Here is a 60,948-nt window from a genome sequence, read left to right on the forward strand (position 1 = left end):
ACCCTGGTTGAGTAGATGTCACAAAGGGACCAAGACACCTCCTCTTCAACAGTGCCACCTATGGGTATGGTCACAAGTGTTTTCTCTCCCAGGGTTTATCAAGTGAAATGAAATTATCAGGAGAAAAATTTTATAAAAGATACTAAATTTAAAAGCACACATTTCTTTGAACCTAGCATTTCTCCTTCTTTGTCATTGCTCTAGCTAGAGAGACACTTGCTTAATCACTTAAAGAGGTACCTACAAGGATGCTCAGTGCAGATTGTTTAAGAATGAAGCTTTGGAACAACTAAGTGCCCCTCAATGGGCAATGGATACTATAAGTATTCATAGTAAAAAAAAAAAAAAATATATATATATATATGGCTTGGGTGAGGCAGCATGCCTGCCCAGTTGCTCAGTCCTGTCTGACTCTTTGCGACCCCTTGGACTGTAGCCCGCCAGGCTCCTCTATCCATGGGATTTTTCCCAGCAAGAATACTGGAAATGGCAACCCATTTTCTCCTCCAGGGGATCTTCCTGACCCAGGGATCGAAACTGTGTCTCCTGTGTTTCCTGCATTGCAGGTGGATTCCTTATTGCTGAGCCACCAGGGAAGCACAAAAGACTACACAACAATTTAACATAGTGATGAAGATCTACATGGGCCAGTAAAGAAAGTGGTCCAGTGTATAATGTTAGGTGAACAAACATGCAGAAGGCTGACAGTATATTTCAAAACTTTATACATAATGCTGTATATTTCTATAACTCCATACATAAGGGACTAGGAAAAGATCTGAACAGTGATCACCTTCAACTAATATCAATCATTAATCTGGGGAGGAACTGAGATTAAAGAAGGGAATCAAATAGCACACTATTTCTACATTAAAAAAACTTTATCTCTATATCAATGTGTATATATCAAATGTATCAAAAATACATTTTTGAACTGTCTGTATAATTTAAAATAAATTACTAACATTTTGAAAGACGAATGTGGGTTTTTCCTACTAGCAGTCCTAGCTTTAGATCCCAAGACTGGTTTCAGAAATGAGCAGAGACGGGAAGGAACCAGCACTGATGCTTTTAGCCTGTTTCAATCTCATCCCAGCTTGCAGGGGGATGTAGGCCGTGACCACAGTGCTCCCCAAAGAGCAGAATTCTAGACAAGCAGGCAGATGACAGACTGTTCCCATGGCCAAAGGCAAATCCCTCACAGCAGCACAGTCCCCCTAACTCCTGACTCAGAAATCACCAAGTCCTACACTTCCTGCATCAAAGTCTGGGATTTCAACTGAAGAACCCAAACTTTAGACACTGGGGGGAAAAAAAGAAAAGGAGAAAACAAACTTAGGTAAATGCCTGTATTCCTATCTGGGGGGCCCCACAATTGCCCTAAACTGATTTCTGTCATTAAAAAAAAGAAGAAGAAGAAGAAGAGCAAAGGTTTACTGAGTAAACCTTTTATTTAGTACATGGCGGACACTGTTCTATGTGATCTACATGCACTGTCTCATTTAATCCCCAGAAAGAGAAAAGGATTGGGGTTTCATTATTCCCGTTTGACCAGTGAGGAACCCAAGGCCCAGAGAGATTAAGGAACTTTGCCAAAATCACACAGCAGAGACGAGGCATCATGAAGTGGACACTGGAACACACGCATGAACCATTCTATTTTACTGTCCCCTACATTCTACTCTCACAAGCATTGATTTATTTACCTCATAGAAGTCTGTTTTCCTCTTCTTAATTATAAACTTCACTAAGGTAGCAATTACCTTTTGTGTGTCTACTAGCTAGCCAGGCACTCATCTAAATTTTACGTGCTTGAGGTTACGCAACAGAGGCCAGAGACCCCGAGGGAAAAGCAGTAGCAGCTGATAATCAAACCCAGGCAGCCCTCTAGCACCTCCAAGGATGTAAAGTATTTGGATATTCTCTGCCCCTGGGCCCTAGTATACACCTAAAGAAGTCTGGTAGAGGGAGGAGAGGACAAATGAATGAAAGAACACTGCCTCCACTGTACGGAGTCAAGGGGCCTAGTGAGGTCACCCTCTGGGACTTCAAGGAAGAAGACCAGCGTATCTGGAAATGGGATGAGATAGCCGAGCTCCATCCAGCCTAGAGTGGACAGGCAAGTATTCTAAAGATGATCTACCATGGAGAACTGCACAAAGAAATCAAGGTCAATGGTCTCTCTTACCCTCTAAAATCCACAGGGAGGAATAAGCCGCAAACACAGTCTTGACACCGGTGTGTCCCAGGTGGGCTTCACCTCACAGGACCCAACAGTCATCTCTAGTCATCTGATTTGATAACACTCTGTTCAGTGTTTCCCCCTCAATCTACGGGGAGAGGAAAGAAAGAGAACCACCTACCCGTATCTTGGATGTGAGCAAGGCAGTGTCTCCTGAAATCGCCTCTGTGCTTCTCTGAGAGGTCCTGGGGAGGACACTTTCTGATTCTGGATGAGAGAAAAGTTTGATCAGATCAGTTGCTCAGTCACGTCCGACTCTTTGCGACCCCATGAATCGCAGCACGCCAGGCCTCCCTGTCCATCACCAACTCCCGGAGTTCACCCAGACTCATGTCCATCGAGTCAGTGATGCCATCCAGCCATCTCATCCTCTGTCGTCCCCTTCTCCTCCTGCCTCCAATCCCTCCCAGCATCACAGTCTATTCCAATGAGTGAACTCTTTGCATGAGGTGGCCAAAGTACTGGAGTTTCAGCTTCAGCATCATTCCTTCCAAAGAAATCCCAGGGCTGATCTCCTTCAGAATGGACTGGTTGGATCTCCTTACAGTCCACGGGACTCTCAAGAGTCTTCTCCAACACCACAGTTCAAAAGCATCAATTATTCGGTGCTCAGCCTTCTTCACAGTCCAACTCTCACATCCATACATGACCATAGGAAAAACCATAGCCTTGACTAGACGAACCTTTGTTGGCAAAGTAATGTCTCTGCTTTTGAATATGCTATCGAGGTTGGTCATAACTTTCCTTCCAAGGAGTAAGCGTCTTTTAATTTCATGGCTAGGCAGTTAAAAAGAAGTATTTGTGCTGAGTGGTAGGATTTGGAACTATTTTTATTGTTGTCTTTTTACTCTTCTATGTTTACTTTTTTTTTTCCAATGATTTTAAGTAATTTTTAGAATCTAGGTGAAAAACTATAAATGTTGTATTCTAAGATGATGCTTTTAAAGACCAAAGGAATAAAATTTACATATAAAAATTGGCTTAGGGTTCATGGACCTTAGGTCACTACTCATAGTATAATGGAATTAGCCAATTCAATACTATAAAGTTGTTTAAATTAATCCAGGCCTTATTGAGGCAGCCAAAATGCCTAAGGCTTCAAGCTGTCTCATGATTCTTTTCTGAAAATCTTACCTCAGAATCAGAGGTTGAAAGATGGTGGGAACTCTGATAAGTCCCTATGATTAATGGAGCTAGTGACTCAGTGAGAGTTCCAAGATACAGTATTAAGAAGGTTTCAGGAGGAAGGGAGGGACAGAGGAAGAACAGAGAGAGACAGAGGGAGAGAAGGGGAGGGAGAGAAAGAAAAGAAGGAAGAAAAAAGACAAGTAGAATCAGTTCATCAAGGGATATTTTAAGGCACCTAGAGGTCTTTCCTCTAATGCCTAAGTAAACAGTTGAGCCCTGGCAGGATGGAACTCTTCTGACCCAGGGTAACATTTCCTGGTTCTTTACTAAGTGTCTCCAAGTCTCCTGGAGGGAGGTCAATTGGAGAACCCAAAATGCTGACTTTTCAAAAGTACAAAGGTTAAAAATAAATAGCAACAAACAAAAGGAAACCATAGAGTAATGTAAAAGAACAATTTAATGACAACAATTTAATTTAAATTACGCACATACAGACACACAGAGTTGCAGGATGAATTGTGTGGCCCCCACCCACAAATTCATTTGTTCAAGCCCTGACACCTAGGACCTTGGATGTGACTATATTTGGAGACTGCACATTAAAAGGGATAACTAAGGTAAAAATGATATTATATGGATGGGCTCTACTTGAATATGACTGATGTTCTCACAAAAAAGGAAATTAGAACAAAGACACACAAAGGAGAAAGATTACGTGAAGACACAGGGAGAAGGCAGACATCAAGGAGAAAGGCCTCTGAAGAAACCAACCCTGCTGACCCCTTGGTTTCAGACTTCCTGCTTCCAGAATTGTGGGAAGTAAACTTTTGTTGTTTAAGCTGCCCAGCCCGTGGTGTTTGTTATGACAGCCCTGGCAAACCCGTACACATATACGTACACGCATAGACCCTAGAGCAAGTTGCTGAGCTGCCCCATTCAGTAGGAGAAACTTCTTCCAAGGGATTCAAGGTACATCTGAACAGCAGAAGGAAACAAACGGCCAGGTGAGCCAGGTACCTCCGGGGAGAATGGGCCCTTCGGTGGAAGGCTCAAGGGTCAGCAGTGTCATGTCTTCCTCAGGAAGGGAGCTTGTCAGAAAGCATGTGGAGGCCATGGCTGCGAGTGCAGCTCTCATCTGAAGTGGTTTTGTGGTTGTGAGGTCAGGTGTAGTCATGTATGTTGTTGGAAACACAACTGTGGGCATCATCTCAGCAGTGGTGGTAGTGGCGGTTGGGCAGTGGGTGGTTGTTGTGTGAATGATTGTAGGGGCTGTAACCAATAGAAGATATGTCCAGTACCAAGTGGAAATGGAGGAAGAGGGAAACACCACAGATATAGCTGACAACCCTCCATTTCTCTGTGTTTTAGCTGCCTCATCTGGTCCACAACTTGGACCTTTAAATGTTCATGAAAATTGGGTTTCTTAATTCTAGTCTTGGCCTATCCAACTGATTCTTCACAGAGTGGCTAGAGTAATCTTTGAAAGTGACAAGTTATTATGTAATGTCTGTTTCTCCTACTACACTGTAAGCTCCATGAGCAAAAAGCTGGAATTTATGTTGTTCTCTGCTACTAATTTAATACCTACCACAGTGTCCTGTAGATAGTAAGTATTAAACACAACAATAATGAGTAAATGAGCAAGCCCATTAAAAGTGAGTCTGCTGCTGCTGCTAAGTCGCTTCAGTAGTGTCTGACTCTGTACGACCCTATAGACAGCAGCCCACCATGCTCTGCCAGCCCTGGGATTCTCCAGGCAAGAACACTGGAGTGGGTTGCCATTTCCTTCTCCAATGCATGAAAGTGAAAAGTGAAAGTGAAGTCACTCAGTCCTGTCTGACTCTTAACAACCCCATGGACTGCAGCCTACCAGGCTACTCCGTCCATGGGGTTCTCCAGGCAAGAGTACTGGAGTGGGGTGCCATTGCCTTCTCCAAAGTGAGTCTAAACATAATATTTAAGTTAAGCAAGATGAATAAGCTCTAGTAATTTGCTGCACATATTGTACCCATAGTTACCATAGTTTATTTTATAGTTGATAACGTGTGAAGACAGTTGAACTTATTCTTGGTGTTCTTTCAACAATAAAAATCAAAATCTAAAAAAAGCAAGCTCAAAGACTATATAATATACGGTGAAAATGTAGTCTCTTTCAGATATTAAAGATTGATTCATGTCAAAACCACTCACTCCCTAAACATCTGAATTAGCATCACTACACATACCACTCTTTCTTAAATATGCCAAATCTCCATTAACTCTAATGGACCAGAAACTTATCATTAGTTTCAACTGAGCTTAGAACTCATAGAGTATTGAAGATGTCATAGAGTATTGAAGTCAACCAATATTTTATAAAATAATATTAGTAGCTGGTTATATCAGGCATGAAAAGCAAAGACTTGGATTGGCATCATTTATCTTCATTGAATCCAAATAATACCTTCTATCTCACAAAGTTGCTTTGAGGGAAAAGTACACTAATGCTTATGAAAGTTCTCTTACTGAAAGCATTCACATCAGTTCTTCTTAAATTTTAGAGTGTATGAGACTCACCTGAGAAGCTTATTACACATATGGCTAGCAAGACCTTGCCTCCTGAGATGCCAGTCCCATTAGGGAGAGAGACCAAGAATCCTCAGTCCCTGGTGCTGGCTAACTTGACATCATTAAAGAGCACTCTCACCTCTGATGCTTGATGAGTCCGAGTAGTCACTGGCAAAACCCATCTTTTAGAAAAGGCACCAAATAAAAACAGTCATCAACTAGGTGCTGCCTTCTTCAGGTAGGGTTGGAGACGCCCATTTAATCAGTATCCAGCCAATAGCGGGAAAGGCGGCCATAGCAACTATCTGCATCACCAAATCCTTCACGCCTCCAGCTCAAGAACAGTATATAGACCAGGAAAAACAATGGTAAAGAAAGTGACAAGAACTGCTTTCATTCTATTAACTCCCATAGGGTGTCTTGGAAGAGAGGTAGTTAAAGGAGTAATTACTATGGGGCAACAAGTTCTTTAAAGTGGGATACTCCAGGGAGGACAGAAACTTACAGCAGAAACATTTAAACCAGTCTGGAGACTATGGGTGGTCAGGAAAAGCCTGACTTAGGTGGAAACCTCAGGATGCATAGAGTTATAGAGGAAAGAAAGGCAGAGAGAACAGTAGGACAAAGGCTAATTTTTCTTGGAATACAGGTGTTTTCTCACACAGCACATCTGAAAGATTCATATGCAGAAACTATGAACTGCTTAAACCGCAAGAGACATTAGATACTGTCTAGTCCTAGGATCATGGATTGTTAAAACTGGTCCTATCCAGGTCCCTCCTTTCTTACCTGGAAGGGCCATAGTCATCAAAGGACAATAACCAAGATGTGACTTCAGCTCAGCTCAGAGTATCCTGCCCTATAGCATCAGGATGTGAGGGTCTGTACCGGTCCACACTGAGTGTGTACATTTGTGTTGTCCAAAAGAAAACATAAAGCTCACCTTGAATCCTGACCTCTGGGAAAATAAAACAAACCAAGAAGCAAACAAAAATTCCTATAAATAAAGAGAAAATAAAGATTATAGTAAGAGCTCTTAGCAGAACAAATTCCTCTGCTAGAACACTCTGCTAGTAATACCTGCAAAAGACATGTCTTTTCTCCATGTTATCTGACCCCTTATCCCTGTGTCTTAAATTACCATTTCTGGTATGAACATAAATATCACCACCCTAAAATTCCCAGATAAATTTATCTGGGCATAACCCAGATAATTGTGATGGTGTGATCACTCACCTAGAGCCAGACATCCTGGAATGTGAAGTCAAGTGGGCCTTAGGAAGCATCATTACAAACAAAGCTAGTGGAGGTGATGGAATTCCAGTAGAGCTCATTCAAATCCTAAAAGATGAAGCTGTGAAAGTGCTGCACTCAATATGCCAGCAAATTTGGAAAACTCAACAGTGCCCCAGGACTGTAAGGTCAGTTTTCATTCCAATCCCAAGAAAGGCAATGCCAAAGAATGCTCAAACTGCCACACAGTTGCACTGATCTCACATGCTAGCAAAGTAATTCTCAAAATTCTCCAAGCCAGGTTTCAACAGTACATGAAGCATGAACTTCCAGATGTTCAAGCTGGATTTAGAAAAGACAGAGGAACCAGAGATCAAACTGCCAACATCTGCTGGATCATCAAAAAAGCAAGAGAGTTTCAGAAAAACATCTACTTCTGCTTTATTGACTATGCTAAATCCTTTGACTCCGTGGATCACAGCAAACTGTAGAAAATTCTTAATGAGATGGGAATTCCAGACCACCTGACCTGCCTCCTGAGAATTCTGTATGCAGGTCAGGAAGCAACAGTTAGAACTGGACATGGAACAACAGACTGGTTCCAAATAGGAAAAGGAGTACGTCAAGGCTGTATGTTGTCACCCTGCTTATTTAACTTATATGCATAGTACATCATGAGAAACACTGGGCTGGATGAAGCACAAGCTGGAATCAAGATTGCCGGGGGAAATATTAATAACCTCAGATATGCAGATAACACCAACTTTATGGCACAAAGTGAAGAAGAACTAAAAGCCTCTTGATGAAAGTGAAAGAGGAGAGTGAAAAAGTTGGCTTAAAACTCAACAGTCAGAAAACTAAGATCATGGCATCTGGTCCCATCACTTCATGGTAAATAGATGGAGAAAAAGTGGAAGCAGTGACAGACTTTATTTTGGGGGGCTCCAAAATCACTGCAGATGGTGACTGCAACCATGAAATTTAAAGATGCTTGCTCCTTGGAAGAAAATTTATGACCAACCAAGAAAGCATATTAAAAAGCAGAGACATCATTTTGCCAACAAAGGTCCATCTAGTCAAAGCTATGGTTTTTCCAGTAGTCATGTATGGATGTGAGAGTTGGACTATAAAGAAAGCTGAGCACCGAAGAATTGATGCTTTTGAACTGTGGTGTTGGAGAAGACTCTTGAGAGTCCCTTGGACTGCAAGGAGATCCAGCCAGTCCATCCTAAAGGAAGTCAGTCTTGAATATTCATTGGAAGGACTGATGCTGAAGCTCAAACTCCAATACTTTGGCCGCCTGATGTGAAGAGCTGACTCGTTGGAAAAGATCTTGATGCTGGGGAAGATTGAAGGTGTGAGGAGAAGGGGACGACAAAGGATGAGATGGTGGATGGCATCACTGACTTAATGGACATGAGTCTGATTAAACTCCTGTAGTTGGTGGTGGACAGAGAGGCCTGGAATGCTGTAGTCCATGGGGTTGGCAAAGAGTCAGACATGACTGAGTGACTTAACTGAACTGAACTGAAAATTTCCAGCAAGTCTCAGGAAAAACCCTGTGTCACAAAGAGAGGGAGTGGCTCCAAAGTACAGAAAGTGAGTGGATACAGGAGTGCACTGAGCTTCTGCTGTACAGATCATCCATGGAAATTCATCACAGGGAGCCAAACCTCCAGGGACTCCTGATGGGAGGACTGAGAACTCTTACTCAGACAAAGCTGCCTGAGTTCAATTACCAGCCAGAGAATCCGAGGCCTTTTGAACATTTTGGCTGTTGGCAGGCCCCAGGAGTCTGTTTGTCTGTCCAGATTCCATTTCTTACACCCCTGTTAATGCTGACAGGGCAGGTCCTTGAAGTTTCATTTCTCTTTTTGCCTCATTATCTTCCCTTTCCCCATCCTGAATGGCCTTCCTCAATCTGGGATATATGATGAAATGTGCTAAGCAATTTTCTTCTGATTATTATTATGTGTAACAGACACGTGGAGTGGTGGTGTGGACATGCACTTGTCCACTCATGTAGTGGGTTTCCACATGTACATGAGAATCTGAGCTGTGTATGTGCACACTCGTAAACTGCATCAGCCATGGTCTTCCTGGCTACTATGCAATTCACACTCAAATGCAATTAACTCTCCCCAGTAGCAGGAGTTCACACACAGACTCCTCACGACAACCAAAAGGAAGCTAGTTGGGAATTTGGGTCTGCTATCATCCTGAGTTCTCCCTTACCCAGGCCCTTGGGCCCTTTGACCTGCTAATAGAGAAATAAAAGCACAGCTGCCATCAACCATCCCATAAGCCAAAAACACCATAAGAGTTTTTTGAGCAAAGAAAGAAGAGGTTCAATAGACGAAGCATGTGGTGATAGCTACCAGGCAGCCTCAGGTAACAAATAAGCCCAAGGTCTGGGCCCATTTCCACCATTTCTTAGTGAAACAGCTTGATGGGGAAGAGCACACAATATAATTCATGAACCAGATTTCAGGGCTTAAATCTCATGATATTTCTAACCCTCTGGATTCTGTGGATTCAACAATATATCCAGGACCACAGCATCAGTTAGATGAAGAATCAAATCAATGCTCACCAACCAGATGTGTTTTCTAAAGCATATTTATCTCATCATCATTAGTTATTGAATGCTTAATTACATGCCTGGCACTCTAATACATGATATAGAAGTATTATTTAATTCTCACAACCCTAAGAAAGAGATAATACTGTTTTCTCATTTAACAGATGCAGAAGCTAATGCTTAAGAGATCCAAGTAATTGGCATTCATAGCAAAAATTTCAGAAACAGAACTCAAGCCAAGACTTTCTGATCCCAAAGCTCCTTATTTTAATCACTATACATTCCTTTGATCTGTGACCCTTAGGGCAATGCACCATGAGACCAAGTGTATCAGTGGCAGCTCCTATCTAGCTATAGAGAAGGAATTTGTTCAGCTGCTAAGTCATGTCAGACTCTTTGTGATCCCATGGACTGCAGCATGCCAGGCTTTCCTGTCCTTCACTATCACCCAGAGTTTGCTCAAACTCATGTCCATTGAATTAGTAATACCAATCAACTAGCTCATCCTTTGTCATTCCCTTCTCCTCCTGCCCTCAGTCTTTCCTGGCATCAGGGTCTTTTCTAATGAGTCAGCTCTTACATTAGGTAGCCAAAGTATTGGAGATTCAGCTTCAGTGTTAGTCCTTCTAATAAATTTTCAAGGTTGATTTCCTCTAGGATTGACAGGTTTGATATCTTTTTTGTCTAGCAACAGCAAACCAGTCTTCTCCAGCACCAGAATTTGAAAGCATCCATTCTTCGGTGCTCAGGCTTCTTTATGGTCCAACTCTTACATCTGTACATAACTACTAGAAAAACCATAGCTTTGACTATATGAATCTTTGTTGGCAAAATTATGTCTCTGCTTTTTAATACACTGGCTACTTTTGTCATAGCTTCTTCCAAGGAGCTAGTGTCTTTATATTCATGGCTGCAGTCACCATCTGCAGTGGTTTTTGGAGCCCCCCAAAAGAAAATCTACCACTTTTCCCCCATTTATTTGCCATGAAGTGATGGGATGGGATGCCATGATCTTCATGTTTTGAATGTTGAGTTTTAAGCCAAGTTTTTCACTCTCCTCTTTCACGCTCATCAAGAGGCTCTTTCCTTGGAAGGAAAGTGTTGACCAAGCTAGACAGCATATTAAAAAGCAGAGACATTACTTTGCCAACAAAGGTCCATCTAGTTAAGTCTATGGTTTTTCCAGTAGTCATGTATGGATGTGAGAGTTGGACTATAAAGAAAGCTGAGCGCCGAAGAATTGATGCTTTGGAACTATGGTGTTGGAGAAGACTCTTGAGAGTCCCTTGGACTGCAAGAAGATCCAATCAGTCCATTCTAAAGGAGATCAGTCCTGGGTGTTCATTGGAAGGACTGATGTTGAAGCTGAAACTCCAATACTTTGGCCACCTGATGCAAAGAGCTGACTCATTTGAAAAGACCCTGATGCGGGGAGGGATTGAGGGCAGGAGGAGAAGGGAACGACAGAGGATGAGATGGCTGGATGGCATCACCGACTCAATGCGCATGAGTTTGGGTGAACTCCAGGTGTTGGTGATGGACAGGGAGGCCTGGCGTGCTGCCTTTCATGGGGTTGCAAAGAGTCAGACACGACTGAGTGACTGAACTGAACTGATATGAACGGAGGCTCTTTTGTTCCTCTTCACTTTCTGCCATTAGAGTGGTAACATCTGCATATATATGGTTGTGGATATTTCTCCTGGCAATCTTGATTGCAGCTTGTGCTTAATCCAGCCCAACATTTCACACGATGTACTCTGCATGTAAGTTAAATAAGCAGGGTGACAATATACAGCCTTGATGTATTCCTTTCCCAATTTTGGTCCAGTCTGTTGTTCCATGTATGGTTCTAACTGTTGCTTCTTGACCTGCATACAGGTTTCTCAGAAAGCAGGTAAGGTGATCTGGTATTCCCATCTCTTTAAGAATTTTTCCCAGTTTGTGATCCAGACAGTCATAGGCTTTAGTGTAGTCAATGAAGCAGAAGTATATGGTTTTCTCAATTTCCCTTGTTTTTTCTATGATCCAATGGATGTTGTCAATTTCATTTCTAGTTCCTCTGCTTTTTTGAAATCCAGCTTGGACATCTGGAAGTTCTCGGTCATGTACTGTTGAAGCATAACTTGAAGGATTTTCAGTATTACTTTGCTAGCACACGAAATGACTACAATTGTATGGTAGTTTGAGCATTCTTTCACATTGCTTTTCTTTGTTATTGGATAAAAATGCACAAAAGTTCCAGGGTTTTTAAAAAAAATCTCTTTTGATTGTAACCAAACAAATGAACCTTAACTCTTGAAATTTCTCACACCGAAAGATTAGTGAAAATATAAATCTTGGGTGAAGTTTAGACTCAGAGAAGCCAGAACAGGGAGGAAAGGATGGTAATAGAGTGATTCCGAGAAAACCTTTCCGCTGAATGCTCACTAAACTGTGGTATCCTTTCCCACCCCATTTCCAGGAACCTGTGGAATGTATTCTCTGAATAAACTGAATGGTTTGAATAAAACACTCAAAGATACTGAGATTTCTGTGTCCCCCAACAATATCATCCAATTTCACTTCAATAAAGTCATCAGAGCACGAATCTCAGCCATGCATGCATCCATCCTAATTAGTGTTTGTCACTTTAAGATACGAACAGACAACCAAGGGTCTCCAGACTTTTCAGGAAAATACTCAGTATGGAAAAGATAAAAAAATAACAGAGGGAGTAGAAGAAACCAAGCAGACAAATAAACAACCCAAAACTAGTCTCATCCAAGAGAAAAAGAGAAGGAGCAGAGAGACTGTAAACTAGAGCCAGTTATACAGACTGAAATTAAGTCAGAAAAAGAAAAACAAATAGCGTATATTAATGCAAATGCACAGAACCTAGAAAAATGGTACTGAGGAACCTATCTGAGGGGCAGGAATAGAGATCCAGATATAAAGAACAGTCTTGTGAACACTTCAAGAGAAAGAGAGAGTGGGATAAATTGAGAGAGTAGACGTGTTCAACACCATATGTAAAATAGATTGCTAGTGGGAAAACGATGTATAACACAGGGAAGTCAAACCTGTCTTCGGTGACAACCTAGAAGGTGGGATGGCAAGTGGGGAAGAGGCTCAAGAGGGAGGAGCATGTGTGTATATGACTGATTAACACTGGTATATGGCAGAGGCCAACACAACATTATAAAGCAGTTGTCATCCAATTAAAAGTAAATTTTAAAAAGAAAAAAGAAAAAATTAACTTAGAAAAAGAAAGAACTCTTAGAAATTAAAAAGTTTATACCTATCCCCAAATTTTATGGAACGTTTGAAAAATAAAGGAAATTTTCTAGAAAATATAACCCATCTATAAAGCCAAATGGCTAGGGGTGTTCCAAATATTAAAATAGAAAATACAGAAGAGGAAATTGTTAAAGAAATATTTTTCCTAATTCTAATACCCAAAAGACATGAGCCTATAGACTGGGATGGCCAACCAAATGCTAAATTTCATGAATAAAAGGTGAAAGTGAAAGTCACTCAGTCAAGTCTGACTCTTTGCGACCCCATGGACTGTATAGTCCATGGAATTCTCCAGGCCAGAATACTGGAGTGGGTAGCCTATCCCTTCTCCAGTGGGTCTTCCCAACCCAGAAATTAAACCAGGGTCTCCTGCATTGCAGGTGGATTTTTACCAACTGAGCTATGAGGGAAGCTTGGATGAATAAAAAGAACTGCACAAGAATAGTATGTTATCATGAAATGTAAGAATTTCAGACATAAGGAAAAAAATATTAAAAGTTTCCAGAGCATCTTGCAGCACTAGGAAGTAGGAAATGTTAAAAAAAAAAATCCATAATTTAACAATAGGATTATTAAAGGGACAAAGGAGACAACAGGAAGAGTTCCCAGTGACCAGAACTGGACTAATCTGAACAACAAAATAAAGTAGTACTGCATTATAACCCAAAGTAGGCAATGTGTACTATGAGTCCATATCGATAAATAATTGAATCAATGCATATGTGGGGGAGAAGAGACAAATCTTCTACACAGAAGAGTACCAAATAATTGATGTAAAGACTCCCTCCTCAAGACGTGAAGCAAAACTCCCCTCCTCCTCAAATGTGGGCTGGGTACAGTGATTTTCTTCCCAAAAAGTGCTTCAAGAAGAGGGAGAAAAACACACTAACTTTTAAGTGGAGAAACCTGGCAAACACTGCCAGAGGCAGATGGTCAAGATCAATGTCAACAGAGGTAAGTCATGTTGACATTTGAGAGATGTGAGGTAAATGGAGCTTTATTTCTGCAGTCTCTCCCTAGAACACACCATCAGACACCACCAAATTGAGGGGTGTTCTACAAAGCATCTGATAAATGTTTCTGAAAACATTCAAGGTCATCAAAGATGAAGAAGGTCCAGGGTTTCCCTTGGTGACTGAGTGGTAAACAATCCACCTGCCAGTGCAGGAGACATAGGTTTTATCCCTAGGCCAGGAAGATCCCACATGTCGTGATGCATCTAAGCCTGTGCACACAGTTGAGTAAATTCAACAGATAAAACATGGCCTGCACAGCCGAAAATATTTACTATCTTGTCTCAACAGTAAAGAATTCTCAACCTCTGAACCATATATTGAGTTCCTGCTTTGTGCCAGGCTGCAGAGTTACCCTAGCCATTCCTGTCTTCAATAAGCTCACAGACTAGTGCTTCCTAGTGGGAGACAAGCAAGTTAACAACAGAGCACGTTGTGATAAGATGAGACGGGGAAAGGAAAGAACACTGGGGGTGGTAGGAAAAAATCCTAGCCTAGTCTTAAAGGTGAAGGAGAGAGTCAAGAACACTTCCTAAGTCTAGACCAAAAGGACATTGGAGAGGACTTGGGTGGGGTAGAAAAAAATTCAGGTAGAAGGAGGAGCTTATCAGTGGTAATAGCTGCAAGGCACCTCAGACTAACTAAAGAATTTCAGATTTTCAGGTGTTTGTAATATTATTTAAACCATTCAATACCTGTACTATACTATTTAAAAATAAAAGTAGAACTTAAATGTTTTCTACAAAAAAAAAGAGCTAAAAATATAAAACAGAGATACAGGTAGGCCAATAATGAGATCATGTAGCGGTCCAAGTATTACAAGTGATGGGTGTGCGTTTGTCACTATGGTTGGACTTGAAATCAGAAGAAGTGGAAGTGCCAAGTGAGGAGACTGGAACACAGGCTAGGGTCAGGACACCAAGGCCTGAAAAGCCCTATGAAGTGGTATGGACAGTGTCGGGGGAGCATAGAGGAACTCATCATTTTTTCCTTTAATTGAAGTATTATTGATTTCTATATTTTGAATATTATAATTGAACCTGAGAGTATTATCTTATTTTAAAAAAAAGAGAATCTCACATTTAGGAGAATTTTTAATAACTGACTAGTTGTAAGATCTCTAAATATCTTCCAACTTATACAGTCTATGACTCTTGAGATCAGGAAATGACTTTAACCTGAGAAGGAGCCTGTTTTTATGGGTTCTTTTAATAAGAGGAGAAGAGTATCCTCTCCTGCTTATCATCAACTATGAGGATCTCCTCAGCAAGCTTCCTTTTATCTGTGACCCTTGCATCGCTTCTGTACTTTCTGTGATTTCCTATGGGGTGAAAAATCAGTCTGCCTGGATTCCATCTTGACCACACATGAGCTGTGTGGATATGAGCAAATTACTTAACCTCTCTGTGCACAATAACCCCTCTACAAAATGCAGATAATAGTAGCTACATCTTGGATTGCTATGCATACTAAATGACAAGGTCCTTGAAAAGCATTTGACAGATTACCAGGCAAATAGTGAATACCTCACAAGTGGTAATTATTATTCAAGTAGCTGCTATTCCAATAATGTTGGAAGAGCACAGAAAACAGAGTGACCTGTTGCAGTGTGTATCTTGTCACTGCCTGCTCAAAAGCCTTTCCTTTGTGGAATTATCCAGTCCAGCATCTGAGTACAATCAATAATCCATTCTTTTTTTTCTTTTTTTTAATTTAATTTTTTTTTTTAACTTTACAAACATTCTTTTGTAGAGACTAGTATATGGTAAAAAAATACACTGGTTGACTAGGAGAGGCTAGTTCAGAGGCATGGAGAATCATGAATCTTGGAAATGAAAGTCAAGGGAAAGATCACTCATTTACCATCCATCCAAAACCTGATACATGTGGTCAAGCCTCTGCTTGTGTCTTTCTTCCAAGTGGTCCTTTCTAGCTCCATACAGCCATAATTATTAGGGAAATGGAAAGGAAGTAATATTCACCCAGCTGCCACTATGTGCCAAGTACTGTGTTGTTCACAAATAATCCCAACTACAAACCTGTAAGAAGTATTATTACTTTTTATACTAGGTATGCAAAGAAAGAGGGATTGGATAAGTTAAAAGTTTAACTCACAAATAGCTTTTGCTCTCTAGTGTATTAGTTACAGCTTACTTGAGGACAAGGACAGTGGTTCACTCATACTGTCCCAGGAAAAAGGTGACTCCTGACGAGGGCCCTCATTATCAGGAATCACTACCCCATCAGGAATCTTCAAGGCATCATTTGCTCTGCTCTTTTCTTCCTGCTCCTCTCTGAACCACTCCTCATCATCAGTTTTCTCATAGTCTCAGCTTGCTCCTGGTCCACATCACACATCCCAGCCCCCAAGTCCTCTCTGAGACCCTCACCTCAGCAATCTGAGCTCAGTGACCCATTCTCTCAATTACAAATGCCATAGCTCTTAATGAGGACCCCAGTCTCTCCAGTACTTATTTCCCATGGCAGACCTCAGGTTATAGTTCATTGGCAGCTCTGTGGTTAGAACCTCAGGGTCATTCATGACCATGAGAAGAAAGACCCCACTGGGTAGAATACAATCATTCCATTTGTATTTTGAGCAATGAGGGCTATGAATGGGGTGTAGTTCTTCAGAAGTGGTTGAGGTCAACCAGCAATGACTAAGAACTCTACCACAAATATGAATTTATTTATGTCTGTCACCAAAATAGTCAGTCAAGTCACTTAAGGATCCATTCAAATGTGAGCAACAGAGAATCCAATTCACAGAAGCCTAAACACACAGGGGGTTTTCCTCTCACAACAAGAGATCTGGATACAGGCAACCTATAGATTAAAAAATACCAAGGACCCAGGCTCTTTTCCTTATGTTCCACTCTATTGATTTGCTACCATATTGTTACAACAGGGCTGAGGTACTTCTGGACATCAAGTTCATCGTTTGGAAGGGGAAAGGAGAGTCAGAGCAGTTTCCCATCATTGTTTTGTGACTTCCATTGGGGAGAGGAAGACCTTCTAAGCAGGTTTCCTCTGTTACTTCTTATCTAGAACAAGTTTACCAGTCCATTCTCTAATCCAACCTATGAGATGTCTATGACAGGTTTAGACCAAGCAGGGACATCCCCTGAAACTGGGATAGGAACTTAGGGTCTCTGATCAAGGGATGGAATACGCTAGCTTTCTGAATAAGTATTAGAGTTCTAATAGGAGAAAAAAAAAGATGTTAGTTGAGCAACAAATAACACCTTGTTTAGTAGAGCAGTCCTCAAAGACAAGAGACCATGCATGTGCACCCCTTGAAGCTACCCCAGTATTCCTAATAGACAATAGAAGTCTGTGAAAACTGGCGTACAACTCACTATTTTCCCTCCCCTGACAGAGAAACTGGTTAGAAACTGTGAAAGCTTCACAAGCTTGGGCCCCAGGACAAGAATGAGGTCAAGCAGGAACCCCTCCACTATGATCCTCCATGGAAGCAAACAGCAATACAAACACAACTGTATTATCCTAAACCACTAAACTGTTTCACTGCAGCATAATGTCACATGTCCTAACATCACTGCGGTCATGTGGAAGCAGCAATAGGAGGGGTTAAAACATTCTCTGAAGTAAGACAGTCCAGGATTAGAGGCTCTGACACTTACTGTCCACATGTCCTGCCACTCTGTGTCCTTTAGCCTTGCTCGTGTTCCTCTATCAGCTTAGATCTGTGGTTCTCAGATCTGGCTACACCTTCACATCACAAGAGGAACCTCAAATACATGCCCAGCTTCTACCCCAGACATTGTGATTTCATTGGTCTGGGGTGGAGCCTACACATTAGCACTTTTCAAGCCAAATGTGCAGCTATGTTTGAGAGCTACTTGTCTAGAATTCCGTAACGTTATTTAGCTGCTTCACCCTTCAACACTCAGACTGAATCTTCTCCAAAATGTTCTCCTGCACCCAAAGTTCCCACGTGAGCTCCAGTAGCAATCTGGTCATATCTGATCTCTGTAATTAGAACATCACATAAGATTTTCCATTTCCACATCTACTTTCCAACCAGAGTGTGATCTCCCAGAACACAAGGACTGTACTAAAATCTTCTTGTATTCTTAGCACCTAGATCTTGGCATCATGCTACATATCAAGGCATACACACAATAAATGCTGATTTTTTAAACAGAGAAAACAACCATTGATTATAATTAAGTAACCGATGGTGACCTCTGAGAAAATAAATGGAAGCTTGGAAGAAATTATGACCATCCTAAGTTTAGAGGTGAATGTGAAAGTAAATTATTTGAAGATGATGACTTGACACAAGAAATACAAGGCAAATGATGATGAAGAGAATGGGTCATTTTTAGGACGGGAAAAAGCCAGTTTTATAGCACTAGGAATGGTATTATTCAAAAGGGAAAATGTGTTTTGGCAGAAAAGTAAAATTTTGTTAAAGATTCAGAAATATGAGAAGGAGGTAGAGAAAACAGCATAGGTATACAAAATGTCAAAAATGGTTCTTTCTATGTGGTGAGGTTTTGGTGATTTTTTTTTTTCTTGTCTTCATGCAAGAGCTCAATGAGTATTTGTTGAATGAATAAATGTTCTTTCTGTGTGTGAATGTGTGTATTTTTTCACAGGTGCAGAGTCGAGTTCATTTTGCAGTTTAAGGCACAATATTACCTTAAGCCTTCTCAGATTTTCCTTTATATCTCCACACTTACCACAAAGTTTCTTTAATGTATCATATTAATGACCCAGATAATCATGATGGTGTGATCACTCACCTAGAGCCAGACATCCTGGAATGTGAAGTCAAGTGGGCGTTAGAAAGCATCACTACAAACAAAGCTAGTGGAGGTGATGGAATTTCAGTAGAGCTCGTTCAAATCCTGAAAGATGATGCTGTGAAAGTGCTGCACTCAATATGCCAGCAAATTTGGAAAACTCAGCAGTGGCCACAGGACTAGAAAAGGTCAATTTTCAATCCCAAAGAAAGGCAATGCCAAAGAAAGCTCAAACTACTGCACAATTGCACTCATCTCACACACTAGTAAAGTAATGCTCAAAATTCTCCAAGCCAGGCTTCAGCAGTACGTAAATTATGAACTTCCAGATGTTCAAGATGTTTTTAAAAAAGGCAGAGGAACCAGAGATCAAATTGCCAACATCCACTGGATCATGGAAAAAGCAAGAGAGTTTCAGAAAAACATCTATTTCTGCTTTATTGACTATGCCAAAGTCTTTGACTGTGTGGATCACAACAAACTGTGGAAAATTCTGAAAGAGATGGAAATACCAGACCACCTGACCTGCCTCCTGAGAAACCTATATGCAGGTCAGGAAGCAACAGTTAGAACTGGACATGGAACAACAGACTGGTTCCAAATAGGAAAAGGAGTACGTCAAAGCTGTATATTGTCACCATGCTTGTTGAACTTGTATGCAGAGTACATCAAGGGAAACACTGTGCTGGAAGAAGCACAAACTGGAATCAAGATTGCTGGGAGAAATATCAATAACCTCAGATGTGCAGATGACACCACCCTTATGGCAGAAAGTGAAGAGGAACTAAAAAGCCTCTTGATCAAAGTGAAAGTGGAGAGTGAAAAAGTTGGCTTAAAGCTCAACATTCAGAAAACGAAGATCATGGCATCTGGTCCCATCACTTCATGGGAAATAGATGGGGAAAGAGTGGAAACAGTGTCAGACTTTATTTTTTTGGGCTCCAGAATCACTGCAAATGGTGACTGCAGCCATGAAATTAAAAGATGCTTACTCCTTGGAAGGAAAGTTATGACCAACCTAGATAGCATATTAAAAAGCAGAGACATTACTTTCTCCAACAAAGGTCCATCTAGTCAAGGCTATGGTTTTTCCAGTAGCCATGTATGGATGTGAGAGTTGGACTGTGAAGAAAGCTGAGTTCTGAAGAATTGATGCTTTTGAACTGTGGTGTTGGAGAAGACTCTTGAGAGTCCCTTGGACTGCAAGGAGATCCAACCAGTCCGTTCTAAAGGAGATCTGTCCTGGGTGTTCTTTGGAAGGAATGATGCTAAAGCTGAAACTCCAGTACTTTGGCCACCTCATGTGAAGAGTTGACTCATTGGAAAAGACTGTGATGCTGGGAGGGATTGGAGGCAGGAGGAGAAGGGAACGACAGAGGATGAGATGGCTGGATGGCATCACTGACTCGATGGACATGAGTCTGGGTGAACTCCAGGAGTTGGTGATGGACAGGGAGGCCTGGAGTGCTGCAATTCATGGGGTTGCAAAGAGTCGGACATGACTGAGTGACTGAACTGAACTGAACTGAAGCAATTTTTATCACTAATTTCTGATATAAGTCTATTCTTTCTTCAATGATTGGTGATGAAAATTTATCATATAATATATAGATTACTAGACAGGTAAGTAAATGTGTGTGAATGTGTGTGTGTTCTATGCTCTTTACTCTGAATCACTGGGGCTTCGTCTTTGTTTTTTTTTTTATATATTCTTCATTATAACAGCTTTGTGTCAGGACTTAATATAAAGAAGGGTAACTCTAAACTCTCCAACTTACTTTGGTCTTCTTTAAAAAAGTTTAAAACTATTTTATACTTTAAGCTTTCACGAAAATTCTAGATTTAGTTGTTGAGTACTTAAAAAGATCCTGTTAAGATGGGGGTGCAAAATGGGTAAAGGCGGTCAGATGATCCAAACTTCAGGTGTAAGATAAATCAGTTCTGAGGATATAATGTACAACATGGTGACAAAGGCTCACAGTATTGTATCATACATCTGAAAGTTGCTAAGAGAGTAATTTTAACCTTAATTAGGTTAATAACTACCTTATACTTCCTCTGTGCTCAGACGCTTATTTGTGTCTGACTCTTGCGGCCCCACAGACTGTAGCCTACCAGGCTCCTCTCTCCATGGAATTCTCCAGGCAGTGAAACTGGAGGTTGTTGCCATTTTCCAACTCAGGGATTGAACCCATGTTTCTGGAGTCTCCTGCATTGGCAGGTGGATTCTTTACCTCTAGCACCACCTTCCTATAGCTAATGTAATTTATATTGTGTATTTTCTAGACAATTATTGCTAGCAATTGCTGTTCACATCTTAGCTACTTTTTTTTTTATTTTTGGCCTTGCTGATTGTCTTGCAGGGTCATCTTTCCCCAGCATGGATTGAATCCTGGCCAGCATGCTGAAGGCACTGAATTCTAACCACTTGATTGCCAGGGAATCCTTGGTACTTTCTCTTTTGTACTCAGTTAACATAGATTAATGTTTTAAAATTTATGAAGCAAAATGCGGAAAGGAACACAAGTGAAAAATTTGCCTCTGTAGAAGTAGGGCTATTTCTTCCTCTATAATAGGAAGAGTGACACAAAAAAGACGAAAATTACAGGAAAATGCAGTGGATGAAGTGAGGGGAGTTGAACAGTTCATTTCTCAAATAGAAATAATCCTGATGGGTTTGAACCTCATGTCTTTAAGAAAGAAGATACGTTTCTGTTAGAAAAACCCCAGGAAAGTCATTGTGAGTCAGAGTTACTAAGGCAACAACCCTTTTAAGAACAGTTATATAATACAAGAAGGAACAATCTAAACTCAAGAGCAAAAAAGAAAACGAAGATTAGAATGAAACCTACACAGTATATTCTCCATCTACTTTCTCATCCATAAAATGACGAGACTGTACTAAATGATAACTAAATTTCCTTCTACCTAAGGGCTCTGAAAATATTCCTTTTAGAAAATGAAAGAGTGGAAATGAAAAAATAATTTTAAGTGTAAATTAATCTCCTCCACTGACTTTCCAGTTCTATTGGCTTTTCTAGCAAAGAGGCTTTGAGAAGGGTTACTTTTTGTGGGAACTCAAGAGGAATAAGTTTAGTACATACAACTGTACAAAGACAGTTTGTGCATGAACAATCCTTCCCATCCCATCCCTGAAAAATTCGTCTTCCAGGAAACAGGACCCTGGTGCCAAAAAGGTTGGGGATTGAGAAGACTCAATTTGAGAAGACTCTTTGGGAGAGGAATGTGATTATTTTTATCGCTGTCATTGTGGTTGGTTACTGAACTGGCTCCTTCCCTGTCATCAGCTCTACACCCACTCTACTACTGAAGTTCTTTTCAACAGGGCCCATGCATGTTAAGAATTTTCTAGTTTGGGAAAAGAAGAGAAAAAGGGGGAAAGGAGATGCATTGCTAAAGAAAGCTTTTCTTTCAGACCCTTTGCTGTCAAATTTTTACTTCTAAAGTCACCTTCTGTAATTTAAACAAACATGAAATAAATTCCTTTCTTACTGAATCAGAATCTCTAGGAACAGAGCCTGGGAATCTGTATTCTAATGAATTCCCGGTTGATCTAACTTAGCAATCCCCAACCGTTTTGGCACCAGGGTCCTGTTTCCTGGAAGACAAATTTTCCAGGGATGGGGTGGGAAGGATTGTTCATGCTGTAATGCGATCTATGAGGAGTAATGGGGAGTAGCAGATGAAGTTTTTCTCTCTCATCTCCTGCTCTGTGGCCCTGTTCCTAAGAGGCCTTGGACCAAACTGGTTCACAGCCCAGGAGGTAGGGACACCTCATCTAACTCATTGCCTCTCTGGCTTCAGACATTTGCATAACCTTTGCCATACTCACATTGTCCTTTCGCCATTGTTCACTCAAGTAGTTTTAGGTTAACTTTAAAATTTTAGTCATCCTAAAAACTATAAAAACCACTAAATTATAGTTTTGATGCATTATTTTCTAAAAATGTACTAAATTTTCTAAAAATGTTCTAAAAAAATTAGAACACATAACTATTTTATTTATTTATTTTTTTTAGAACACATAACTATTTTAAAAATCCATCGTGGACTAGCTGAAGGCAGCAACGGCTCCATTCCACGGATTCCAAGCTGTAAGTCTAGAAAGAATGAGTTCAGCTGCTTTCAGGCCCATGTGATTCAAACTTTGGCCCTCTTCTTTCAGGAGCCTTCTTCCTAGGCCTGGGCACCCTCACACAGCGCTTTGAAAAGCCCCTCGATGCCAGGATCCACCCCCTTCCTTACCCTAGGTACCCTCTCCTGTGACCCCAACCAAACTGGATTTTTATATCTGAACTTAGAACAGTATCACCAAGCAGGTTAATAAATGTTAAAATGTAATCTGCAGGTTTAACTCTTGACAGCAAAAGGCTTTGATTTCCAAGAATGGGGTTCTCCTCAAACAGATACATTCATACAGCCCTTTGCATCAGTGCCTGAAATGGCACACGATTCTCCAGCTTCATTTCTTTTCAATCTTCCTCATTTACTCTGCCTCAGCCACACTAGAACGCACCTCACTTTCTCCCTCTGAATAAACAAGCTCTTCCTACCTCAGCACCTTTGCACTTGCTGGATTTCTTCCCTCAGGGGCCAGTTACACATTCCTTGGGTTTCACTCAAAGTCCCTACTTTCTGAGAGGCAGCTCCTGACCAACCCAGCTAAAGCTACACCAGTTCCCCACGCCCCCACACCCTCCAGGCATCCTCTGTCCAGCATTTTTTAACCAAGGGTGACACTGCCTCACAGGAGACGTTGGGAAGGTCTGCAGACGTTTGCAGTTGTCACTACCTGGGGCAACACGAGTGCCCCCTAGTGGGTGGAGGTCAGGAGTGCTAACAATAGTCCAATGTGCACAGCACAGCCCTCCCACTATGGGTTGTGTGTGTGTGTGCTTAGTCGCTCAGTTGTGTCTGACTCTCTGTGGCCCCATGGACTGTAGCTCGCCAGGCACCTCCGTCCGTAGAATTTTCCAGGCAAGAATACTGTAATGGGATTTTCCCTTCATTCCTAAGACAACCTCTCTCGGGGCAGCCCACTTCCGCTGGTGTTCTCTTAGATTCGGCCCTGGAATGCTCAGCAGTGCCATCTCGGTTTGCTCAGTCGACTCATACTGCTGGCTGAAATGCTAGTACATGCCCCTCTACACCCAGGAGCTGCATTTGGGGGACGCCCATGTCAGGCCCCAATTCTGCTTCCCTTGGTCTGGAAGGCACCCGGGCCTGCGCACCGGGCTCTTCTTATCCTCACTCTGCTGCCCACCTCTGTGAGTTCCATTTCTTCTGGAGGCGTTCCGAAGCTCCAGTGTTCCTTCACGTCCATCATGTGGCCCTCGGGAAGAAGCTCGCACAGGAACCTGAGCCTGAACAGCATGTTCGAGGTGTACCTGGTGGGGAATAACTCCCACCACTTCATCATCTCCCCGACATCCGTCCAAGGGAAAGCAGACATTCGCATCCGAGTGGCAATCCCCCTGGACTATGAGACTGTGGACCGCTACAACTTTGACCTCTTTGCCAATGAGAGTGTGCCTGACCACGTGGGCTATGCCAAGGTGAAGATCACCCTCATCAATGAGAATGACAACCGGCCCATCTTCAGCCAGCCACTGTACAATGTCAGCTTGTATGAGAATGTCACCGTGGGGACCTCAGTGCTAACAGTCCTGCCCGTGGCTCCGCCGGCTTTCACAGAGTTGCTCCTTGCAATCAGTCACCTGGTGCTTGAGGCCCCATGGGCCCTCCTGCAGCCTCTAAGGGCCCCACAGAGAGCAAGGCCAGGGGCTCTGGCCTTCTGGACCCGAAGAAATCCTCTTCATCCCCCCAGCCACCTTCCAATGTCAGGGTGAAGGACACCCAGGCAGCCTGTCTCTCACAGGGCCTGCAGCCATATGGATGTACTGTACCGCAAGAAGAATGAACAAACTGTAGCCACACTGAACATGGATATATCTCACAAAAATATAATACTTCAGGGGGGTGCTCTACATGAAAGAATACTTTTTGTATGATTCCCTAAGTGTAAAATAGATGCAAAATGGATCTGTAGAAAAAGGGATCAGCATAGTGGTCATATGGGGCAGTTCTGATGTCATAGGATGTTCAGGGGAAAGTTCTGATGTCATAGAATGTTTTGATTCTTCATCTGGGCGCTGGTCACATGGGGTGTGCTCTTTGAAAATTCATAAGACTACACCTGTGACTTGTGTACTTTTCTGCATATTATACTTCAATAAAAAGCTTATACAAAAAAAAAAAAAAGAATACTGTAATGGGTTGCCATTACCTACTCCAGGGGATCTTCCCAACCCAGGGATTGAATCCATGTCTCTTGAATCTCCTGCATTGGCAGGCAGATTTTTCACCACTAGCACCACTTGGCTGCTGCTGCTGCTGCTGCTGCTGCTAAGTCATTTCAGTCATGTCCGACTCTGTGCAACCCCATAGATGGCAGCCCACCAGGCTCCGCCATCCCTGGGATTCTCCAGGCAATTGGCAATCCCCCACAAATGGTTAGCTGGCCCCAAATGCCATGTTTGAAGAGTTCCGCTCGGTCAGTGTACCTGTTCTTCCCTTAGCATCGTGGGCACCAGAACTGAGCGTGCTGCAGTTTCCCTCCTACTGAATGGAGTTTCTTGGGAACTGGAGGTCAGGGTTGTTCCCTGCTCCATCCCCAGCACCTAGAGGAGTTCAGGCACCTTGACTCTCAACTCTGGTCCCACTTGCCCTTGTCCTGTGAAGCCCAGAGCTTCACAGGGAGTTGAAGATGCCTGGCCTCAAGTAAATGATGAAAATAAGAAAACAAGTCAGTTTCCAAAATGAAAACAAAAGTGTGTTTAATTAACGAGTGTACATATGAATGAAAGTCATAATGAGGAATCTCTCACACTTTCATGTACTCATAAAATTATCTTCATAGCCATTAGTGAAAATACTTTTTAAAGATGCACAAAATTTTCTAAGTTCAAATATATGATTTTAATTATTAATATACCAGTTTCCTAGTGCCCCAAGATCAACTGTATAAAATGTAAGCTCATCATCTCAAAAGATCAAAAGCAAGTCAATATTTTCTATATGATTGGTATATATACAGAAAATAATTTAGTATTAACTAAATACCCCCTTTCCCTCCTTATAAATCATTCTTCCCCTTAGTTATAAACAAATTTTTCTACAGTATAAGATAATAGCCAAATTACCCAGTATAGACTTTTCCAAAAGAGAAATGTAATTCAAAAAATAATAAAAAGGGACCATATACCAAGAGATTTGCAACACCATTGAAATTATTTTCTGAACACTGATCGTAGATCTCCTTCCTATCACTACAGACTTCACACAAACACACACAAAACTTTGCATTTCTGTAGTGTTTTTCACTTTTATCTTTCTCCCAAAAAGAAATGTCATTGGAATTACCACTGAACACCAATGTGTGTGTGGAAATAATTCTAATATGTGTAAAAAAAAAATCAGCACAACATTGTAAATTAACTACACTTCGTTTAAAAATATATTAAAAATTTAGGCATAAGGAAGGATTTACCATAATGTCACCCAAATATTACTGGTGTGAGTTAGGATTAGAACTCAAGTTCTGTCTCTAATTCTGAGTACCACCTGCTTTCTCCCACGCCCCAGGTCTTGTTCCACAGAACGCTACTGGGTATGCCCGGAGTCACTGTGCTCAGGGGTTTCAAACAAATTTTGGAAATGCTGGATTAAACAACACTAAGAAGATTTCCAAATCCATAAAGTGCCATCATAAAACTCCAGAAAGGAAAGGGAGAATAGAGCATGAATCGTAAATTCAAAGGTCCACAAGACACAAAGCGGGTACAAACATGAGGCTGTAGGTAGGGCAAGGGCTGAGGGATGCTGAGCATCTAACAGGGCCCTGGCCGCATAGGGATGTCACCCACTGTTGCTAGGGCTTTCCTGACAAGTTACAATTTGGGGCATCAGTTTCAGATCTCTATGGTTATGCATATTCTCTTGAATTAAAGAAACAAACATCATAGTTGGAACATAATTTTTTAAACTCTATCAGTCCTGTCCCATTTGTGAAAGCTAGTATACAATGTTTATCAATCTTCTTTGCCCAAACAATGTTTATTCAGAGTCATATTAATTTCTGAGAACTCCACAGAAGTGTGAAAGCCATTGCCTTCAAAAACAACCATCCAGCCCTCATGGACCACTTTGGTGTCAGTAACTCTGAACACCCCCTAAATAACTCAAGCATGAGTTATGTCAGGGTTTATTCAAAGCGAAATTCTTTTCCAGCCTTCTTAACTGTTCATGTAGAAATGCTTCATAGTGACTAAAATATCCTTACTTTTAGTCTTCAGCTAACTTTTCTGGAAAAAACAAAAATTTAATTGAGATGTGAAAAAGATACAACATGGGAATTGATTCAATACAGAAAAGACCCCTTATCCTTCCAAAAGAATTTGAAGAATAAAAGTGGTCTGAGGACAATTTAGCCTTTTGGTGGAAACTGGTTAACACTCTCAAACAACACTACTATATTTGCAAACTCACTTTTCTAAGGCAGAAAGCCTTTTTTGCTACTCTGCCCCTCTCCTTTTCCCTTATATTTATTTCTGCCCTGCCACATTCTTAAGATTCCATCAGAGCCTGCCAGTTGTCTACATAAACACCTAGAACTGTAGTACCAATGTAGCAGAAACAGCGTAAATCACATGGCAATGGAGTTTCTTCCCCTGGTGTCTCCGTGAACCACTCACTTCCTTATCTTCTTCTAACTGCTAAAATACCATTCTGGTCCCAGGGAGAGCACTTAATGCCTTCTATTTCCAGATCCCTGAGAAACAAGATCTACCTATAATGGCAAAATCACACTCACTTCTATTTTCCCAATGGGTAAATAAAAATCAGTACAATCCCACGATTTGAAACCCTTGAGGTCCTCAGGAATCTAACATTTGGAGTCACTTAAATAGAAAAAAGAATCATGAGATGCTTTCATGTTAAGTCCTTTAGTCCCAAGCTGGGTTTGCTGATTTTAAGCTGTATTCATTTCTTGACAGTTTGTTAACCAAGGTAGAAGTGTGTTATCTGTCTTCTCAATGAGAATTCTTGATGGGATAACAGGATTCATAGGGTCTAAAGAGAATGTACAGTTCTAAAGAGTACATTTCATGTTTTGGAGAGGGATCTCCAATGACCAGAAAGATTGAGCCACTTTTAGTATAAAAAATTAGGACTGTGTGACAGAGGTTGACTGTGCACAGATGAGCTAGACTCACTCTACCCAATATCCCTGACTCCTTGGAATGCCAAGGGAAACTGACCAAAAAACTGTCCTGCTGCTTGAAAGGACTCTGACATGGTGATATCTGGTCACTGTCTTCTACAGTGAAGGACATAAGACCTTAGAAGGCCACCAGATCTCAACCTGTGACTTAGAGAGCTTCATCCATAACGTAGATGTTGTCTTCTGCTCGGACAGGCTTCATGGCTGCATTTTTCAAAGCTCCAATGTGAGAATCTTTCAATGGAATCATACTGCAGAAAGAATAACACAAGTAAGAGAAAAGCACCACTTCTCAAGCATGAGCTGCACAGTTGTTTATGTTCAGGCAAGACTAGGTATTTGCATTTCCCAGATGCCAATTCCACAGCCTATGGAATGAAAGCTTTCAGAGTTGTGAATATGAAGTTGCAGGAAAGTCTTAATAATGAGGTGGAAAACCTCAGCAGTCATTAAAAAAAAAAAAAAAAACACCCTGAAATTGGTATCTGTCAAGAGACTCATATAACAGAATAAAAAAATGAAAAATCTAAGAAGACTAGTATCAGGCCTCAAATTAAAGTATTAAACTAGGATGCACATTCTCAAAGATGGTCAGGAACTGGTTTGGCTGGTGTTTTTCCAACTGCGGACTGAGACTAGTGAGGGTTAAATTAAATCTATTTAGTCGTCTATATCTTGTACTTAAGGTGAATATATATATCTAAGTATACAAAATATTAGAGCTACTGGATATAATAAAACAGTACTGTTCCACATAAATCTGCACTGGATCATGGAGTCAAAAATCTTACCATGTCTTACGTGGAAAATTAGAAAGTCATGGGTTACTTGATTTTGTAACATGTACACTCACATATCAAGTATATGAAAGGGTCATTTGTGGAGTTTTGATATTGCTGCATTTTTAGGATGTATATATAGTCACAATTTTAATTACCTAAGCCTTCCCAGAAATAATATGTAAGGCACTGAATTTTCATTAAACTCTGATCTTTAAATGAATTACTTATACATTTGTGGAAGCAGTTTAAGTGTTGGTAGCTCAAAATAAGTCAATGTGATATAGCTCCTCCAAAAATAAAATTATTAGGAAATTTTCCTTTTTGTTTTGTGTTGCTTGTCTATATTATATATTATTTTCTTCAATAAATATTTTCTTTTCTAATTATGAGATAAAAAGTGAACCTTAAAAAAAACCTTAACAGTGAAAGGACAAAAATGAACTAACAGGATGCTATTTTTCATACTTTTAGGTCCATAGGGAGTATTTCTTTTCTTCCATTCTTGGAAGCAGATAGTCAAAAACTCCTAAAAGTCTGGGTTTTGGACTCTAAAAGACCTAAGATGGAATCTTCTACCTGCTGTGTGATGTGACCTTGGATGCCACTTAACATCTCTAAACTTGTTTTCCAATTTGAAACCTGAGATTAATACAAGTGCCTGTCTCACAGGTTTATTGCTGTGAAGGGCATGCCTGCAATAAAAAGTCAGCATTTATGGGACACTTGCAATATGCTGGGGACTGTTCAAGGCATGTTCTGTGGACTGGATCATGTGATTAACTCATACATAAGGAAGGCTGTGTACAAACATCCAAAGAAGGAAAACTAGGAGTAATGGATGGCAGCCTAAGAGGGATGGATTTTATCAAAGAAAGACCTTGCTTAAAGCCTAAACTGGACCAGACGTAGCAGGCTATTTGGATTTGGAAGTAGGTAGTGGGTTCCCACCTTTACAGGTGTTTGGGAAAATGACTACAGGGATGTATACAAAGAGGATTTAACTTTTCATTGGCCAGAGGGATAGATTTGCACAACTGTAAATTCAAATGCCTATGAGGCCACACAGCTAATGTAATTAGCAGAGCAGAGCAGGCTGGGTGTGGAACAAAGGGCAAGGCTGCGCACTATGGAGGATTGGAGGCCGCTGCCTTTGTGCATCTTCAGCCTGGAGCTGTCCTCCTCCAGATCTTTGCAGAGCTGCCTTCTGCTCCCTTGGGGCTCACTCACATAGTCTCTTGTCTGTCTCTGTATTCCCCATGGTATTTCTCTGGAAGTTCTGTAAGTTCCCTGCTTATTCATTTATATGTTTCTGTCTATTCTTCTCATCTCTTCAGAGAATATAATAAGAATTCAATAAACAAAGCACTGAATGAAGTCAAATAACAAACCAACAACTCATTCAAATGGTGCATCAAACAAAATGCAACGTAGTCTCTTGTTTTAACAGGTACGGTGAGAAGTGCTTTTCTGTAGCAATTCTGGCACAATTTCAGGGAAATAGAGATGCTAAAATCATTACTGGAAGGTCGGACAGCTGTGGAGGTGCTCAATAAACTAGATTTTTCAGAATCCTAGAGTATAAAATGGAGAGCTCAAAAGAAAAAGAGGATAGGAACAAAGAAATTTCCCACATTTTTATCAGAGTAAGAATATCAAAAAGCATTGACAAAAAATCTTTCAATCTTACCATAGTAGCCTCATCTTGTTACCCAGGCAAAGAGATCCTAAATTGTGGGAAAATTAAGAGAAAATTAAGCTTGTAAGCCAAAGAGTTCATGAGATTTCTTTTTTTAATCAAACAAGCATATTATTTCTGTTATTACTTTAATATGAACAAAATCTATATGGACATCAGAGCCTTAAAAAGTTAACTTAACAGAAAGAATGTTTTAAAACAGAAGGAGAAACAAATCAATCTGGACCATTCTCTTATAACTCCAGGTTAACTTTTCTTGAATCTCTAGGAGTCAAATAAGCCCCTTGGTGTAAAGTATCTTGTGTTTATTATGATTAGTATATTCATCCATATGCCCTAGCTTACTTTAATATGATCATATTTCAGTGTAATAAAAATGGGTCATTGTTTTCTCTCACAGATGACAGGTTTTATACACACACACACACAACTGGTGGAAGGAGACCAGGAGGCACCGGAGGACTCTTGTGAAATCCTTTGCTCTCCTCCTGGCTCTGAAATCATGTACTCTCCCAAAGTCTCATGAGCTTCTTCTGTTAAGTGGGTGCTGTAAAACCCTCAACAATTTTACCTCCTATAAGGACAGAAGTTGGTTCTAGAGAGAATGAGAAAAAGAGGAGTGAAAAGATCTTATATATTATACTGGTTTATTGACTTCCAAATCCCAACTCTACTCAACCAGTGCTAACTCTCCATATTTAATTTCTTCTATGGAGAATTCAAATATAATGTTTCTCTTTATGGGAAAATAGTTTTAAGATTAAAAAAGAACAAGGAAATAATCAAGTAAGTTGTGTGAAATTGAAATCATGTGAGATGTAGGACTACAGGCAGCTTATCTCAAAAATACCCCTGTAGGCACAGTCCTGAGTGACTTACTTTTGCTAATCATGAATACCAAAAGCATGAGCAATAATACCACGACAATAACAGAGATTCCAATGTAGATTCCCTTGTTGGCGATCATCCATGGATCATGTGCCAGCATCACAGGTTAATGAAACATCAGCAGATAAAAAAAAAAAAATCTTGTTAGAATTATGGATAGAAAACATTTCTGAAAGTAATGTACCCAGACACATTTATCTTTATTAATATTTGGTTAGTTCTGGATCATGAGGGGTGAGACCAAATGATCTGAATTTATAACCATATGGGGAAATTCTAAGACAATTTAAAATTCAAAATGTATTTGGAAATGGTAGAAATGTTGTATATCTTTCTTGGTGTAGTATTTACAGATGTGTATACATTTGACAAAATTCAAACTATAATCTTCAAATGAGTCTGCTTTACTATATGTAAATTACACATATTTTTAAAAATTAATAAGGTATTTTCATATATAATCCTCTTATGATATTAGAAAAGAAAACAATTTTTGTTCATATATAAGTTAATATGGTGGTATTATATTTATGTGCTCAGTTATTGAATTTGGCCTTTTGTTAGAGAATTCTTTTTTTTTTAACCTAGAATTCAAGATTCTATATATTTCTTTATAAGTAGACTTGAAGTAGCTGCTCATATACATGGTGCTGCTTAGCAATTAAAATTCTGCACAACTGGAAAAAATACAGTTTTATTTCAGCCTCCTGGTGTGGCTTATAAGGAATCACCTCTTGTGGTAAACCCCAAAATACACCAGGCATCATGTTCGACCCTTTATATAACTTAATCCTAATCCTAAAGATGTCCTGCAGGGAAGGTATCTTAACAGAAGAAGAGTGGAAGACCAGAGAAAAAGATTAAGTCCGAAGTCTCTTCCTGCGTTAGAGTTTAAACTCTGGAGCCAGAATTTCAGCTTAACTTTTACTTAGTTGCTAAAGCTATTTAACCCCTTTGAACCTCTGTTTCTCTGTCATTAGCAGATTAAATAAGGTTCTTGGGAAAGGTACATTATGTAGTTCCTGATGAACAAAATGAGGAATACAGAGGAGGGTGACTTAGCCTCTGAGCTATCCTTGCTTAAAGGGGGGAATAGCCAGTGTCTTGGGAGGAAAAAGCTGTGTTATCACCTTACTTGTTGGCGGTAAAGTGGTTGGATGGAATATGGGATGACAGGAAGCAGGCTTTGCTTCATTTAAAAAAAATATGTTACATAAACTTTTCAGGTTCATTTTAGAATATGCGGCTCAGAGAGAAAAACAAAAATCAATCATAATTCCAACATCTAGAAAAGCCACTATCACCATTTTTCATTAAATATACTCCTCTAGAATTTTATTTCTCCAATATTTCTACTAACAGAAACAGTGACCATATTCAATATATACTACAGCATATACAGTATTTCATTTATTTTTGTATATATATATATATATATATTTGGCCATATCACACAGCATGTGGGATTTAAGTACCCCAACCAGGGATCAAACCTGTGACGTCTATATAAAAAGTGTGCAGTCTTAACCACTGGACCGTCAAAGAACCCTACACTATTTTAAAAGTTAGTTTTTTCACTTAACAATTGATACTATTTTCTCATGTCAGTAAATACACTGCGGTGACAACATTGTTAATGGGCATAAGAGGGCATGCTTAATTGACTAAGTAATTAATCTCATTATTGAATATTTAGGTTGTTTATAACATTCCATGATTATAAATAGCAGCAATGAACATCTTTTCTTATACATCTTCACATATTTGCTCAGTTCTCTCCTTAAGGTAGAGTTCAGGAAACTGATTTAGTACTGGGACAGAATATATGCTGTGTGGTTTTCAGGACACCTGGGAGACACTGCAACACCTTCAAGTCAAGACACCAAAAAGCCCATGATTTTGCTACAGCCTATTGTGAACTTGCTTCTATATTGCTTGTTGGTTGTTGTTGTGGTTTAGTTACTAAGTCGAGTCCAACTCTTTTGCAACCTCATGGAGTATACCCGCCAGGCTCTTCTGTCCAAGGGATTTCCCAGGCAAGAATACTGGAGTGGGTTGCCTTTTCCTTCTCCAGCACATCTTCCCACATCAAACCCATGTCTCCCACATTGGCAGATGGATTCTTTACCACTGAGCCACCAGGGAAGCCCAGATATAGCTTTTACTTTCTGCTACACGTACCTGTCTGGCAGGTAGAAAGAATCTCATAATTTAGTATATTTGTTTCTTTTTTAAATCCAGCATAATCTGACTATGTAACAATACAACAGTCACTTACATGGTGGCAGTTCTGCTATTTAACAGGCATAAACAAATTCTGTCCATATCCATCAGATCAGTCAGTGCCCATACCGTGAAAGTGATTAAAATCTTGTGGTGGTGTTCGCATTGTCACTAAGGTATGCAGCATAGGCCATTTGACCTCATACTAAATAACCCCATTTTCTTGAGCTGGACTTTTACAATGGCCAATGCTGCAATTACTCACCACTTATGATCAGGATTACTTCATACCTAAACTCTTTTTGTTTATTGCTTCTAAGAGTTATTTGCACACAATAAAAGGAAAGTTGTTTCACCCAAGGGAGCCAAAAGAAAACAACCTATTAATAAATTCTTCAAAGAATTCTTCAAAGATGAGGCTTTGATGAACTTCATGAGACTAGAACTCCTTAGATTTTTCTCTCAAGCTAACTGTGAAAATGTATGAGAACATCCTACAGAATCACAAAGTTGTTCAAGACCTTAGGACCTGAATAAGTCATCATACGGGGAGGATTATACATAGAAAGACTTAGCAGTGGCCTCAAAATTTCTCTCTAGAAGGACAATTAACTTGGAAAAAGATTTTAGGGGCATATATTTAAGCAGGCACACTTTCACTGGCATAAAATTTTGAGTTGGGATTGCTCCCATTCCACCACATCACTTCAGGGCATGTTATTTCTCTAACAAGGATCACAGTCTTCCTTGGTAGTAATGTTACTCACTATCCTTGAATTAATTCATTCTTTTTTCCCCAATTTTCTGGCCAGGAGAAAGTCTGTAGTGGGTGTGTTTATGTGTTTGTGTCGTGTGTGTGTGTGTAGAGTACACCATTTTTCAGGTGTTTCTAACAAACTAGTGCATCTATATAAAACTTTTTAAATTAATTAAAGCATCTCTGGGCTTCCCAGGTGGATCAGTGCTAAAGAACCTGCCTGCCAGTGCGGGAGACTCAAAAGATGCGGGTTTAATCTCTGGGTCAGAAAAATCCCCTCGAGGAGGAAATGGCAACCCACTCCGGTATTCTTGCCTGAATAATCCTATTGACAGAGGAGCCTGGAAAGTTATAGTCCATAGGGTTGCAAAGAGTCAGACATGACCCAGTGACTGAACACAAAGTATCCCTATTTAAGAGTCAGATTCATTTCTTCCTTTGTTTTATGGATTACAAAGAATCAATCTGTGGACTAGTCTAGCTTTACAAATAATAATCTCTAAATGTAACTTGCTTCCAGGGAGACATACAAGTGAACAGAGATAAAAAAATAAAAAGGAATATGCTTACAGTTTGAATGCTACAACAAACAGCACTTGGAAACTTTATCACAGTGTGATTCCCACCTGCTAAACAAGAAGGAAAATTAATTAGAATTATAAAGAAATATTAAGTTTTCACTGCAAACACCAATGTATTCACATTGTCATCTGGTATGAATGAGATAAGTTGAATAATCATATGGCCAGATACTGTAGGCATTGCAGGAATTATACCAAGTCAATGACTTTTATTAATTTAACCTGCAACCTGTGTGTCTTAACCATTTTATCATGCTGCTTCTGCTGATGCTAAGTCGCTTCAGTTGTGTCCAACTCTGTGTGACCCCATAGACGGCAGTCCATCAGGCTCCTCCGTCCATGGGATTTTCCAGGCAAGAGTATTGGAGTGGGGTGCCATTGCCTTCTCCACATTTTATCATGCGGAGATAATGAAACCTTTTTTTGTCTCTATGGAAAAAGGTGCAGGTTCACAGAAAGTTTACCTACAATTTCAAGGAGTCATAGTGGCCCATTCTCAGAGCTAGGTTAAAAATTACCATTTAAGGGAGGTGGTCAGATTTTTCACAACAGCTAAGAAACTGCCAATGAGTGCTCAGAAGCCATTGCGTACCAAAGAGCAGAACTACCCTGTGCAAAATGGATGTTACATTGGTTTTACATTTAAAATATGAGTGAAATGCACTAAGATATCCCAAACAGGTGGCATCCAGCTCCTCCATTATGCGCCAGTGTGCCCAGATATTGATCCAAAAGTGCTATAAAAAACATGTTATGTCAGCCCCCAAGACAAATATAGTGTATATAGTGTGTATATATTTATATATATACTATATGTATATGTATATAGTTATCCTATGTTGGCCTTGGGGCTGAGATAACATATATCATAAATATAACAATATCCTGTAATATAATGTGTTTTTATATTAAAGTTTTAAGTAGTATCCATATACATATTATGTCTTAAAGTTTTTAATATTCAGATTTTAATAGTGTTTTGAAATATCTCTTTTGTCACACAGAACATATACTGTTGACCCTCCTAAGCAACTATAGGTCAAATACAGAATTCTCTCTTTACTGAGTATCTGTTCTATATTAAGCACTCTACAGAATGGGTGGTTTTAAAACACTAAGGATTTGAGTCAGATAAAATTTGACTTCAGTGTTGACAATGTCCCTTACCAGCATGACCTTGATTAAGGTCCTTTACATGTACATTACATATGTATGCATGTAAATGTATAATTTTCTAACTTGGGTAACCTTGAACTGCAAGCTGTTGATAGTACCTGTTTCAGAAAGTAGTCATTTTAGATGATGCATGTAAGGTGCTTAATAGCATATTAGAAAAATAGGAGCAATGGAGTGGGGGGACACCATGCAATGGACTTTCAAATATCCTGTCCTTCATTCCTTACAAACTTGCAGTGAGGAATGAAACAACTTGCCCATGGGTGTGCAACTTGAATCTGCCATGGGCGGGCAGTTGAACTGGAAGCTGCTTGGCTCCAAAGCAGAACTAAAGGTCCTTCCCAGTCTGGCAATGGCAAGAAGTAAACCTGCCCTGAAAGAATTAAGTGAGATAACGTACAACAGTTTATTGGCACATTTGTCTGAAAAGGTAGGTGTCAGGCCATATGGTGACCAAAATTCCTTCCAGACTAACACTGCTTGCTTTGGGAGGCTTTAATTCACTGAAGTGTGACTCGGGCACTGTGAGGATTTGCCTGAAGGGCCTCAGAGATGCTGTCAAGACGGCAGCAGTCACAGAAGTCGTGGGGACACAGCTGCTGCAATGTCTGTTCCATGCTGCCAAGTCTACTTGACCAGGTTTTAGTGCCATATTTTAGAGAATGATTTCCCATTTCTTACTTTGTTCTTCCTCTTAGCCTAAAAGTGTTGGGTGCAATTGCTCCAACTGCTCTTACCTGTATTTTAATCTGCTTTCTTTTTGATTTTGAGTTCACACCAAGGATTCCACTTTCAAAACCAAATGTAACTATTAGCTAATCCCAATTTAAATTGGTCCCATTCTGAGTCCCTGGAGAAGGCAATGGCAACCCACTCTAGTACTCTTGCCTGGAAAATCCCATGGACGGAGGAGCCTAGAAGGCTGCACTCCATGGGGTCACTAGGAGTCGGACACGACTGAGCAACTTCACTTTCTCTTTTCACTTTCATGCACTGGAGAAGGAAATGGCAACCTACTCCAGTGTTCTTGCCTGTAGAATCCCAGGGACGGTGGAGCCTGGTGGGTTGCCGTCTATGGGGTCACATAGAGTTGGACATGACTGAAGCGACTTGGCGGCAGCAGCAGCATTCTGAATCCCACTGCATGTTCATTTTCAATTAAGAGTTTCCTTGAATGATTGGCAAAAGGTAGGCCATACTTGGTGTCTGCTACAAATTAGCAACTCTTGATGAGTCATATGCATGAGGAGTCTTGCAAAGCCTAACCTTGCTTGGATGCTTCACAGGTGCAAGGACACATAAGCCAATGCTGCATTACAAAGGGGTTCACATGTGGCACTCCCCAAATTTACCACTATGGGTAACAGAGTTAGCTGGGAAAGATGACAGGACTCAGCATTACCTTTCTCCATCACAGGAAAGACAGACAAATCTTACATCCCAAAGAATATAGACCTGCCCAAATTAGGGAGAATAGGGAATACTTAAGGGGTGGAATAGCAGAATCTCAGTGGGGCATGCCTCTGTGATGCTGGTGTCCATGTCCTCAACCCATCTCAAAGGGCCCACATGGAATGAAAGCTCGACAAGGCAGCAGAGGAGCCTCATGGCTCTGTGTAGTTTCTGGAGGAAACATAAACAGGTGACTAGTTTGGTCTGGACCAGCTTACTTTGGATTTAATACTTTTAAGGCTCTGTCCAGGGAAGTGAGCCAAGTAATAAGTTGAAAACAAAGCTGGTTCATTTAATTTAGAAAAATATGGATATGCCTGTGAATATTTTCAGGTCAGACAAGTTTCCTATGTACTCAGTTAAACATACTTCTAGACATTCTAAGTAATAATCATAATTGCCACTCTATCACTTACATTTTAACTGTGCCCTAAGATTTTTTTTTCAGTTAATCCTTGTAAGAGTAAGTAACATTCAATCCATTTTCCAAAAGGGTAAACACAGATTCAAAGATGGTAAGATATTTGTTCTAGTTGCATAGCTAATTGGAGTAATCAGTACTGGCACTCAATTCAGACTTGTCTTAATTCAGAATATGTGCTAATATCTATCAAAATTTAAAAGCTCCCAGCTGTTCTGAAAAGAAACTGAAGTTACCTGTTGTGGAAGAGCACCATGGTGAGTGCGTTACATTTGTTTTATGTGAGCAGGTAGACTGGGTTCCTGTAGTCTGCGTGGGAGAAGATGAAGAAGCTACAGGAATGACAGGAACAGGAAAATGAGATTCAATTTTATGGAGGAAAATTTCCACCACCAAGAAAAATAACAGAACTAAAATCAGGAATTACCCTTTTACACTTTCTTAGAGAAAAATTCAAGGATGGCCATGAGTGATTGCCCTGACATATAGATATTTCATTATCATGGAGAAATCTGTTCTAGATGATGATCTAGGGAACTTAACAAGAGACAGAATTACTTCATTTTCTATACACTTAAAATTCCCCTAAAGCCTACAATCGTGCATGTTAAGAAGGACACCCAGTTATCTTGGATTCATCCAGTGCTATTAAAAGTTTGTGGAGCAGGGCCTTGGAGCGGGCATTAAGCCAGTACCTTCACAAGAACCTCAGTCTGGATTTCCTGACCTTATTCAAGTTCCTAATTATCCATCTACACATCCTTCCAGGGAGATGCACATATTAACCAGCACAGAAAATAAACTAAGAATATCCAAGTTCTTGAGGTTACATTAAGGCAAAGTACTGTCCAAAGTCTGAGTCTTGGTAAAGAGTCACAAACCAATGTTCCTGGCACCCTGGTTCCTTCTGCAGTTGTGCTCTGGTCACCCCTTTCATAGGACTGGTATCCGGTGTTATTAACTCATCTTTCATTTCTCACCAAAAAACTTCACTGGGATTTCTCAGGGCTATGTTTCCTTTTTCCTTCCTTGAAATCTCTCCTTTATTTTCTATCAGACATCTCATCTGATCTGCAGAGTTGACCATCTGTCTCTTAATAAGATTGTTATATCCCTTCCTATGAGAGCAATGCAGCATTGCCAGGCAAGTTAGTGGTGCTGCTTGAACAAGAGTTCCCAAACCTGGACTTTCCTTATTGCCTCTCATTGGTCTTCTTTTCACTTGCTCACCATGGACTTCACATTTCAACACCTTTACTCTTGTTCTTAGCAGTCTTTGTTTTTTGTGCAATTTTTTATTTCTTTGTTTAGTCATTGCTTCTGGTAGTAGCATTTTGGTTTTCTCTTTTGTTTGTTTTGCTTCCCCCAGTGCTCAACTCTACAACAGGATGTGGCTCACTTTAGGAACTAAAACAGGGCAAGAGAAAGTCAGGTGATCAGAGTCTTTATTCAACTTAAATCTGCGAAAGACCTTTTTTTGCTTAACTTCTTTCTCTAGTTTGGGCCTTTGTGGGCATCTTTCTTTTCTCCACTGCTCCTATGACTTAATTTTTGTTCATTTATTTAAAAACTACATCTCTTTTTAATCAGAAGATAATGTAGAAAAATGGCTCTGATGAACCTATTTGTAGGCCAGCAATGGTTTTTCCAGTGGTCATGTACGGATGTGGGAGTTGGACTGTGAAGAAGGCTGAGCGCCGAAGAATTGATGCTTTTGAACTGTGGTGTTGGAGAAGACTCATGAGAGTCTTTTGGACTGCAAGGAGATCCAACCAGTCCATTCTGAAGGAGATCAGCCCTGGGATTTCTTTGGAAGGAATAGTGCTAAAGCTGAAACTCCAGCACTTTGGCCACCTCATGCGAAGAGTTGACTCATTGGAAAAGACTCTGATGCTGGGAGGGATTGGGGGCAGGAGGAGAAGGGGACGACAGAGGATGAGATGGCTGGATGGCATCACTGACTGGATGGACGTGAATCTCAGTGAACTCTGGGAGTTGGTGATGGACAGGGAGGTGTGGTGTGCTGCGATTCATGGGGTCGCAGAGTCAGACACGACTGAGTGACTGAACTGAACTGAACTGAATAGAAACACAGACATAGAGAAGAGATTTGTGGAGACATCAGGGGGAAGGAGCAGGTGGGCTCGTATGATTTTACATCCAACCAGTGCAGGAGTATTTTAGGTGACCAGCATGGACAGGGTCACAGAGCATAGAGAGGAAATGGATGTAAGGACAAATACCCCTGCAGTGGGTCTTCTTCCGTGTTCTCCTCCTTTCTACCCTGTAAAGCTCAACTGTAATCTCAGACTTTGAGGGAAATTATCAGGATACATGTAATATTCAGTGAGTTCTATTCACACAGAGGTCCTATGGACAAATACACCAAGACTTTCTTTCTGAACCTCTGCTTTGAACAAGGGCCATAACTTACACGTGTTCCCCAAACCAGGAGCACTAATCCATGCACCTCAGCAGACACCAACTATTAAGAAGTAAATCAATATTGAGAAAGTCAACAGATGCTCTAATGTGTTTGCTGCCTGGAAGAAAACTTTTTTTTTTTTTTAATAAACTTTCATGACTCTAAATCCACAGTTTTAACCTAAAGTCCTCTCTTCCAAACTCAGATCAAAGTCCAGTCCTTCAGATCCTTCCTAGTTGAATACACACATGGTTCAATGTGAGTGAATTGAAATCAATGTGTTCCATCAGACGTTTTTGGCTAAGAGGTTGTGATATTTCTGTTACTTCTCAGATTCCAGAGTCACTTCAAAGTGTCAAAGAGTTGGGGAGGCTTTGGGAATCTCCAAAGGTAAAAGCTATCTTTTTAATCCAAAAGATAGAAAATTTGATCATAAACGGGTCCTCTGAATGGCAAGCTATTTCCCCACCCATAAGTCAAATTATTCTCCATTTGTATTAAACCTAAACTTTCATCTAACAGAAATCTCAAGTATAAACTCTGGACCCTGAATTGAAAAAACAAACGTGTGCATTTTAAATCTCTTCAGTCTTTAAATCTGATGTTTACTTTATTACAGTATGAGTACATTTGCTGCTACATAAATATATTAAAGAGTGCTAGAAGCAAAACTGTGTAAGTCCTTGACACCCTGGAAAGACAGGGCAATTGTATAAAGGGGCTTCCAGTGAAGATGTCAGATCAGGCCAAATTCATTCAAATACATGCTCTATGATCAGGATAGAATGCAGAGAGGCTCCAAATTCAAATTAATGGGACAATCTAGACTCAACCATTTTCTATTCATGTGATTCCCAATGATGAACTTAGACACTGTGTCTCAGTCTTCACAAATATAAAGTAGGCCTGAGTCACACCTACAGTGCATAGGGTTATCATAAGAATTCAGTGGATTAATACTTCAGAAGTGGTTAGGCTGGTTCCTGACTCAGGAAACATAATAAATATTATCTTCACTGAAATTTTCTCCTCAGGTGTTGGATTAGGCCTCAGAATGGATTAAGTGATCTCTATTCACAGCTCATTGTAAGGACAGATTCTCATTTACCTGACCTTGTTTTGCTGTTTGTACTTTTCCCTCATAACAACGTGTCAACTCAGCCAAGTCTGCCTTTCCTTAGATGTCCAAGATCAGTGGTCTGACTTGTTTTGTATTAATGAATTCCTTTGAGAATGAGATAAAGAGTCACAAGTCCCCTTCATTCTGATATGCTTGTACTTCCAAAAGGTGAATGTAACAAGGTATACTGAAAGTGAGAGTCGCTAAATCATACTGACTCTTTGTGACCCTATGGACTATACACTTCATGGAATTCTCCAGGCCAGAATAGTGGGGTGGGTAGCCTGTCCATTCTCCAGGGCATCTTCCCAAACCAGAGATCGAACCCAGGTCTCCTGCAATGCAGGCGGATTCTTCACAGCTGACCCATAAGGCAAACCCAAGAAAACTGGAGTGGCAAGCCTAGCCCTTCTCCATCAGATCTTCCCAACCAAGGAATTGAACCAGGGTCTCCTGCATTGCAGGCAGATTCTTTACCAACTGAGCTATCAGGGATAGGAGTTCACAAACTCTAAAGTCAGATATGGAAGCCTGTGAAGAATCCTTACCCTAAACTATACCTCAGCCTTAACACTGTGCCCAGGATGGTCTATATCCAATCCTTTAAGGGCTTCTGGGCTCAGAAGCACAACTGTTTACCTGGCTTGACGTCGTCTGTGGGTGTTGGCTTTGGAAGAGCAGAGGTAGAGGCCCCCGTTGTCATATGAGTATCCGTGACTACTGTGGTAGTGCTGTTCCCTTCTGGAATGGTGGTGTTCATTGTTGGAGGAGTGGTGTAGGTTGTCCTTGGAATATTGGTAGTACTGGTGCTTGTGCTTTCAGAAGTGATATAGGGGCTCACTGTTGTCATAGGTGGAGCTAGAAATCAACATGAAAGCAAGGGTTCATCATACTGCAGGAAAGAAGAGCCTGTGAATCAATACAACCAAGGAAACTGTCCTCAGGCAGAAATGAACACTTATCTCCCATGAACCCAGACTTCACATCATTGGTCAACTAGAATCTCTGACTGAGCAGTGAGTGAAGACATGGTCACAACAAGAAAACAGCTGCATTGAAAGGACAAAATTTGGGGAGGTATGGACATAAAAACAATGATACCTGGGATTTGTGCTGAACAATTTGTAAAAACTAGTCATGTATATTATGCTTATGTATCTAAATAAACATCTGTGAGTAAGGGGAAGATGTCTAGATCCTGAAGCTGCATTTGTCTTTTCAGTGGTAGGACCTAAATAGTAGCTCCTAAGAAACAGACTATTTACCAAAGAAATGCCATTCAGTCAGTCAGTGTTATGAGTACCCTTCCAAAAGACCTGCATCCTAAATGCAGATTAAGTCACACCAAGAGCATATGCTAGATAACACATGCATTATGCACTTGGTTAGAAAGTGGACTAGATGTTTTAAGGTTCCTTTCTACATGAGAGATAATAACCACAGGTAATAACTTTGGCGCTTTCCAGAATCAGAAATCCTGTGGGATTCCAAACTACTTATTGAAGTCCTCAGAGATACCCAGAGGAAGAACTGAAATTAGAAGTGAGTCAAAACACAGTGCCTGGCACAAGAGCCAAAGTTATAGGGTAGACTCAAGAATGGGGACTTTTTTCCTCAAGGGACATCTATTTTGCCCACAAGCGGTATTCTCAGTTTTCAACTCTACAAAATGTAAATTAGAACATCAAGTCTCTTTAATACGAGACAACTGCTGTGAACACTCATTTGAGGAATTCAAGCAGCTTAATTTGGAAACTAGCCAATTTTGCCCTCAAGAACAAAAATTTTTTTCAACAAGTATTTATGTACAAGGTATTAGTAAACATTTTAGTATTTGGGAGTCCTGTGATCTCAGTGATAACTGCTCTGATCTGTCAGTGTGAAAATATCCATTAATAGTATATACATGAATAGCTGAGTCTGTGTTTCAATAAAACTTTATCAATCTTTTGGTGAGCCTGTTTTACAATCTGATCTGGTCCTAGAGCTACAATTTGCCTCAGTTCAGTTCAGTCGCTCAGTCGTGTCTGACACTTTGTGACCCCATGAATCGAAGCATGCCAGGCCTCCCTGTCCATCACCAATTCCCAGAGTTCACCCAGACTCACATCCATCGAGTCAGTGATGCCCTCCAGCCATCTCATCCTCTGTCGTGCCTACCCAAGTCTAAAAGTTTAGTCAGAGGTTTTGATGAAAAGCACACCCAAATCCCCTCCATTCTTTTTGAAATAAAATCTAGACAAAAAGAGGAAGCAAGCAAAAAAAAATCCGACCAAAGGACTATAACAAGGAAGAAGTCTACTTGGCTTTTTTAACTAACTGTCTTCCTTGGTGGTAAATATTTCCTGAGGAAGAAGCTAGGAAGCTAAGGGTAGAAGAAGATGCTGAGGAAGAGCCTTAACAGAAGGTTGAAAAGTAAGTTCATCCTGTCAAAAGTGCAAGAAAACTTAAGCAAAGAATTGGATTGGAGGCAGAAAGTCACTTTGGCTCAGTTATAGACTGGTTTCCCTCTGGACAGGGGCAGTGAATTTGTAAATATTCATGTATTAAAGATTTCTGAGCACTACAAAATTTCCCTAATTTCCTTCTATGTCATTTAAAAATATATTCAGCTAGACCAATCATATAATATCACAACTCCAAAATGATCTCTTCACAAACCAATCATATAATATCACAACTCCAAAATGATCTCTTCACAAGCTGTCTCTTTTCCACGTCTCTATGGTCAGCCTCTTTGGCTTCCATTAATTGACTCCTAGAGGCAGTTTCCCTAGAGTCAGTGTCTTCTGCATCTGAATTGACCTTATTTTACTTGCCTTCATCAAGGACACAGAGTACAAAGTTGGAAGACTGCAATATCAAATTCATTGAAAGCAAAAAAGAGACATAACTTATGACGTCCTGGGTACAGTGTTCTATTTTCAATGGAAGACTTTTGCGGGAGAACATTCATTAGGAAAGAGTACCAGAAACCAGGAAATCCTGAAGAACCTTGTCCTTTCATCAAGAGGTAAGAAAAAGTAGGATGTCTACATCAAGATAGAAAAATGTAAACTTCCCTGATTTTTTTATTTCACAGTATTCTTAAAAAGTACCAGTGAACATTTATTGATATGCAAGTGTTTTCATATTGCAATAAGCACATTTTAATTTTTAAAGAAGTAATTTAGTGATATGGTGTGAAATGTGCTTCAAAAAATCCAAGACAAGGCAGATGGAAGAGGTGAAACTATATAGTATAAAGGCCCATACAGTGTATTTGCAACAAGACTGAACTGGCCCCTGTTAAAGCCAAAGTATACAAATACTTGACCAGACATTATATTGCCTATTTTATACATGTGAAATTCTCTGTAAGTCCTAAAATGTTAGGAAAGGATATTTAAAATTTCTATTAAGAAATAATCTCAGAGAAAAGGACAGTTCTTCAAGTGGAATAAATTCAGCTCCATAAAAATGTTTACTATATCTCAGTGTGGAACAGTGAATGTTTTTTCATGAACCAGCTAGCACTACTGAAGGACTGCTTTAGGAGATAGCAGTCTTTTCTGGCTGGGAAGTTCCTCTAGCTTAAGGTCTTGAATCAAGTTTAGTGTTAACACCTCATTCTACACAAATACAGTTATTTGTGTAGATAAAGTTATTTTATCCCAAGAGTGATTAGAAAACAAGATTATAGGAACCTCTTCTTTCCTTACTAATGAATGAAGAAGTTATATCAAACAAAAAACCATGGAAGCTCCCAGCAAGTGATCAAAGTAAGTAGAAATACAAGCTCACGTGTCTTAATACACAACTCTAGGATGTCATTGAACTACCCTTTCTTCTCAAAACGGCAGCAATGCAAGCCACTGTCAAGAGGAACTGCACTCTCTGTGCTCAAAGAAACATTAATTTCACAAATATTTCCTTTTAGCTCATAATGTTTGGAACAAGAAAAGTTTGGGGCATAATGAGGGACAAGAAAGGAAGATTCATGTGTAATTTGCATAGGAAAATTTCCACTGCCAACAAAAATAACAAAACAAAAATCAGGAATTACTCTTTGACACTTTCTTAGAGAAAAATTCAAGGATGGCCATGATGCATTACCCTGCCATATAGATCTTTTATTATTATTAATAAATCTGCTCTAAATGATGATGTGGAGAGCTTAACAATAGACAGAATTATTTCACTTTTTATACTCTGAGAAGTCCCCTAAAGCCTACAATCATGCATGTTAAGAAGGACACCCAGTTAAACTTGGGTTCATACCAGTGCTATTTCATGTTTGTGGAGCAGGGCCTTGGAGCTGGCACTAATACACTCCCTTCACAAGAACCCCAATCTGGATTTCCTGACCTTATTCAAGTTCCTAATTATCCATCTACACATCTTTCCAGAGAGATGCACATATTAACCAGCACAGAAAATAAACTGAGAATATCCAAGTTCTTGAGGTTACATTAAGGCAAAGTACTGTCCAAAGTCTGAGTCTTGGTAAAGAGTCACAAACCAATGTTCCTGGCACCCTGGTTCCTTCTGCAGTTGTGCTCCGGTCACTCCGTTCATAGCACTGATATCCTGTGTTATTTAACTCATCTTTCATTTCTCACCAAAAAACTTCACTGGGATTTCTCAGGGCTATGTTTCCTTTTTCCTTCCTTGAAATCTCTCCTTTATTTTCTATCAGACATCTCATCTGATCTGCAAAGTTGACCATTTGTCTCTTAATAAGATTCTTATATCCCTTCCTCTGAGAGCACCGCAGAATTTCCAGGAAAGTTAGTGGTGCTGCCTGAACAAGAGTTCCCAAACCTGGATGCTGAGGTCCAGCCCCGGCTGATCCAGGGTATTCAAAGGAGAGACGGCGTTGGCGATTTATTTAAATATTAATTAGAGATATAAAGAGTAATAGCATGAGGATAGCTCAGTAGGAAAATTCAGTGGAGAAAAGAGGCTGAGTAGCTTGGTTTACGCGGAAAATCAATATAACCTGTGACACCAGGTTAGCTCTGACCACGGAGGTCGCAGGTGCCCTCTCGAATAGCGGAAGGTGCCCCACCTTAGACACCTTCTCAAGTGGGTCTTAGAAGCCCAGGCAAATAAATAGTCGCAGAGGACCTCCACGCTCCAGATGGAGACTCAGCCGGAATGTGAAAAGAAAGAATGACATGGGGAGACCAAGCTTTGGTGAGCAAGGCCCATAGCTTTATTTTCAACAGGGGCTTTTATACCCTAAGTTACACATAGAGGATAATAGGGGATGTGAAATCATGCAAAGTCAGCAGTCTTTAATCCTTATCAAAAACCAGGGTTTCTTTCCTGCAAATTTACCGTATACAAATGGTTTAGGTGATTTACATCATCTTCTAGCCAGAAGGCCTATTAACATTTTATGACTCTTGACAAAGATTTGTCAACCGTAAGACTTATTTTCTCTAAGAGTAATTATTTTAAGGTTTGGTGCCATCCTCTGAAGGTGTTAAAGTTGCATTCCTATAGGGCAGAGGTGCAGTGGGTTCACAACAAAGGAAAGAATTTATTACCTTAAGGGTCTAAAGTTGCTAACACCAAGGCCACTACTTATTTTTTCTACATACCAACTATATTAATTAATACACATTCAAGGATACAATACAGGGGATGTGGAAACTTGGCAGCAAGCATTGGCTCATCAACGAAATCTTTTACTAGTTTTATTCTGACAGTTTCTAACTCTCTGAGAGGCTCTAAGCTATTTGAATATCTTAAGCTTCTGGTGCCTCTCAAGGCTGGGAGACTGTAAACAATCGTATGCATAGCTGTAGGAGTCTGGGTAAACTTGTCAGGCGAGTTAGAGAGCTATCTGAGGGATTTGTATTTAAACACTCCCAATGCCTAGGAACTTTATTAATTGGAGCTGTAAGTTAACTTTTTGTCAGAGAGAGTGAGATGGTGGTGGGGGACAGCCCCCAGTAAAGTCAGAGGTGAGAGCAGAAAGCAGTTAAGTAGGCAGACTCTGGTTTTTTGGGGGTAGATGCTCGAGAATATCCAGGGGCACTCCTGAGGCTCGATCCCGCCTTTTCGTATGCCAAGCCTCCTTCCTCATGACCTTTGCCATGAGTGGACTGCCTCTTGCCGGCTCCCAGCACCTAGACTTTCCTTATGGCTTCTAATTGGTCTTCTATTCACTAGTTCACTGTGGACTTCATATTTCAAAATCACCTTTAACTCTTGTTCTTAGGAGTCTTTGTTTTTTGTGGAATTTTTCATTGCTTTGTTTAGTCACTGCTTCTGGTAGTAGCATTTTGGTTTTCTCTTTTGTTTGTTTTGATTCCCCCAATGCTCAAATCTACAACAGGATGTGGCTCACTTTAGGAACTAAAACAGGGCAAGAAGAAAGTCAGGTGATCAGAGTATTCAACTTAAATCTGCGAAAGACCTTTTTTGCTTAACTTCTTTCTCTAGTTTGGGTCTTTGTGGGCATCTTTCTTTTCTCCACTGCTCCTATGACTTAATTTTTGTTTATTTATTTAAAAAAATACATTTCTTTTTAATCAGAAGATAATGTAGAAAAATGGCTCTGATGAACCTATTTGTAGGCCAGCAATAGAGACACAGACATAGAGAAGAGATTTGTGGACACAGTGGGGGGAAGAAGCAGGTGGGCTCGTGTGATTTTACATCCAATCAGTGCAGGAGTATTTTAGGTGACCAGCATGGACAGGGTCGCAGAGCATAGAGAGGAAATGGATGTAAGGACAAATACCCCTGCAGTGGGTCTTCTTCCGTGTTCTCCTCCTTTCTACCCTGTAAAGTTCAACTGTAATCTCAGACTTTGAGGGAAATTATCAGGATACATGTAATACTCAGTGAGTTCTATTCACACAGAGGTCCTATGGACAAATACACCAAGACTTTCTTTCTGAACCTCTGCTTTAAACAAGGGCCATAACTTACACGTGTTCCCCAAACCAGGAGCACTAATCCATGCACCTCAGCAGACACAAACTATTAAGAAGTAAATCAATATTGAGAAAGTCAACAGATGCTCTAATGTGTTTGCTGCCTGGAAGAAAACTTTTTTTTTTTTTTTTAATAAACTTCCATGACTCTAAATTCACAGTTTTAACCTAAAGTCCTCTCTTCCAAACTCAGATCAAAGTCCAGTCCTTCAGATCCTTCCTAGTTGAATACACACACGGTTCAATGTGAGTGAATTGAAATCAATGTGTTCCATCAGACGTTTTTGGCTAAGAGGTTGTGATATTTCTGTTACTTCTCAGATTCCAGAGTCACTTCAAAGTGTCAAAGAGCTAGGGAGGCTTTGGGAATCTCTAAAGGTAAAATCTATCTTTTTAATCCAAAAGATAGAAAATTTGATCATAAACGGGTCCTCTGAATGGCAAGCTATTTCCCCACCCGTAAGTCAAATTATTCTCCATTTGTATTAAACCTAAACTTTCATCTAACAGAAATCTCAAGTATAAACTCTGGACCCTGAATTGAAAAAACAAACGTGTGCATTTTAAATCTCTTCAGTCCTTAAATCTGATGTTTACTTTATTACAGTATGAGTACAGTTCCTGCTACATAAATATATTAAAGAGTGCTAGAAGCAAAACTGTGTAAGTCCTTGACACCCTGAAAAGACAGGGCAATTGTATAAAGGGGCTTCCAGTGAAGATGTCAGATCAGGCCAAACTCATCCAAATACATGCTCTATGATCAGGACAGAATGCAGAGAGGCTCCAAATTCAAATTAATGGGACAATCTAGACTCAACCATTTTCTATTCATGTGATTCCCAATGATGAACTTAGACACTGTGTCTCAGTCTTCACAAATATAAAGTAGGCCTGAGTCACACCTACAGTGCATAGGGTTATCATAAGAATTCAGTGGATTAATACTTCAGAAGTGGTTAGGCTGGTTCCTGACTCAGGAAACAGAATAAATATTATCTTCACTGAAACTTTCTCCTCAAGTGTTGAATTGGGCCTCAGAATGGATTAAGTGATCTCTATTCACAGCTCATTGTAAGGACAGATTCTCATTTACCTGACCTTGTTTTGGCATTTCTACTTTTCCTTCATAACAACATGTCAACTCAGCCAAGTCTGCCTTTCCTTAGATGTCCAAGATCAGTGGTCTGACTTGTTTTGTATTAATGAATTCCTTTGAGAATGAGATAGTCACAAGTCCCCTTCATTCTGATATGCTTGTACTTCCAAAAGATGAACGTAACAAGGTATACTGAAAGTGAGAGTTGCTGAGTCGTGTCTGACTCTTAGTGACCCTATGGACTATACAGTTCATGGAATTCTCCAGGCCAGAATACTGGGGTGGGTAGCCTTTCCCTTCTCCAGGGCATCTTCCCAAGCCAGAGATCGAACCCAGGTCTCCTGCAATGCAGGCGGATTCTTCACAGCTGACCCATAAGGGAAGCCCAAGAAAACTGGAGTGGCAAGCCTAGCCCTTCTCCATCAGATCTTCCCAACCAAGGAATCGAACCAGGGTCTCCTGCATTGCAGGCAGATTCTTTACCAACTGAGCTATCAGGGATAGGAGTTCACAAACTCTAAAGTCAGATATGGAAGCCTGTTAAGAATCCTTACTCTAGACTATACCTCAGCCTTAACATTGTGCCCAGGATGGTCTATATCCAATCCTTTAAGGGCTTCTGGGCTCAGAAGCACAACTGTTTACCTGGCTTGACGTCGTCTGTGGGTGTTGGCTTTGGAAGAGCAGAGGTAGAGGCCCCCGTTGTCATATGAGTATCCATGACTACTGTGGTAGTGCTGTTCCCTTCTGGAATGGTGGTGTTCATTGTTGGAGGAGTGGTGTAGGTTGTCCTTGGAATATTGGTAGTACTGGTGCTTGTGCTTTCAGAAGTGATATAGGGGCTCACTGTTGTCATAGGTGGAGCTAGAAATCAACATGAAAGCAAGGGTTCATCATACTGCAGGAAAGAAGAGCCTGTGAATCAATACAACCAAGGAAACTGTCCTCAGGCAGAAATGAACACTTATCTCCCATGAACCCAGACTTCACATCATTGGTCAACTAGAATCTCTGACTGAGGAGTGAGTGAAGACATGGTCACAACAAGAAAACAGCTGCATTGAAAGGACAAAATTTGGGGAGGTATGGACATACAATTTATAAAAACTAGTCATGTATATTATACTTATGTATCTAAATAAACATCTGTGAGTAAGGGGAAGGTGTCTAGATCCTGAAGCTGCATTTGTCTTTTCAGTGGTATATGACTAGGACCTAGATAGTAGCTCCTAAGAAACAGACTGAGCGCTGAAGAATTGATGCTTTTGAACTGTGGTGCTGGAGAAGACTCTTGAGAATCCCTTGGACTGCAAGGATATCCAACCAGTCCATTCTGAAGGAGATCAATCCTGGGTGTTCTTTGGAAGGAATGATGCTAACACTGAAAGTCCAGTACTTTGGCCACCTCATGTGAAGAGCTGACTCATTGGAAAAGACTCTGAGCTGGAAGGGATTGGAGGCAGGAGGGAAAGGGGACGACAGAGGATGAGATGGCTGGATGGCATCACCAACTCGATGGACATGAGTCTGAGTGAACTCCTGGAGTTGGTGATGGACAGGGAGGCCTGGCGTGCTGCGATTCATGGGGTCGCAAAGAGTCGGACACGACTGAGTGACTGAACTGAACTGAACTGAAAGCCAAATCATACAAATACTTGACCAGACGTTATATTACCTATTTTATACGTGTGAAATTCTCAATAACTCCTAAAATGTTAGGAAAGGACATTTAAAAAATCTTCTAAGAAATAATCTCAGAGGAAAGGGAAGTTTTTTAATTGGAATAAATTCAGCTCCATAAAAATGTTCACTATATCTCAGTGTGGAACAGTGAATGCTTTTTCATTAATCAATTAGCACTCCTAAAGCATGCCTTAGAAGTCATATTTTGCTGACTGGGAAGTTCCTCTAGCCTATGGTCTTAAATCAAGGTTAATGTTAACACTTCATTCTACACAAATACAAGTTATCCTATGAAGAGTTATTAGAAAACAAGATTATAGGAGCCTCTTCTTTCCCTAATCAAGGAAAAAAAGGTTAATATCAAATAGAAACCTCTTTATCTAGGGAAACTCACAGCAAGTGATCAAAGTAAGTAGGAAGACAAGCTCACCTGGCTTTATAGTCAACTTTATGATGCTTTGTTTATCATTGAAAAGCCATTTCTGAATACGGCAACAATACAAGCCACTGTCAGAAGGGACTGCATTCTCTATGGTCAAAGAAACATCCCTTTTACCAATATCTCCCTTGAGCTTATAACGTTCATTCTTCTGTTCAGTGATTTTGTATCCATCAGTACTGATAATGGTATTTCTGCAGTCTATCCAAGAACATTTCCCTTGGCCCCAGCACATGGATGTGACTTTTCCTTCATAGAAGCAGGGTAGCGTGACTGACTGGCCTACCACTCCAATCACTTCTCGGTAAGATGTTACACCATCTGTAAATAAAGAGAAACCAAAGCATGAGGTCTCAATATTTTAACTTTACTTTCATTTTTTTCTTTATATAGCTTATTTGGTTTGAAATCATCTGACTAACATCTTGAGTTTTTAAAACTTAGTATGAGCATTTTTTTACATTCACATATTCTTTAGCAGCATTATCATTTACTAGATATATTTCTAGATGAAACATCATATAAATGTTTTCCTGTATTCAGAATTACTTCCTAATAGGATAGATTTCTGAGAGAAAGTTTCATTATAAAGGGCAGAAATATGTTCAATCTCTTGGTAATAAGACCAAATTTCTCTCCAAAAGGTTTGAAATAAATGGTATTACAGTAATACATGAATATGTGTGTATTTCTTTCTATTTTTGACATGTATCTGCTTATTAAATAGGTAATACATACATGTAGCTTTTCTTCTCCCCTGATTGTCACTGTTTCAGTTGAAATCTCTTTTAAAAACTCTTTTGCATTTTTAGTTTTGATTTTAAGTCTTTACTTCAAGTTTTTAAATAGCTCTTTCAAATTAAATCACCTCATAACCCTGCTCTTAATTAAATTTTTAAAAAAAAGCAGAGTTAAAGTTTTACTTAAAGCATCATTGGTTAGAAGGCCAAAGCCTTGTAAGCTGTTTAGAAATCAGTTCTTAGGAAAATGAGTTTATAATACATTCAGGAGAAACTGAGGCTTTATCATGGGCTTAAGGATCAACCAGATAAATTCAAGCTAGGATCCCTTCTTGAGCAATGTACAATGGAGCACAGTTCACTTACCTAGGTGAAACCAAAAAATTGGAGAATATTCAGTCAAATACTAAATGTTGCCTCTTAAAAAACAAACAAACAAAAACACCTCTCTCCTGAGTCAGCAACTTAAAAATCCCTACATTGTCAAATGCAGTCCGAGTGGTCTGTAAAAGAATCTGAGACTCAGTGACTAATCATGGGGCTGGGCTGTAAGTCTGGGAAATGCTCTGGGAATAAAACACTCATTGATACATAAAATAAGAGTCTAGTTTTTTCATTGGAATTCTGGTAATATTTAGTTTTGCTTAGTATCATTTTTGGATTACAAAGGTAATACAGTATCACTATAAAAATTTGTTCTAGAAGTATAATTTTAAAACATACTTTCTTCAGATTCCCAATTCTAGAGATTGTTTTAAAATTTAGGATATGTGTATTCCTAAATTTCCCCCTGTCTCATAGAATATTTTTAATTAAAATATTTTATTTATTAAAAAAAAAATTTTGGCCACACGACATGGTCTGTGGGACCTTAGTTACCCATTCAGGGATGGAACCCTGAATTGCAAACACAAAGTCTTAACAACTGGAAAAGCAGGGAAATTAAAATATTTTATTTTTAACAGAAATAGTTGCCCACAGTTGAAGGAATCAAAAAGCACAGAATGGTACAGTAAAGGACTCTTTCCTTCCCCACTCACCCCCATTTCTTCTTCTCATCCCCTTCTACACGCTGATAACAGCTGTTACTGTTTCCTACCTACACATGAGCAGTTCATGCATATACAACCATCTACCTACCCACCCCTCCATTTATTTTGTTGTTGTTGTTTAAATACAAGCAATGCATAAACCACACTGTACAGCATCATGCCTTGTAACCCACTCACAGATTTTGTAATTCTTAGCATTTAAGCACTTTCTTTGGCTTTAGCCTTCAGCCTGGTTCTTTGCTCATTTGTTGACCCCATTACCTTCTGACAAAGCCCTAGCACACCTACTCTGCCTCATCACTCACACAGCCCCTACACTCCCCATCCTCAGGCTTCCAAAGCACAGCCCACCTGTTCACTTACCTGCCAGAAGGAGTAGGAAGCCCAGGATGGCTACCCAAGGATGCATGGCGCTGTTGTCCTGAAGGAAAGAGAAAGCAAAGTGGTTAGTGTGTCTTCCAACCATATCGTATCAGAATCAAAACAGTTAGGTGATGTTTTGGGGGCTCCAAGAAAGGATTGCTGCTGCTGCTGCTAAGTCACTTCAGCTGTGTCCGACTCTGTGTGACCACATAGACGGCAGCCCACCAGGCTCCCCCATCCCTGGGATTCTCCAGGCAAGAACACTGGAGTGGGTTGCCATTTCCTTCTCCAATGCATGAAAGTGAAAATTGAAAGTGAAGTCGCTCAGTCGTGTCCGACCCTCAGCAACCCCATGGACTGCAGCCTACCACGATCCTCGGTCCATGGGATCTTCCAGGCAGGAGTACTGGCGTGGGGTGCCATTGCCTTCTCTGCCAAGAAAGGATTAGCCAGAGGCAAAGTGATAAAGAAGAGATTTATTAGAATAGAATGCTTGTGAGACATCAGATCCAGCAGGTGAGTGTTGTGCTACCCCAAGTACTCAGTGAGTTACATTTTTATCATCAAAGGAGGATAGAGGAGGGGAGAAAACCACCTTCTTTGTCTTTCTTTGAGTCTTCCATCACTAACTCCTCCTACAAGTTGGGTAGGGGAGTTTTTGGCCCTATATGGTGCATCTGGGACTGTCATGGAACTATGGAGAAATTATTTCAGGTCTCAGAACAGTGAGGGTCATTCACTTTGAAATGTACCCTTCCATAAATTATTTGTGTGTGTGTGTGTGTGTGTGTGCAGAGAGCATGTCCTAGGGGTCATTACCTTGTTCATGTCACTGGGCAGGTTTTAGCCCTATTTTCCACTATTGTTTTACAGTTTGAGGGCATGTCTCACGCTTCTGTTAAATGGTTTTATGGCTAAGCAAGTTAGCTTGGATTTGTTGTTTGGCAAGCAGATCTGGCTTTGATGCTAAGTGACTTGCTCTGCTTTATGAGACAAGCAAGCCCACATTGTTTCAGGATTTTTCCATTTTGTTCTTGGATGATCATCAACTTACAGGGATCTCTCTTACTTTTTTCTTTACATATAATTACCTCATGGGATTAACTATTAAATCACTATCATGTCCCTTTACTTTGTCCCTATAATTTCCTACTCCAAGTGTTTACCATTTTATGCTTAAAAGTGGGTAAGAAGTAACAGTGAGTCTTTAACAGTGAGTCTTTAACTGCTTCTGTCTGAGATGGGATGTAGGCCTGCCTGAGGAAGGAGTGAAATGTCTGGCTGGCTGTCTCTTTTCTGCGGTAAGAATTATAAACCAATTAGTATCATCCTTTTAGCTCTCTTAGACGTTAAGCTTTGGAGGATGGATTTACAAAAGACAAAAATGAAAAGAAATTAGCATTAAAAGAGATTATAACCATGATTTGGCGATCCAAAACATTTTTCCAAAAAAATTTCTAAATCTGGAAAAGGGTCATTTAAGTCCTTAATCTGTTTGTTTTTGATTAGGCCCATTATCTTAATATTTTATACTTCAGAGTTTATTAAGTCTTCTATCTCTGTTAATCTGTTCTTTATTTTCTATGAATATCAATTGGTGATAGAGTTGCTTCCTTGTCCCTCAGGAAACAGAGTGGCCCCTAATTTAGTTAAGTCCCTTCCACTACAGAGATAGGACTTGCCTGGTGGCTCAGACATTAAGGAATCCGCCTGTAATGCAGACCTGAGTTTGATCCCTGGGTTGGGAAGATCCCCTGGAGAAGGAAATGGCATCCCACTCCAGTATTCTTGCCTGGGAAACCCCATGGACAGAGGAATCCGGCAAGGGTCATGGGGTTGCAAGAGTAAAACACAACTTAGCAATTAAACCAGCATACCACCTTCCATTAAAGAGAGGACAATCAGGCGCAAACAGAAAGGAATATAAAAACAACTGGCCATTGATGTTGTACAAAAGGGGTTTCAGGAAAACTTCCATTACATATTTCTTATGTTTGTTAAGATTTCTAACCTTCTGGGTTAAGAAGGAGGTTGGCACCAATATCTCTAAGAAATTCTACTAAGTGGCCTTCTGCATCAATGACCACCTGAAGTTTGGCATTAGGTATGTAGATGGCCTCTCTAGGCAAAGTCACCTTTGGCTTCAGGCCACCTCAGTCTTCTGATTATGAAACTGTCAATAGCCAAGGGCCCCCTGTCACTCACTGGCATCTGGGGCATTCTCTCTTTCAATGTCCTGGATGTTTTCTAAAAGCTCATTGATCACAATCTTCCTTCGAGTGTCCCTTCTGTTCACACCTGGCACACTGATTTTGGATACCCATGGGTCTTGCACAGTCAAATGACCCAGGAAGTCTGGCCTCCCTTTCATGGTCCGTGAGTGGACAGGACCACCGCCATCATTTGGGCCTTTTGTGTATTTCTCTGGATGCATTCAGCCTTTTCAGCCATATCCCTATTATTGAAAACCAAATAAGAACTGGAGCAAATCACTCAAAAGGTCTGAGGACCTCCTCCTTCCAGCAGTTGCTTTTTGAATTTTGCGTCTGAAGTCTGGGGCAGACTGGGTTATGAAATGTATAGCCAAAAGGATCTGTCCCTCAGGAGAGGAGGGATCCACATTTGGGTGCTATTTAAAAGCTTCCACTAATCTCTCTTGAAAGACTGCAGGATTTCCCTCTGGTTCCTGTTGGACTTCTTTCACTTTTTTCATAGTTGATGGGTTTCACTATAAGCTTTTTCATACCCACTAATAAATAATTACTCCTATGGTCCTACTTATTTCTATCATTACAATTCATCTGGAGACTCCAATGCGGATCTGCCTCAGGGAAAGCATTGTTTTCCACCTGATGCACTGCATGGCCTTCTTGGGCTTGGGCTGCTACTCGGTCAGCATGGGCTCTGGCTGCCAGTACTGAGTGCTGTTCTTTCTTAGGAGAGTAGCGGTGGGATAAAATCTGTAAATACCCCCAGGTGAGATTCCCCCCAGGTAAGCTTCTTTGTGAAAATTTCAGAGTCCTCAGAAACACCTCTCAATTTATCCTCTGCCAGACTTAGATCAGACATCAAAGAAAACACATTTGTTTCTTAATTTTTATGAGAAAGTCCTCTCAGAGGAAGAACCATAGGAGCAGTTGGTTGGTAACATACTCTGGTATGCTCTCAGCCAGCTAGGCTGGGATTGGGTCCCTTGGGTAACTTGGGGTACCTAGGAGCTCCTGATAGTGGAGGTCGTTCCTCAGCCTTGGGTGTGTTTTCCCCTGGGATAATAGCCTCTGCTAGAGCAAGGGCTCCGCCTGTAAGATAGCTCCTGTTGCAGCAGCGGGGTGCACTCGAGCAGTAGTTAGCTATCCAAGTTTCCTTCCCATGTCAAAATCCCCTGTGTAATTTAATCAAGATTTGTACTTACAACTTTAGATGTTGTTCCTTCCAAAGTGGTCTCCCAAGCAGGTGTTACTGCCTGAGAAATTGCTGCTAAGGAATAGTAGAGAAGGTGTTCCAGTGGTGTTGACAGTGAGTAGACACTGGTCTTGCTGAAAATTGAAAATAAAGGATCAGCAATTATAAGGGTTGGAGGGAGGGGAAGACTGGGAAATCCTCTGCTGGGCACTTCAAGTACTTAGGAGGAAGTACCTTAAGTCTTGAGCTTCCCTGGTGGGTCAGCTGGTAAAGCATCTGCCTGCAATGTGGGAGACCTGGTTTCGATCCCTGGGTTGGGAAGATCCTCTGCAAGGCATGGCAACCCACACCAGTATTCTTGCCTGGAGAATCCCCATGGACAGAGGAGCCTGTTGGGCTATGGTCCCCAGGATTGCACAGATTTGGACACGACTGAAGCGACTTAGCAGGCAGGCAGGACCGTAAGTCTTGGAAGATGATTCCCATCAGTTTCCTTGTATATCATATACTTAAGAAAACTGATAAGAGGCCTTTCATCTAGGTTGGCCATAGTCCTCTAAATGATAGTATGTATAATCCCCCGGGAATAGATTATGGGCATCTAGTCACAATCCAAAGACCAGCTTCAGAAACAAGCTTAGAATCAGTGACCAGCTTCAGAAACAAGCTTAGAGTACCTTCTTAGTAACTCATTTAAGCTTTATAATAATATAACATAGTAACAAAGAACTATTTGAAAAGTAAGTTTTAGACAGTAGATACATACCTCAAGTAGCAAAACTAAAATTTTATACCTATTAAAACAATCTTTTTCTCTAAAATTACTCTCATTTTTATCAAATATAGCCAAATTAAGATTAATCTGTTCACAAAATAAGACTGCCAGATCGATCACATAGGCCTGTATAATTTTTCCAATAAGGTAGGTACCTTGGTTACTAAAAATACAAAAGTATACCTCAAGTGAAAAACACATTTTTAATCATTCTCTTTTCACTGTGAGGATACCAGTCTTGTAGCCAAAAAAGGCTTCAACCCATTAAATGAAGAATGGGGTTTGCCAGGGAGCCAGGAAAAGCCAAGTGGTCATCTTGGATTTCCCATATTCCTGACTGTTTAATTTACAGCTTTTTAAAAATCTATCTTAGTTTTTCCCATTTAGGAGCAGACAATAGTTGTGCTTCAAGGACATCAGACTGGCAAAAGTCTGACAATAAGGGGTTAATTTTCTTGCTGACAAATTTTACAACAAATATAAAGTTAACTTACTAACTTTTAGAAAACCCAGGTACGATAAAGTATTATGCTTAAGGTTGATGATGCTAAAAATATGTCTGCATTAATTAAAAAATGTAAGTTTACAGACTTGAGTTTTAACAGGGATACACACAAAATGTAGAAGAAAACTCGCAGAATTAGGAAGATGAGTATAGATTGCCAAATCCTGTCAGAAGCAGCCCAAAAGGTAAAATTTCTTCCTCTTTACATATCACACTCCTTGTCACATGTGCCAACCATAAGATCCCTTTTACATCTCCAAATATCCATACTACCTTTCTGTGGAAACCCACGTTGATTGCCACCGTTCCCCTGGTTCCCTGTCTTTACACATCCAGTAATCATTTCTATAGTCTGTACTTAGGTACCCAGAGTCCCAAATCATTCAGGGATGATCGGCCTGCTTAATACTGGCAGCAAGGGTAGAGTGTCCTTCCCAGAACTTTTGGACTCCGGAATGGCACCCCACTCCAGTACTCTTGCCTGGAAAATCCCATGGACGGAGGAGCCTGGTAGGCTACAGTCCATGGGGTCGCGAAGAGTCGGACACGACTGAGCGACTTCCCTTTCACTTTTCACTTTCATGCATCGGAGAAGGAAATGGCAACCCACTCCAGTGTTCTTGCTTGGAGAATCCCAGGGATGGGAGCCTGGTGGGCTGCCGTCTATGGGGTCACACAGAGTTGGATACGACTGACGTGACTTAGCAGCAGCAGCAGTCCCTTGGCCCTACTAGGACCCATCATCGACCTCCTTATCTACTGTCAGATGTGGTTGCCAGTTGAAACCACTAGGTGGCGATCTGGGAGCTCTGAGGAGCTCCAGTTCCCTAAATAGCACAGAAAGAATTCAGCCAAAGGCGGAAAAGGGATAAATCAGAAGTGATTTATAAGAATAGGACGCTTGTGAGACTCATAAGCTGACAGATGAGTGTTGTGCTGCACCAAGTACTTAATGGGTGACATTTTTATAATCAAAGGAGGGAAGAAGACCACCTTCTTTATTCTTTGAGTCTTCCATCACAAACTCCTCCTACGTGAAGGAGAGAGAGTTTTTACCCTATATGGTGCGTCCAGGACCGGCATGGCAGTATGGAAAACTTATTTCAGGTCTCAGTACAATCAAGAGAGTTCACTTTGAAATGCCACCTTTCTAATTCTGGCAAATGTCTTAATTTCTGCAAACCTCAGTTTCTTCTCCTTTATTATGAATGTAATAATAGAATCTTCCTCAAACATTTGGATGAGGCCTCACAACAAGATAATGCCCTCAAAAGCATCAAGCCCAGGCCTTTCCTATAAAAAGCACTCGGTGATTGTTTTTTATTATCAGTGACTCCCACAATTACATAGATAGCCCAGAACTCTCCCCTATGAGGTAATAACTATGAAAGCTTTGGTATAGTGGCAAGTCCCTATTCAACACTTACACTGTATCATCATAGTAATGATTATTTGATCAGAGGGAAGTACCGATCATCAGACACTAATCCCCACTTAGGCATCCAAAAGTCCACTCAGCCCCACATTTCCAACTGCCTGCTAAACATCATCCAGGAGCACTTCAAACTCAAGATCATCCAAATGATTTTCACTTCTTCTCCCAGGGTTCTTTTACCAGTGAACCCATCACATCAGCTAATCTCCCAAGTACAGAGACTCAGTCATTCTTCCTTCTTACTCCAGCCACCAGGTCCTCACAATTCCAAGTCCTAAATGGCTCTGACTCTGTCCCTTCTCTGCTGTTACCGCTGCTGTCACTCTAGCTGAGACACTCCTCTCCTGTCTGAATTATAGCAGGAACCTCCTGGGGAGCCTCTCTGCATAGAGGCTTGTGGAAAGTGAAAGTGTTAGTCACTTAGTCTTATCCAATTCCTTGGGACTCCATGGGCTGAAGCCCAGCAGGCTCCTCTGTCCATAGTATTCTGCCAGCAAGAATACTGGAGTGGGTAGCCATTCCCTTCTCCAGGAGATCTTCCCGACCCAGGGTTCCAACCCGGGTCTTCCGCATTGCAAGCAGATTGTTTACCATCCTCTCCCCTCCAACGTACCTTCCATAGACTTTACAGGAGCAATTTTTCCTAAAACAGAGCTGAAAATACCATTTCCTAATCCACACACATGAATGGTTCCTTAAGACCCTGGAATGAAATCTAAATTCTTCTGCCTATCAATGAAGTCCTTTAAGAACTGAGGCCACTCCGAGCTCCCCAGTCACCCTTAGATTAAACCAGGCTCTTAATCAATCACCAAAGATTTTACACTCTTATCCGTCCCTTTATTTCTTTTCAGGCTGTTCTCCCTATTTGTTCTCTCTGCTCAATGAAATGTTCTCATCCATGAA

At 40.5% G+C, this 60,948-nt stretch overlaps 1 protein-coding gene across 1 annotated transcript; it reads right to left on the reverse strand.

Annotated features, from left to right (window-relative positions):
• Positions 1–28,244: 28,244 nt before the first annotated feature.
• On the reverse strand, positions 28,245–54,028 carry LOC109562244 (hepatitis A virus cellular receptor 1-like). Its single transcript, XM_070792303.1, has 7 exons — positions 53,926–54,028; positions 51,888–52,091; positions 50,294–50,512; positions 42,257–42,475; positions 38,309–38,404; positions 29,546–29,570; positions 28,245–28,347 (listed from the first exon to the last, which is right to left on the reverse strand). The coding sequence occupies exons 1-7, from the start codon at positions 54,026–54,028 to the stop codon at positions 28,245–28,247; spliced, it is 969 nt and encodes a 322-aa protein (XP_070648404.1).
• Positions 54,029–60,948: the final 6,920 nt, after the last annotated feature.

Source organism: Bos indicus, chromosome 7 (assembly GCF_029378745.1).
Source record: "Bos indicus isolate NIAB-ARS_2022 breed Sahiwal x Tharparkar chromosome 7, NIAB-ARS_B.indTharparkar_mat_pri_1.0, whole genome shotgun sequence".
Classification (NCBI taxonomy): Eukaryota; Metazoa; Chordata; class Mammalia; order Artiodactyla; family Bovidae; genus Bos; species Bos indicus.

What these genes read in the sequence shown, in the direction of transcription:
- LOC109562244 (XM_070792303.1), bottom strand. Translation starts at nt 54,028, where the DNA reads ATGGTTGGAAGACACACTAACCACTTTGCTTTCTCTTTCCTTCAGGAC. An exon ending in ATGGTGCTCTTCCACAACAG is followed by an intron (nt 29,571 to 38,308) that starts GTAACTTCAGTT and finishes TTTTTATTGCAG; the next exon opens with GCATGCCCTTCACAGCAATA. An exon ending in CCCTTCACAGCAATAAACCT is followed by an intron (nt 28,348 to 29,545) that starts GTGAGACAGGCA and finishes TTCTTTCTGCAG; the next exon opens with TATGATTCCATTGAAAGATT.